Source organism: Ricinus communis, chromosome 1, assembly GCF_019578655.1.
Source record: "Ricinus communis isolate WT05 ecotype wild-type chromosome 1, ASM1957865v1, whole genome shotgun sequence".
Lineage (NCBI taxonomy): Eukaryota > Viridiplantae > Streptophyta > Magnoliopsida > Malpighiales > Euphorbiaceae > Ricinus > Ricinus communis.
Window position 1 is genome coordinate 12405301 of NC_063256.1, and position 72089 is coordinate 12477389.

Consider the following 72089-nt stretch of genomic DNA (forward strand, 5'->3'; position numbering starts at 1 on the left):
AAAAACAATTTTCATCAACAATTTTTAAAATTTTATAACTAGAAAAATGATAATGCAAGTCAATTGACTAAAAAAAATGAGTGAATGAGCAAAATAATTATTGCCATTATATGTAAGATGATTTGTGAAAATATGCAGAGGGATCTTTAATGGATATTTTTTTTTTACTGATTCATAATTATTATTTTCTTAGTAAGTATAATTGCTCCGCCGACTGGAACACTGAGAGGACCTCTCGTGTCAATCACTTCCATTCCTCTCATTTAGACCGTCTGTAGCACTCATAGCTACAGTCCGAACTCAATTATTTCTTAATAATTGTTGTACTTCATAAGTCACATTAATTTCTCGACCAATAGTATCCCAGCCCTTAACTACCAGAGCGTTGTAGATATTAGGCATTTTTTTCGGGGGAAAAGCTACATCTAGCACCGGCCCAATGATTTGAGTGATGCGCCCCAGGTTCTTTTTTTCAAGTGTAGAAACTGCCGGACTAGAAGTAGTAGGATTGATTTTGATAATAAAATAATAAAAATAATAAAAAAAATATGTCAAATTTTTTTTTTTCAAAATTTTCTAGTCCAAAATAAATATTCCACGGCAATTTGATCGATTAATTCAGTAAAAAAGAAAAAATGGAAGTACATGTGGTTTAATTCATGCAAAGCGAAGAACCTTAATAGGGCTTGACTTGCCGCGAATCCTCTTGAAAGAGAGAGGTGTCTTCGGGAACGGGGTATGTCATTCTTTTATGGTAAAATTTTAAAAATATTTTTAAAAATAAATTAAAAATATGAGTATTTATTTTAAAATTTAAAAATAATTAGATAAAATTATTAAAAAATATAAAATTTAAGATTTAATTGGTAATTAGCTCATAGTCGTCCATCTCACTGAAAAACCTGCTATCACAGTATTTTCTGTCTTCCTCTTTAGCTGATGTAGCCTGAAACTCAAACTGCATACTGCAGTACTCTATTACGCAATTGAGATACCTTGCGGGTACTCTTGGTAACAGAACGGCAACATTGTCAGCGTATGTAGTATCGATGTCTGACAGGTTTTTGACGGGTGCAAACTCCGTAGCCACTACTTTCTCCACTTCGATATACTGATCATCCCATGTTTTCAGAAGGATAGTTCTTTGGTTTCTGTTGTCGACCACTCTTTATCTATAAAGACGAACTTTTCATTTCGATTGCTAAAATTGCAGAGACTTGCTACCTTACTGAAAAATCCCTCAAGGGGGCTCTTGGCAGACGTGGTATTTTGCTTTTGAGGCCAGGAACCTTGGACAGACAGACAGGCAAGTGATCTGTTCTGTCTTAAAGCTTGGAAGGGTATTTATAGCTTATTGTAGCAAGGTTATTTTGAATTTTGCTAAATACTAGTGGGAATCGGATTCCTCATTAAAAGTGGAATGAATTAATATATTGTAGGCGTCAGGATTTTGAATCTCAATAAAATTCATTTTGCTTTGTTCTCTCAGGAGAATCCATCTCCTCATCCAATCAAAATTTGGAAATGTTTCTCCTGTTTCATGCATTCCAAAATTTATTTTCCTTTGTTGTCAAGGAGAACCCATCTCCTCGTCCAATCAAAACTTGGATATGTTCTCCTGTGTACATAAGGATTAAATACTGGCATTTTCTGAAAATATTGAGTGTTCAAGCACGAATAATGCCAAGATAAACAGACAAAGTAAGTCAAATTCAGTCTTCTGATTTTATTTTTTTAATTTATTTTCTCTAAGTCGGCAATCTGACGTGTACAAAGTAAAGACCAATTATTAATTAATTAAATTTAACTGATTACTATAAAAGCCCGCCATTTCATCGTGATCGCTTTCTTTCACTGCTTCTCTCTTCTTCACACACTTCACTTTCTCTCTCTTGAACAAGATCTACTTTTTTCGGTCAAGCTGCTGCTCGGGTAATCTAAATCTGTGATCGATGATGATGCTTTGTTCTGTTTGATTTCTTTTTCTTTTTCTTTTTTCCCATCGCTTGTTTTCTTGGAATTAAATCGGTCAATTTTGAGCGATCTGATGATTTGATTTCCTTTCTTATTTATCGATTTGAATTTTTATGAATGTGAGATCTTGATCTGATACGGTGTTGTTGTCTTGTTGATTACTACGATGGACAATGAATGAGTTTGGACTGTTTGGATCTCTTGTTCTATGAATTGATGGGCTTTGTTTGTATGGCTTGGGAAATTATAGACGAATGAAAGGAAAAAGAAACGAAATCGCTAATCAGTAATATGTTTTAGTGAAAAGTATAAAATTTGATAATGTGGTTTAACCTTTTGACACAAAATTAGTGGCACTTTAGTATCTGAAAGTTATCTGAGAGCTTCACAGTTAACAATTAATATCCAAATTCACTAACACTATTAATTCAATAGTTGCAGTTCACCTCAAAATTCGACTTTTCTTTTTTTAGTTCTAGTCATTTCTAAGGAGTTTTGAATGACATTAGAGAATTTTACTCTTTGACATGTCCAACAAGACTGATTTTGTAGAGGATTTGACTTCACTTGAAATTCGATGGCCGAAACGCATATTGCTTGCATTATAATTCTCATGGTACTGAGTATCATAGAGAAAACTACAATACCTCTTATGTCAAAAGGTTAAACCACATGATTAAATTTTGTACTTTTCTCTATGTTTTACTATCTTTTTTCTACCATGTGTTATTTAATGTTGTGAGATCTAAATGAAGAGGTAAAATGCCTGAGAAAGTGGATTTATGCTATGGTGTCTCTGTTTTTTTACAGTGGTAAAACGACATGGGGTAAATTTGAGTCTCAACTCTTAACAATTGTCAATTTCAGGCAGGAGAATGCCTTTGCTCTTCTATCTTCACTAATACTTAGTTATGATCAACATAGAGATTGGGCTTCATGAATATTAACTCGTAACCATCAGTTTCTGATACCTTGGTATTTTTTAATTATAAACCTCTTTTACATTGATTGTTTGGAGGATAAGAAAATAGTCTGTTTTGGTATTTACATGAAGGAGAGAAAAAGGACCAAGAAGCAAGGAATTGGAGTGAAATGTGACAATCTCAATTTCATTAATTGGAGAGAAAGCAAGGGAAATAGAGCAAAATCATATTAGATTTTACTATCGGGCATAGCTGGAAAAACACAAATAAGAGAAGAAATACAAATTCTTTCTTTCCATTTCCTACTAAATTTTCCTTCTTCGTCTCATATCTTTAGGTTGCCAAACATATTGTTAAATTTCTACCTGTTTGTGTGAGTTAACTACCATTCTTCCAACGACATGGGATTATCTAGATCCCTTCACTTTTTTAGTAGGCAGTACAGGACAAGCAAGTTTGGCATCTTCTTTTTCAGTGCTTAGGGAACTATAGACTTCATTCGCAAAGAACATGAGCTGCCAGTTGTCTGTCTTTGATTATTAACCCAACATATATCCTGCATTTGGAGTTTTACATACCTTCCTATTGCTCTTGATTTTATTACATTCCTTGATGATTGATTAATCTTTTTCTAACGCGTGGAATTTTTGTTATAAAGTTATGGCATCTTCTGATAAGCCTGAAGTTGTTGATAGAGATGTCAAGGATAAAGATGACAAGGATGAAGAGAAGGGTGGATTTATTGACAAAGTTAAGGACTTCATTCATGACATTGGCGAAAAGATTGAGGAAGCAATTGGTTTCGGGAAGCCAACTGCAGATGTCACAGGGGTTCACATTCCTTCAATCAATCTAGAGAAGGCAGATATTGTTGTTGATGTGCTTATTAAGAACCCCAACCCTGTTCCAATCCCTCTTGTTGACATCAACTACTTAATCGAGAGTGATGGTCGGAAACTTATTTCTGGATTAATCCCTGATGCAGGAACTATTCGTGCACATGGTGAAGAGACTGTTAAAATACCAGTTACTTTGATTTATGATGACATTAAAAACACATATGATGATATTCAGCCTGGAAGCATCATTCCTTACAGGATCAAGGTTGATCTTATTATAGACGTCCCAGTTTTTGGAAGGCTAACTCTTCCCCTTGAGAAAACTGGAGAGATTCCAATCCCTTACAAGCCTGATATTGATCTTGAAAAAATACACTTTGAGAGATTCTCCTTTGAAGAAACTGCTGCAGTGCTTCATGTGAAGTTAGAAAACATGAATGATTTTGACTTGGGCCTCAATGGATTAGACTATGAAGTCTGGCTATCTGATGTGAGCATTGGGGGTGCAGAACTGGCTGAATCTACTAAAATTGAGAAAAAAGGGATAAGTTATATTGACATTCCCATCACCTTCAGGCCTAAGGACTTTGGTTCTGCGCTTTGGGACATGATTAGAGGAAAAGGCACTGGTTACACTATGAAAGGGCATATTAATGTGGATACACCATTTGGAGCAATGAAGTTGCCCATAAGCAAGGAGGGCGGCACAACTCGCCTCAAGAAGAACAAGGAAGATGGTGGTGATGATGATGATGAGGTACATTAACTCTCTGCTTTCATAGTCGACTTCATTGATCATTCTTTTACCTTTTCATGCTATTGCCTCAATTGCATAATCTAATTGTTCTGTGATAGCATTTTGTGCTTGCTGAATTTATTTATTTTCAATCTTTATAGGTCTAAATTGCTCTTTGTACTTCCATCTTCTATTTCCTATTTTATTGATGTCTTGATAACTCTTTTTCCACATCTAATTGTATATCATTCTCCAGAAAATTTCTGCACGTATTTTCTTTGAATTGCATGATGAATTGTACCAGTGCGACTCAACTGTTTAGATATACAATATAGCTGAAGCTCCTAACTTGACTAGGACAGAGATACTATATGCAATTAAAAACTTCATTGAAATATTTAGAGTTATAATTCTAAGCACTAAACCTTTTTAATACAAATCATAAGTACTTGCTGTTGAATTTTCTTTTGTTTGTATAATATTTGTTTTATATCTTTAGGATTCCGAGTACTGATCACCCTAATTATGCTTACAAACAGTGCATGCTCTCTTATATAATAGGAAACCCTGTTACATCATAATCACTATAATGAGAATTTCATTTACTCCCATTATGCTTTTGTTATGCATTTTCCCATGCTTTTAACACACTTTTTACTTCATATGCAGGATTAGATAATGGTGTTGTGAAGAGTGCCCATGTACTCGCTGTTTAATTGGTTGTAGAGGTCCAGTGTAATAATTTATTCATAGGCTCTTGAAGGAATCACCTTCTGTTGTTATAGAGTCTTCAGCAGTGATGCTGGCATCTTTGGTTGTGCATTTGCATGTGTGTGTGGTTGTGATTGCCAGTTGCATTGCAATTAGTTTTAGTGACGAAGCCTGTTCTACAAATATGTTTCTCAACCAGTTTCAGAACTCTGATATTTCATCTTTTGGTTGGTTGTGTATTTTATTCTTCAGATTCAAGCTTTTATCATATCTGTTCTTTTTTATATTTAGTTTTAGTGCTAAACAATTGGTATCATAAGCCTTTTCTTCCTCATCTTTTCTGTGCCAGTTTGTTGGGGATGTTTGATTGGTTTATGGGAGTTTTTTAGCTAAGAAATGGGAGCTAATCTCTATCTGGGAAAAGTAAATAAGAAAAGGAGGACTTGAAAGATCTGCAGCAAATGTTCGTCCCTATTTTACAAAAGGGGAGGAAGAATATTATCAAAGATCTATCTGTTTGATATAGGTTCATTATTTGGCAAAATCATGCCTTTTCTTGATTATATGTTCATTGTTTAACATTAGGTGACTTGTATGTTTGGTGTGTAGCCACGCACAATCATTGCCTTCTAATAACAAAGACAGAAGGCATAATAAGGCGTTGTTGCCACTATATCTGTTTCTTCTTGAGGTTTATGATTTATCCTCGGTTTACAAATAAGAATAAGATTACGATGAGTTGCTGAAGAGAAGGCTGCAGGGCATTTGGTATTCTGCAGCTGGGGTGTGGATTATATCATAACAGTATTCTGGATGATTCCTAATAATTTGTCTCTTACGGTTGGATTACATAGAATGTGTCATCAGCAGGAGGGATTTGTGACAAATCTTTAGAATACCAAATGCCCTGCAGATCGCAGGGAATCCTGCTCTATTGCTATTTCTGCAAAAAATCGTGTTGAGTGTTAATCTTGAAAGAAACCTAAAATGGGGGCAACCCATTTCTGAAAAGATTCATTGTTGCTCTATTGATTGGAGTGCCACTTAAAGAGTTATTTCCAGCCAATGGGTGACTGTGGGGACTGGAGTTGAGCCCTTAAAGATCACAAGATTTCTGGATTTCCAAATCTCCCACGCAATGAAACTCACTTCAGTGCTGATTTCTTTAGATAAACCAGGAGGGCAGAATTTCAGGTAGGCATTTCCGCTAATCAGTGAAGGTGCTAAAACCTTGGCTTTGAATTTATTTTTTCGTATGATTATATTTTTAGATTTCATAGAATTATAGAAGTTATATGTATGTGTACATAGGTATATGAAAAAGATGACTGCAAGTGTGGAAAAGAAGTATTTACTTTGAGACAGTCCGGATATTTTGTTTGATTCAGGTCCGGACCTGGAATTGAATTTGATTGACATGGTAGTAGTAGTAGGGATTAGGGAATGAGTTATTATCTTGGAATATATTTATTATTTCTTAATATTAAATAATCTTAAAAGTGATAATCGTCTATGTCAAAGTGACCATATATTTTTGTCACTAAGAATTACCTCATTGCCAATTTGGGTGATAGGATTGCCATTCCAAGTGGCTTTTTCTGGCAAACAAACATCATGAATAGAATGAGACCCATATCTCCCAAATTATATCAGTTTAAGAAAAAAAAGAATGAGCCATTTCTTTTCTGGATTTTGCGTCGTTTTAACAAAACAAACGGGTCCTGATAAGAAAGAAATTGTGGAATCGGATTGTATCGTCTCCCTCCAAGAGATGAAATGCGAGGCTGGCCTCGGGCCATTAGTATGACGGGATAAAAATTGTCATGTCAATGCTAGAAAAAATAATGGATCAAATGGAGATGGGGTAGGCACTGAAACCTTTTAACTTGTTTGGTTTGGCTCGTTAATATAGCTATAATTGATAATATAGTTAATAATTAATAATTAATAGCTGATAAATTAAATTATTTAATAATATTTTATTAACTATTGTTGTTAGTATATCAAATAATTATTAACAGTATAATTATCATTAGATATATTTTAGTTTATAATACTAGTTCTAATAATGAAAATTAAAAAATAATTTATAAAAATTAAAAATAGTATAATTGATTTGTTTAACTCAATTATTTGTTATTAAAATATTTATAAAAATTATTTCAAAAATAAGAATTAAAATTAGATTCTATTAATAAAAATTCTTTTGATTTTAAGTGTCATGATTATAAATGTCATAATTATTGAACTATTAATTATATTTTAAAATAATAATTATTTATCATGAATTATAAAAAAAATAAATTATATAAAATTAATTTAAAATAAATTATCAATAATTTTAATAAGGATAATATCCAAATAAGTAAATAATATTATTAGTTATTAATTGATAAGAAAAAATACTAACTGGTAGGATCAACAATTGATTGATCAGTTATCAACTGTTTATTTTTAAATCTTATTAAATGAGTTTAATGTAGCTATTGAGTGAAACGGTTGGATAGCTATTGAGTGAGAACTAGTTACCAGTTGCACATAATCTCTAAACCAAACATCATCTACATATGGCAGTAAAAAAAGATGGAAGAGAAAAGTATTCTGAAAAGAAGAAAAGACAATTTTGAAAATAAGAGAAAGAAAAAGTATTCATCCTCTTGAGTCTAGTTACATAAAGGAAAAGCTGAAAAACAGAAGACTAGGCCCCTTTACAAAAAAGTCTGGGAAACCAGAAATGGAATACCTACGTCACAAGGCAAGAAGAATGAGCCGACGACTCATAGGTAGTGGCTTGGTTAAGGGAACCCACCGGAGCCGTAGCAAAAGCGAGTCTTCATAGGGCAATTGTCACTGTTTATAAACCCGAACCTGGGTGATCTATCCATGACCAGGATGAAGCTTGGATGAAACTAAGTGGAGGTCTGAACCGACTGATGTTGAAGAATCAGCGAATGAGTTGTGGTTAGGGGTGAAATGCCACTTGAACCCAGAGCTAGCTGGTTCTCCCCGAAATGCGTTGAGGCGCAGCAGTTGACTGGACATCTAAGGGTAAAGCACTGTTTCGGTGCGGCCCGCGAGAGCAGTACCAAATCGAGGAAAACTCTGAATACTAGATATGACCTTAAAATAACAGAGGTCAAGGTCAGCCAGTGAGACGATAGGGGATAAGCTTCATCGTCGAGAGGGAAACAGCCCGGATCACCAGCTAAGGCCTTAAATGACCCCACTTCAACTCACCAAGGAGAACGTAAGTACTTTAATATCCTTTCTTCTGAAGTGATATAGATCAATGCCTAGACTGGGGAGCGTCGACCTACGGGAAAACATTTGCAGATGCGACCATGAATCGAACCAGATTGAAACATTCAGCTGTCAACGGACAAACTTTGCCGAAATGTCTACAAAAAACGAAGGATGGCCAAGTCTCGGGAACTAATCAATTTATTCTAAATACAATAATAAAGATATAAATAATAGTTTATTAAATTCAACTTTTGTATTGAGTTAGACACTTTTTACACTATAAATTTTTATTTTTCTCTTTTCATTATTATTTATTCATGCACAATGCTAAGAATTGCTCGATAATTTCTTGAAAAATTTTTACGTTGCAAAATTTTTCTGAAACTTTTTTTACATTCCTTTTTTAAAGATTTTTGTTTATATGATTTTTTTATTAGAATTTCAATAGAGAAAATATGCCAAAAATATATCTATAAGATACTCAAAGTTTTTTTTTAAAAAAAAAAAAATTGTATTATTATGACTTTAGTTTTTATTTTATATTTTTTATATTTTTTAAAATTTTATTAGAAAAAAGATATTCAAAGTATACTTAAAAGATACCGAAAGAGAAATATACCAAACGTATACCTATAAAATACTAAAATGATATTTTTTCTAATTTGTGTCATTGTCAATTCAGTTTTTATTTTAGATCTTTTTATTTTTTAGAATTTTGTTAGAAAAGAAATAATAAAAATATATAAAAAAATTATTTATTTTAACTTATATTATTATGAACTTACTTTTTAGAATTTCGTCCGAATTTAAGATACCGAAAGAATATAAAATTTTAACTTAGATTACTGCAAAATCAGTAAAATGAAGTAGATTTATCATTTTTATTTTTTATTTTTATGTTTGGTATTCGTAAATTGAATTATATATTTTTTATAGTAATTGGGGTGTTTTGATAACATAAAGGTACGAGTTTTAAAAAATATATTATAATATATAAAAAACATACGAAATACAGTTTTAAATATATGAAGATATAATTAAAATAAAATCTAAAAATATATTTAACAGTATTAAAAATATACTAAAAAGATACTAATAAATATTAAAAGAATACTATAATATTGTTCCAAAAAATCCTATAAATAAAATTTATTTGGAAAAAAATATATATAAATTTTTGAAACAAAAGCATAAGAAAAGAATTGTAAAAACAAAATTTGCCACGTGTTTTCCCTTAGTCCTCTAAAACTCCCTAATTTCTTCAAGGCTTTAGGAGGAAGGACTCATATTATGGGCTGATTTGGCATTACAGTAGATCCATCTGTTTAATTAATTCCGGATTAAATTTGGTTGAATTTGAGTTTTCATGTAATGGGCTCCAGTTTAGTTGATTATTTGGGTCTAAGGGCTTCGGATTTAAGATTTAATGTTAATTAAAATATATATAATCTGTTGCATGTGAATATTTTGATACTCTCATTTAATTTTCACATATATTAAGAAAATGTAATTATTATAGTGACAATAATTAATTTTATCAATTCCTTTCCTATTTTACCCTTCAATTTATTTCCTATTCCTTTCCTATATCAATGCAATTTGTAAGATCTAAGGCAGTCAGCACATATAGCGATGCTTATGTGAAATGTAAATTCGAATTACAGTATTAAGAAAAATATTTTTTTATTTTTTTACCAATTAAAAGACTGTTGGATTAAATAAAAGGTTCAAAGGCCAAAGGCGCAGCCATAACAAGTATACATAAAAGGGTTTAAGAACAGAGGTTCAAAACCTAAAAAATCCAAAAGTTTAGGCTTACAGCCCAAGAACACAGCTTCATGGCCTACAAACACTGAAAAAATGCTAATTGGTCCTTGAACAATCCACATGCCGCCTAAACCATCTATCTCCTTCTCGAGAAACTGCAATCCCTAGCCTTCTGTTGTACACCGTCTCCCTTGAACTTCTAGGATTTAGACCCTATTGGTAAAATAGCAAAGATTAAAACATGAACGCACAACCACCAAAAGCGGAAATGATCGGCGAGAGAAGCCCGACGCACCATCGCTAGCCCAACTGTCGTCCTGCTTTTGGATATGGACATAGAGAGGATAAGATTGTCAATCTAATAAGAAATAACCTCCTCTAAAGATTCATTGCACCTCTAGCAACTTCCATTCTCTTTTGACCCACTTCCGCCTCATGATGAAATCCTATAGGATATCGCGGGCTCGAGACGCGGACGCAGGCGCACTATCAACACTGGCAATAGCCAGGCCAATTAACCCTCGCATTACAAAAATACAAAATAACCAATAACATACCCAATTAAGGCCCTATAACACAAACAATATTTACATTAAAAAATAAAGATGAACAATAAAAAGGAAGGCCATATAAAGACTAGAGGGGAGACTGTCGGTGATAAAACCTCCAACACTCGCCCAATAGAAAACTCTAAAAGGAGTCAAGTGAAAGAGAAAAAAAGATAGGGAGGAGAAACTGTGTCTATTAAAAAAAATGCCTTGTGTTACATTAAATGAGAGCATATTGCAAACTTGGTTGTTTGATTTTTTTTGAATAAAAAAAAAACGATTTATAACTGGACTCTCAAATTTGAAAATGTGAACCTATCAGAATGCAACAAATGGTTTCAGTCCCTTCAAATAAGAATTAGACTTCTTTTGAGTTGCACCTAAAAGAATAGATATATGTTTAAAATTGAATTTTTTAAATATATATCTGTTCTAGCTGTAGGATATTTTTTAAAAAGTTGGATTTTAAGAATCCCCTTCTCTCTGTTAACATTCATATCCTCTTTTGGGAGCAAGCTATCAAAAGAAAATTAGTCCATTCAAGGTGACACATATGAGGAAAATAGAGATGGGTTGGATCCAAAAAAATAAAAGAAAATGTTAGTATTTACTATTTAGTCAACATAATGTTTTTGGGTTTTAGTGGGGTGCACAATAGTTTGGTGATAAATCCAACTGCTTGACAAGGGACCCAAAACTACAGTATAATGAATTATGATGGAGCTGAATCTAAATATGTTCCTCACATTTGTACCATTTTGTGCTAAAAAGTTTTATCAAGTTTGAAATTGAAGGTTGGTTAAATGTATATATACTGTCTTGTTTTAAATTTGTAGGTGAAGTTTCCTAATTATTCTCAAATACTTTAACAACAAAATTAGCTATTTTAGTTGATGTAAGTTTTGTCAATTTTGATTGCTGGAGTTAATCAAATAGGTTGGGATCTGTCTTTCTTTTCCTTTTTTCTTTTCTGAGGAAAATTGGTGGAAAATCCACTACTCCAGTCTTCCAATTTGTGATGATAACTATTTACCCACCTGATTTATGACTATTTTGAACCTTATTCAGCCCAGATTGGCATTGATTTGATGTATTACTTTTTAAAAGATTTTAAATTTTGTTTTTTATTTAATTTAATTTTAAATTTATTTTCAATAATATATTTTATTTTATATATTTTGGATAAGATTTTATTCTCTCACTCTCTCCAACTATTTATTTATAAGATATAACATTTTAATCTGATTACAAAATTATATTTCCCAATCAGGTATTTGGGTATGGCTGATTTGACATATCTTTTTTGAGGCATGTGGGGAGCTTCATCTCACTCTCTCCAACTGACAGCATGTTCTCTTAATCATGAATTGGGGAAACATATTTTCTTTTTTTTTGTCAATCATGTTAAAATTGTTTTAGGAAATTTAATTTCATTTAGTAAGACTCATTTAAATAAATAAATTATTTAAACTCAATTATACAAAATCCACTTGTTGATATATTTATAACTTTTATAATTTTTTCTTTATCATAAATATAAAAATATTTATTTTTATTAGTTGATAAGTAATTAATTTTATATTTTTATTTATTAAGCTTGTTTATGTTTATTAAATTTAGATAAATTAAATGAATTTAGTTCGGATTTGGTTCAATAATAAATAAGTCAAACCTCAAACTAATCAAAGTTCGGTTTAACTCGATTCAATCCCACTCATCCCTTGGTACGAAACGTGAACTAAATAAATAATTATAATTATAATTATAATTATTCTTTAAATGTATTTCATAATCTATAATGATTGATTGAAATTTTAAAAAGATATTTAAATTTTTTTAATATATAAAAAATTTGATGTTTTTCATATTGGATTGCACCAAACCAGAAGAAAATAAAATTGTTGAATAATATTTTCTTTTATAGGATATGTTTGGCTCTTAATGAATCTGCATTCGGGATTAAAGCTCATTAATTAATAGCATTTATCTATATTTATTTTCAATTATGGATGTGATTTGTATTCATTTATTTATTTGTGATTAAACATTATTAGAGCCATACACACTCTTTATTGCTTGCTTAATAAAGAATTTGATATAGATTTATAAACATATATGTATATGATTCTTTTATTGCTACATCTAATTAAAAGCAAATGGTTGTTTGAATCGAGAGATTTTATATGATCAAATTTATAAGATTCATGGATCTAGTTTAAATTTATTATTTGGCAAGTAAAAAACTGATCTAAATTTGTAGATTTTAAAACAAATCCGCATTTTTTAAAATTTTAATTGAAATTTCAAAATCTATTAATTTTTTAGGGTAATAATTGAAATTTTAAACTCTACCATTTAAAAAAAAATAATGAATAGCTATATATATCTTTATTCTAATGTTGTGCCAAAGAAATTTATATTATTTCAAAACTATTTTTAATAAAAATTCATTGTTTTTATGTTTAATTGAGAAAATAAAAAATTTTAAAATCTATAAATTTTAAATCCATAGATTTTAGAATCCCACGGTCCAAACCATCCAAGAGTTATTTTTGCAAGACTTTGGTCAGTCTCAAATATATAATTAAAGATTTGGAATCATTGTATAATATCTTAATTCTATATATAGAAATATAGAAAAATAAACTTTACAAGTGATTCTTAATCCATCACCATCAATATTTTATTCAAGCAATAGGCCTAAATTATTATTATTATTTTCAAGTAATAGGTCAAAATGATTTCACCCTTTTTAGATTGATTTATTGATGTAATATTGAATTTATCTTTGATAATGTAGTATGAGTTTAGAGAATTGGATTCAAGAAAATATAAAAAAGAGACTTAGAGAATATAATTAGGAGCAAAGTCAATAATTAAGAAAGCATAATCCTAAAGAAATTTGCTAGGCCATAAAGTACAAATGTTCCCTAGCTTTTGTGTAAACTGAGGCAAAGCTGTCTGCACACTTAAATCTTGTTTGCCTAACATCAAACCCAAATGAAGCTTCTATGGGAGCTTCAGTATTCTTTTAGGCTTATTCAGTAAACACACTACACACAGCATCTTCCACATCCCATTTGTCTTTCATTTTATTAGGTGTGTGTGTGTGTGTGTGTGTGTGATGTGTTGGTTCTGTTAAATGTGAAGAACACGCAACAACTTTTATTTTTATTTTATTTTTTTTGCATAGATAAAAAAAATAAAAGAACGAATCAGTGATAGCAATTTTCATCGAATTTAATTACTAAGTAATCTTTTTCTACTGTGAAATATTCATTGAACTATAACTGATTTGAGATGAAACTAAATTCGTTACGGCAGTATCAATTTTAAACTCGAATTTTAAATTGATTTGGACTTTTTCGATTTAAGAATCCAAATATTTTAAAAGATAAATACACGTAAGAATCCAAGTTGGAACATGAATGTGTAACCTCTAAGTGTGGAATTTCAGTATTCATTAATAGATTGCGTCTGTGCTTTTATAATATTTTTAGAAAAAGAAATTTGTTGTTAAATGGTTTCATTTTTATATTCGAGCACAAGAGAAAAAACTTTAGCCACCTTCAAAAATATTTTAGTATATATTATTATTAATTATTAAATAAAATTATAACTATAATGAAAATTAAAATATAAATTCATTCTTTTATAATAATTTATTAATTTTATACCTATGTAATACTAACATGCTTTGAGTATATTGATTAATTACTATTTAAATTTTTTATCATTATAAATTTAGTAAATTAATACTTCTAATATTTAATAAATTTTTAGTCGACCAAGTATATTAACAAAGAAGGTGAGCTGTATTTCTTTATTTTTATTATCGATTCATGCTCAATTGGAAAAAAAAAAAACGGATCTGAATAATAAAATCAATTGAAATTAATTCTAGTTCGATTTATAAAAAGTTTTAAAACTGTAATTAAAAATAATATATTTAAGTTTGATATTTGTTAAATTCGAATTATTTTTATAAATTAACAGTTTGCAGTGTACAGCTGTCGACCATTTCTTTTTCTTCAATTTAATTAAGATGATTAAGTATACTAAGCGCTGATTACAATTTTAATTAAAATTATAATTCTTTGATGTGCTCATCACTATATTGACAATTTCTTTAAATATTAGTTACAATTCCTTGAATTATTAGATTGAAAGGTCACATCTAATCATAATTGATACTATAATTTAAAAGTTTTCAATCGAATAATTAAGAAATAATATCAGGATTGCTTATGTTTCGGAGTTTGGAATTCACCTTTTTTTATTTTTAATTATCTAAAAGAAATTAAAATTTCTCTAATCTTTTTAGTTTGAACAAAATCAAAAAGGGTTTCATTTTAGACTTCATAGCAGCAATTTGTTTGAAATGATTCTTTTTTGAAATTAAATTCATAATATATATAAAAATGTTGTCTTTGTTTTGTTTTTATAAATTAAAGATAATAATGCATTTCTCAAAATAAAATGGCAAAATATGCTAAGTAAGACACATTGCGCTAATGCAGTACATAAATAATTAAAAAAGAATTAGCATTATATTATGCACTTCTAAATTGTTTAAACAATAATTTTAATTATATCATAAGAAATAGTATATTAATTATATTAATTAATAAATTAGTTTTCTAATTAGATAATAATTTTAATTTTAAAATATAATATTTTAAATTATATTTATCAATAAATTAATTTTTAACTTTATATAATAATTTCTAATCTTAGAAAAATAGTAATATCAATTATATTAATAGAATTAATTTATAATATTAGAAATTAATTAATAAATATTTTTAAAATAACTCTATATCTACTAATAAACTTTAAAAATATCAAAAATATTTAATTTAATGATATTTTCTTAAATATTATAAATAAATATTAAATATTAAAAGAATTATTAAATTTTATCTATAATTTTGATTTTATAATTAAAGTAATAACAACGATTATTCGTGTATATAGTATCTAGTATCTCTATTAATTTATAACAAAAATCTCAAATATGAAACTTGAAAATAAATATAGTCCAAGGGTGGAGCCGATTCCCTGTGAAATCTTATTCTTGCCTTATTTTTTATTTTATTTTTAGTCAAATCTCTGGAACAAAATTAAGTATTTTAAACACAAAATAGCATGATTCCTTTTTGTCTTAATCATACAAAAAATTAATATTCCATGTTATAGTCTATATGCATTAAGTATTTAAACTAAAATTTCATTCTCACAGAGGAACATTCTAATATCTATAAACAAAATTAAATTTAGAAGTTTTGATATTTGTGACTCAATTTAAATATTTATTAAAACTTTTCCATTATTAATGTAAATTTTTAATTGGGCTTATATTTAATTAATTTTTTATATTTTTAGATCGTAGAGTCTACCAATACGAAGCTCCATCCCCGCATATTTCTATTTCAATCCAACTTCTAAGTATTTTGTAAATAGTCGGTGAGAAGATAAATAAATAAATAAAGATAATACATTACTATATTAGATATATATATACATTTATAAATATAGACATTTGATAGAATAATAAGCTGGACAAATAAAATTTTAGAAGTTTATATAAATAAATAAACACATTATTCAAAATATTATATACTTTTTATTTGATTTGCTAACTTTCCTTGGACAGCTTTCAACCACTTAATCATAATTCATACATATACAAAATTTAGAAATTTATTTTAAATCTTATTTTTCAATTTTTCTTGCCTAATTATCAATCAACTCCCATTTACAAAAATCCTACTAATTCTATAATTATTTAAATTAATTGATAATTTAACTGTATAACTTTTATAAGTCCAACTAATTTTTTAGATAAAATGGGTCTAATTTCTTAAAAAAATAAATAAAAGAAAAATAAAACAAACAACACCCGTTAGGACTAAAGCTGAGCATGGATCTCGATGATTCCCGCTTGAACCGAATAATCGTACCGAAAAATACCATAATCAAAATAACTAAAATTTTTTATAACCGAATTGAACTGATTCGAATTTTTTTTCTATTACGGTATGGTACTGGTTCTTTAGTAAAAACTGTACCATAACCGATCCGTCTTGTACCGATCCGGACTAAATCGTAGAACCGAATTTTTTACATATATTTATTAATAATTATTTATAATTATATAAATAATACCTATTAAAAATAACTATAATATTATAAAATACTTTATACTCTATAAAATAAATTATTTTATATTTATCATTTTATATAATTCAAGCAATTATTATCGAAATAAGAAAAAAAATACTATATATTAAAAATAACTATAATATTATAATGTACTTTATATTCTATAAAAAAAATAAAAGTTATATATTAATATATCATATAGTATACTGATACTAATATACATACTTTAATACTAAATTTATAATTTACTATCTACTAACTTAACACTAATATATTTTCTTACTATATACTAGAAGCCTACGCCTAACAATTTGAACACACTATCTTCCTCTTTAGAACACACCGCCGCATCTCCCATTTTGTAATTCATAAAGACAAAATTCCTAAGGAAAATTTCTGGATAGAAAATCAAAAGAAAGAAGGAAGAATTCGTTCGCGTAGACGTTTTCCTCTTTAAAACACACCGCCATACTTCTCAATTTTCAATTCAAAAAGATAAAATCTCTAAGATAAATTTCTAGACAGGAAATTAAAAGAAAGAAGGAAGGAATTAGCTCGCCTAGACATCCTCCTCTTTAGCGCCATGCATAATTGGCTCGCAGAAAGGCAGGAGCAAGAATTGGCTCGCGTATACGTCTTCCTCTTTAACGCTCTCTCTTTCCATAATTGCATCGTCGTTGCTCAGTCCCATATATTATTCTTTTCTTTTTTACTTTTTTATTTTTATTTTTGATGGGTAGATTGTTGGCAGCAACTGTAAAAAATATTTTATTTTAATGATTGTCATCTGCAAGATATTTTTATGCTAGCAGTAACATATATTTTAATGGTTTGTACTTGAATATTAAATGAATTATAATACTTGCAAGTAACTAAATTACAAAACAAGTTGTTCAAGAATGTGATTACAATTCTAATTCAAATTTTTATGCTACTTTCTTTAGGTCGGTAACCATATTTTCTCTAAATGTATTTGATTAAATATGAGATTAAAGTTGTATTTTTTTAATCTTTTAGAACCAAAAATAGCACTGAACCGAACTGTATTTAACCGTAAAAATTGGTACAATACGGTATGGATCCTTTTATGTTTGGTACGGTACTGGTACCTTTAATTTTAAAAGAACCGAGGTTTGGTATGGTACTGGTAATTTATAAATAACCGAATTGGACCGATCCGTGCTCAGCCCTAGTCAAGACCTTCAAAAATTTAAGCCAACCTTCGTTCAATCAGTTCAAATGAATGCCCAATACCGTCGATTATTCATTTATACTCTAATCTATGTACGTCTAACACATGCAATTTCGTTACAATTACTTGCTTCCAATCAATTTAATAACTATATTAATAATAATTATTCTTAATGATTTATCTTTTCGTCACTAATACTTAATTGTCAACTATTCTAAATAACTTAATTCGTTATATTGTAATAACTAATTTGTCTTATAATATTATAAATTATAGTAATAATGTTTATATTTCCCTAACATTAATTAAATCTTTAATTGATTTTAATAACAAAATTTTACTTAGCTGCCAAATTACTAATAATAATCTATCTACTATCAAAATTCTCAATTAATAATAATATATTTAATCTGCTACATTTAATTAATAATCTAAAAATTAGTCGGTTAACGATTTATCTAGAGTCGATTGATGCACCACCACTAGTCGAAGTCCGATCGACGATCCGAGAATGCCTACAGATTCGTCTCGAAGCATAGATCATGTGTGTTTGGAATTTGGTTTCTCATTTGAATCACAAACAACCATTAAATAATTCGACTATTTCAATCGTCGGGTTTTTAATGGAGTTTGATTGTTGTGATGTTGGTTTTATTAAATAGCCTGTGAATAGTAGATTTCATCCATGCCTATGATTACTTACTACCAGCTGCAGTTAGATCAAAAAATGAGAAATACCGAGTTATGGACGATTTTTTTCTCTCCTCGCCGCAGTCCATTTCCAGTGAAGCTAGGCAATGCTGCCGCTTAGGAAAGGAAGCCTAGTCGACGGTCACTCATTTAATACTGAACCTAAGGCTTGTAGTTGCTAGAGGAAGGAGAATCAAGGCTTTAAAATTTTAGGGGTCAAATCTTTTTTTTATCAATTTCACCCCCACTAGTCACCATTTTTCATCACTATGGCCACAGGCACACTCACCGATCGACTTACAAGATATCGAAAGAAAAAAATACTAAAAGTATACTTATAAGATACTGATAGGATACTATTTTTAATTCGTATTATTGTTAATTCAGTTTTTATTTTATAGAATTTTATTTTTTATTATTTCATCAGAAATAATACTAAAAGTATACCTAAAAGACACCGGATTTTTTTTTTTTTTTAACTTATATTATTATAAATTTACTTCTTTTAAACTTTGTCCGAACAAAATACTAAAAGTATACCTATAAGATACCAATAAGATATGATTTTAACTTATATTATTGTAAAATCAACCAAATGAGATATATTTATCATTTTTATTTTATATTTTTATATTTGATATTCATGAATTAAATAATATTACATATTTTGATGACATGAAGATGCGTGTTTCAAGAAATATATCATAGTATACTAAAAATATACCAAATGGGGTTTAAAATATATAAAAATATAATTAAAATAGAATTTAAAACTATATTTAACGGTAATAAGAGTATAAAAGATATCAATAAAATATTAAAATTATACTATGATACAGTTAAAAAAACTATACAAATTCTTTTGAAAAAAAAAAAGATAAATCTTTTCAAAAAATTGTAAAATAAAAGTAGCCATAAAAATAAAATTTTGAGCATGCTTTCCTGTAAATACGGAAATGTCCCAATATTTATTGAAATACTATATATTTTAGCTCCTCAATTAATCAGATTGTCAATATTAAGTCCACTTATTATCTCAAACATTAATTTAGTCCAATTACTCCTTTAATTTGATCTTAGTAATTAGAATCTTAATTACTCAAATTATTATCATAATTCAATAATTACCATACTTAGATTAAATCTTTTAATAGCACTAAAATTAAATTTCAATTTTTTTATTAAAAAATTATTAAATTCTATATTAATTACTTAAATTAATTACATATAGAATTATTTAATTAAAAATAATATCGTTATTACTATTTTCTTCCTTTAGTATATTTATTTCTAAAGATTAAATTGTGTAAATAAATGATATATATATATATATATATATAGACGAAGTTACTTTGATCCGTTATTCGCAACAATCAGACTTTCGTCGAGACATAATAAAATGATCCACGCGAGCACAAAGACGCAAAATAGCTATTTTTGAATTGTTTCAAGCAAATGTGCATTCGCCCTTTTTTTTTTTTTGGAACAGGAAGATAGTCAATCACACAGAGTCTTAAACAACCTAAAGGCTTGGCCCGGTCTGAAGGAAGAATAAAGTAGACATTGTAGAGAAGCAGATAGGAAAGGTACAGGGCTTTCCTTGCAACCTTTGAACATTAGCTCCTTGTGACACACGTTCTACAATGGCCAGGACAAAGGGTCGCGATCCCGCAAGGGTGAGCTAACTCCAAAAACCCGTCCTCAGTTCGGATTGCAGGCTACAACTCGCCTGCATGAAGCCGGAATCGCTAGTAATCGTCGGTCAGCCATAAGGCGGTGAATTCGTTCCCGGGCCTTGTACACATCGCCCATCACACTATGGGAGCTGGCCATGCCCGAAGTCGTTACCTTAACCGCAAGGAGTGGGATGCCGAAGGCAAGGCTAGTGACTGGAGTGAAGTCGTAACAAGGTAGCCGTACTGGAAGGTGCGGCTGGATCACCTCCTTTTCAGGGGTATATATATATAAAGAAAACATACGGTGTTATAATTAATGATTGCACATATCAAAATTTTAGTTTTAGAATTTGAGAAATATCAAAATCATATTTATATCTATATATACATTAGGTTATTGAAATATCTTATATATATTATTTATTAATAATAAAGTCGAGGAGCATGTAGCTTAGCAAATATTAAAGTTTTATTTAAGAGTAAAATTAAAAAAGTCAAAAAATAGAAAAGACAAAACATATAATTTCTTGATCTAAATTAAAAAGGAAAAAATGATAAAATAGTGACTAATTATCTTTTTGAAAACTCAAATTTATATTTTTTTAATTTAAATGAGTTTCATTGTCTATATTTTTATTTTATTAATAAAAATAATTAAATATTTTCTCTCTTTATTTTTTCCACAAGGTGGAGAAAGTAACATATTTGTGAAATCAGAATGATAAAAATTTGCCTCATTTTCTTTTCTTCTGTCTTCCTTTTAAGCTCCCAAATAAAAAAAGAAGACTTATTTTTTTTTTTTTTTTCACTTCTCTCCTTTTATCCTCCTTCAAATAAGAAAACAGAAACAGTTATTTTTTTTTCTTTTCCTTCACTTCTTTTCTTTTATTTATTTTTTTCTATTTCCAAATAAAGGATAAAGAATTAAAGAAAGGAGCTAAAATAGAAATGAACACTTGTCCACTAGAAGTAAGAAATGGACCCATTCATCATATGCCATGTCAAATGAAAAGAAAATTATGATGTGAAATTAAAATGAAAAAACAATCTCTCTCCACCAGAGGGACCCTTTTAATGTGAAAAACAAGTAATAAAGTAGGTGATGGGTGTCAGGCTTTTCCTAGAGAGAGAGTCTCTCTCTAGATTACTAATTTAAGCTTAATAGTAATAAAAGTATTCTAGAGAGGGGAGTCCAGGGGTGGTGAACCTTGGGGGACACAACCCCCTCAGTTTCCAAAACCAGCAACTTGTATGTCAGCAAAACCCCACTTCTCCTTCTCCATACACTGAACCCAACCTTTTCTTTCTTTCTTTTTTCTTTCTTTCTCTCTCTAACATGCAATACAATGGATGTTCAAGACATATATAAAAGAAAAAGGAAAAAACTTTGAACTAATTATTATACAAATACAGTGCAAGAAACCAAAAACCCATCAAAATTCATCTCATCTCATTTCCTTTCATTCATTCAACACTCATTCTATACCTTCCTTTTCACCTTCCACATTCTTTCCCCTTCTCTCTTTCTTTCTTGAGCCATTCCTTTTCTTTTTTCTCTTTTGTCAATTAAAAAGAAAGATTAGAGAGATCTAGCTAATCAAGAATCTCCTCAAATAAAATACAAAAGAAAAAAAGATTTGAGATATGCAAAAATTGTATGATTGTGCATTCCATCTTTCTTGTTCCCTTGTTTGGCAATTCCCTCATCACTACTCTCTCCACCATCAAAAACTTGAGCATCTTCTTTTATCTTCATCACAGGTTAACTCCTTTTACCCTTCTTCTGTCTTTCTATCCATCTTGTCTCATCTTTTATTTTTCCCTTTTTGCATGCCTTTATAACTTAGCTGTAGTCTCTGGGTTTCCCTCTTTTGTTTGTTTTCTATCTTTCACTGGGTTTCCTTATATTGGGTTTTATTTATCTTTCTTGAAACCATATCTTTAATTTCATAGGAATAATTAATCACTTGAAAGCAAATAGTTCCTTTGTATTTGATGCTTTCCTTTTTGTGTGTGTGTCTGATATTTTTGTATGTTAATCTTTCAGATTACTTAGGTGAATTAGCCTTATAATCTTTAATTCTAAGTATGTTTCTTTTTTCTTTGTTTCTTTCCATCTCTTCTTCTATATTGGTATTTGTGTCAAAGGTATTGCTGTATTGGTTTGTGGTTCAGTTGATTCATTCTAATATGATTAAAACATGATGAATTTGTCAAATACTGATGTAATCTTGTCTTTTTTCTAATTTTGAGTACAGTTGGGTATCTGGAGGCAAAGTTTCTTGGTATTGAAGCTGAAGCTGAAGCTGAAATAGGAATGAGTATAATATAAATATAGGAAATAATTAGAAGAGTTTAGCATTGTTCTTGGAGGCATAATATTCTGTTAATTTGGGTATGGATCTGATTCCCATTTCTGTCAATTGAAGCACCAATCCTGTACATTGTGTTTTAAGAAGCATAAGCATTGCAAGAATCAGCATTTTTAGATATCTGGGTTTGCAAATTTTCTTCCAAGTTGAAGAAATCAAGAGGATAAGCCACATTTTAAAATCAGGGGTTCCATTGATCAAGTTTCAAGAAATCAAAAACCAAAGGGTCTGTGGCATTGTGGAAATATATACTTGAAAGAAACTGATCTCATCTTGGGTTTTGGGGTTTGTGACAAAAAGGAAGTATTAAATGAGTTTTGAACATTCTGAAACAGATTCAAGATTTTCAAGGAGTAGTATAATCCATCTGCAAGATCATTATTCGAGCAACGTTATGGATGTAAGAGCAAGAAAGATGGGCACTAGTACTACACCAGCACAAGCACCACCTCCTTTTAGAGTTGAGAAAAAGAAAATGGAGTATCAAAGATCACTCTCACAAGGAAGTAGTGGAAGAAGATTGTTCCCTGCAAGCTATTTCAGCTTGGAGTCATTGCTTCTGCTAATATGTTTAACAGCATCTTTGTTGATCTTGCCATTGATACTACCACCATTGCCACCACCACCTTTCTTGTTGCTTCTGCTTCCTATAGGAATCCTGGCAGTCCTTATGATCTTAGCTTTCATGCCTGCCAATGCAAGAGATATAACCTATACATATGTGTAAATGGTATTTCAAAATAAAAGAAGAAAAAAAAAATGCCTGGTTCTTTTCTTTACATACAAATTTTGTATTTTTGTTCTCTTTTCTCTTTCTAAGTGTTAAGAAAAAGGAAAGGAAAGATGATAACAGTTCTTTTATTTCTTTTAACCATGGATCTTTAATCTCTTAGTCTTAATCATTTTGTGGCCTTTCTATTATTATGGTTTCATTTGGTATGATCTTTCTTTTATGTTTCATCATAGATACACCAAACTAATGCCATTTATGTCCCTTTTGAAGAAATTCATGTTCAATTTTTTATAGCCTTAAATCTTATGTTTAATGACTATAATGAAAGATGCAAGATTTAATCTTACAACATTCATGGGTTTAGCCTTAAAACCTGCAACGGAAGTTAAATTTTGAGACGATTTTACAGTTTTAGAGTATGAATAAAGAAAGATTAATAATGAATGTTGCTAATAGTAAAACTTGGTGGTACATAGTAACGAATGTTGTTGGCACATCAAAGGAGACTTTAGTTTACGCGTTAGAAATGAATGTATTAAATATGCCAAAAGAGAGAAAAGTTGCTCAACTTCCATCTACTTTTTCTCTTCATATTCTTTGTTTCAATAAAATTCTTCTTCGAACTCTCTTTCATAATTTAAGCACTTAACTAAAAGACAAATTCCTATTTTATAAACTTGTTATTATTTTATTTTTTTAGCACAATCCTCAAAAAAAAATTTAACATAAAATCGTCTGTGAGAGTTTTCTTTTTAAATTATACCATGCTATTAATTTGTTTGTATTAAATTTAATTTTATTAACTGTTACTGTTATAACAAAAGAATAACCGATAAAACAGAATTCAAAATCAGTTTTCGATTCAGAATTTATAAATTTTTAGCCGTTAAACTAGTTACTTTTTTAACTCATTTTAAATAAAATATCAAAGAATAAAGTATTTAGACTAGAAAAAAAGTAGTATTAGTAACAATAAATTCTCTCTAGTGGTGACAAGTCATGTGCAGCACAAAGAACACGATTTAATAATGTTTAAAAAAAAAATTGAAATTCGACATAATGAGCCATTCTAAAAGGTGCAATGTTCTTAAAATCAAATTAGGCAAAAGGGACATAATTGTAATATAATAATAATAATAATAATTTTGATAAGGATACAAATAAAAATAATAATTAATAAAAATAAAAATACCATGATTTGGTCACTTGCATTGTTTGACCAAAGAGTTCCTTTTTTTCAATTCAAAGGGTGGCACACGGCTTTACCCTTTTCCCTTAATAGGAAATTCACCCCCTAATTTACATTCTTTTTTTTTTTTCTTTTTCATTTCACTTCATGATTGTGGTGTGGCCTACACTTCATGCCACAGAGTGTATTAATACATTTACTAAACCATTTTTTAATATTTTGAGATTAGAAGACAGTTTTCTAAAAATATTATATATTATATAAAATGTCTAAAAATTGAAATAAATATTATATTTATAAAAATTATTTTACCTATTTAATGTCGCGTAGGAAGTAGAAATGAAAAAGAGTGATATAGCATTATTGTGGTTTTTTAATTGGCGTAGAGGACTTTGCTTTTACAAAGAAGTAGCTAACCTTTGTATCCATCTTGCCGTACAAAATGTAAGGAGATCTTTCTTTCCGGTATTAGATTAGATGGGACCTAAATTCAATAAAAAGGGCTGCAATTTCAAAACATTATGGCAGCCACATCTTAACCATTGATCACACGACAATTAGGGAATTTTCTATTCTACCCAACTCATATTCCACGAGAAACTCAATTAATATATAACTTCATATCAGTATTTTGACACGAGGCCAAACTCAAACCTTATTTGTTAAGAGTACAAAATTCTTAAATATAAAAATATAAAAATATATTTTATTATTTTACCAAAATTCATCTTTACACCGATCAACCATCATTATTATATTGTCTATGTTTGATAATATGAGTTTAGAGTTTAACAATTTTTAATTTTAATATTTGACTGTTGAATTATAATTTAAAAATTTATTAATCTGATAATATTAATTAATAGTCAAACAATGACGTTTTGAGTTGTTAAATTTTAAACTCATATTATCAACATATAAAAAATATAACAATAATAGCTGATCAGAATAAAAATTATTAAATCTCTAAAAATTGAAATTTTTTAATAGTAAAATATTTTTTTTTATTATGATTTATATCACATCCCTTGTTTTATAGAGAAAAAAAATTATACAAAAAAAAATCAAATACTAAAAGGTATTAAATAATGAAACCGCATAATACTTTACGTACTTGTTCCAATTTTTAATATCAATTTTTATCCAAATTCTTAATATCAATTTATCCCAATTCTTAACATTAGTTTCTCTTATTCGCACGTCGTGGGGGTTGAAGCAGATTTAGTTTTCAAGAAGATTTAGTCACTCCTGCTGAAGCAAAGGCCAACTATGCAAATACCAAATCCAAGGAAGAAAGATTTAGTTTTCATGGCTGCTAGTCAAAAAGCCAACTTATTTCTATTTTCAACCCCACCACCAGCCATCTTAGAACAGCCAAGATGAGTTGAATAGTGATGGACTAAACTATGACCAACATTTTTGACATGGGTCCAAGCCTTCTTTCTTTGAACCATTCCAATTCAACCAAAAAGAGGAGAAAAGAGAGAAGACAAAGAAGAAGAACGAACAGATGGAGGCTGCAGGTGACTGCATAATCACAGATAGAGAGTAAAACAGCAATACGGAAAAAGAGAAATATATTGGCTGATATACAATCGCACCATAAAATCATCAACCCTTTGTGACAATAGTTGCTCTGTGTCTTATATCTTACAGATCAACATTCACATCCATTAGCAGATGATATATATAGATATGTATATATATGCTATAGAGATGGCAGATGGGGAGTATAGGATTTTTAGCCAACCGTATCATGCAATGAGAATTGGCAAACCTTCAAAGCTTCTTCACCTTAACCACAGCTGAAATATTTTATTGCCTATAGCATATATAGGGTACGAAGGGGAAAAACTGCAGTGAAAATCTGTGATGCAAAATCATCTTTCTAGCCAGCGCTGGGGGAGTGAACAAAAAACGGAGGAAGGTGATGCTCCAAAATAGCCAATAGCTCTCTGCCCTGACTCACCCCTTCTAAGGACCCACCCCCCAGCCTTCTCACACCTTCAACAAGCTGTCCCCTTAGCCTTTGTGAAAATAAACAACCACCTGCTGCAACACATTCCCTGTACAGTGGGAGGTAAGCAATTGCTACCCTGAGAGGGCCTGGCAGATCCCTTAGGCACATAGGAGATCCACCCCATTTCAAAATCCTTACTAGGTTCATGTAATGTACTTGTCCTTGCTTTAATCCATCCAAGAAAGCTGCCTCTGACCAATGCTCCCGTAGAAAAGCCCTTAGCTCAGGTGCAACAGCCTCGTCATCGGATCTAGCAATGCTGTCCGCAACAGCATACGTAGCAGCAGGATCACCTAAGAAATCAGAACGAAGTAGAAATGCCACACCATCAAGTGACCCACCACTTCGTTCACCAGCAGCCTTTAGAATTTCAATGCTGAGGGCCGCAAGAACATGCTGGGGTACATGAGGGAGGAGATATGCAGCAACATCAACTTGGCTACTGGAAGTGGCAGCTGTAAGGGCAAGACAAAGCTCCATGTCACGACAGCCCCTGTTTACAAACCACTGTACAACCTGCATACAGCCTCTTTCTGCTGCTCTCATCAAAGGACCTAAGAAAGCTATAGCATTTCCCTCTTCCACCAGACATTCCATAGTACCAATTTTACAGTAGTGAGAAGCAAAACCAAGGGCCAGATCAACATCAACGTCTAAGCTGTTCCTTTGGGCAATCTAAACAGATAAGAAAGTGAAAACGTGAGAAAAGGACATGTATAAACACCAGAATAAACCCAAAATATAGGAAGAACAATTTTGGATGAGATGCACAAATGACTCTAATTTTGATCAAATAACTCCAAAAGGAAAAAAAAAAGAATAATGTGATCCAGTAATCACACCTCTGGCCAAGTAATGTTACAAAAAGACAAATACTAGTTCTACAATCATGAAGATACATGAATAGCATTTGGTGGATTCCTTACTCATATCAACACTTCAAGCAGAACCGATGTAAAAGGTATAAAGTGATTCTTCATTTTCTAACAAAATTTTTTGATCTAGGCATACTTAAGGGCACAACTGGTGCACAAAGTGCTCCCTAGCTAGTGCGGAGTTAGGGAGAGGGTAGGCACAGATGTACGCATCCTTCCCCTTGCTTCTTGCAAAGAGGCTGTTTCCACGCCTTGAACCTGTGAACTACACATCATCGAAGGAACAGCTTTACCAGTTGCACAAGACTGGCATACTATCTATAAGAAATTTAAACATACAGCATATACTGGTACATATTTTTCTGTTCCATGGATCAGATGATGGAGAACATCCTTTAAATCTGAGGCATTCTGCATAACTAATTTAGTTAACAAAAATGGCTGGGCAGAAAAACAATAGGCTGAACAGTCTTTTGATACCCTAGGCTAGCTTATTCAGATTGTATATCATCAAACCTTAAATGTATCATATGATTAACAAAAGGCCATGCACCCACACATAATAATTCCAACGTTTCTATAGTTGTTCCAGCATAAATAATTTAATCGATGCCCTCCAAGACGGAGCCTATCACATCTCATTCACATTCTGCACCATTTCTTAAATTTCACACAGCAAAGAAAATGAAAATTTTGCAATTCTTGAGTAGTTCAACTTCGGAGGTTTTACCTCAAGTCTTCTTTTCTTTATTTCATTTTTCTTCAGGCCTAGGCCAGTTGCAAATATTAAGGAAACAAAAACGAAATTAGAATTTGGACCAACAAAAAACTCCCTAAACATCACTAATAACAGAGAATTATTAAAAATTGGGAAGATCATCAACAGTATTCTAACCATATAGCTTAAAGCATAGTCCAATCACAACTACTAAGGAAATAAAACAAATAAGAATTTAGACCACCAAAGCACTCCCAAATGTCACCTAGTAACGGATAATGGTTTGGAACTGGGAAGAACATTAACAGTATTCTAATCATATCTCTTCATACCCAACCAATATAGTAAGAATCAATTTGTCAAACCAACTAGAAAAGACAGAAAAAGCTCGAATGAAACACACTGGCATCCTGGAATATTAGTATGTCTTACCTGCAATAAGATGCGCACAAGTTCTGTACTTCCAAAACGAGAGGCTTCAAGAAAGCACTGGTTAACATTGTCTGCACCGCCTTCTACTAGCATACCCAACAATCCTTGGATTGCAGTAGCAGATATCCCAGATGCCCAGCCAGGATCAAATGAGCTAGAAAACAAAGTCAGTGGAAAACAAGCTGCATCAAAGGCCTCCGTGAAATCCTTCCCTGTGAGGTGATTGCCCGCAAGGTCTAAAAATGTCTTGAATGCAGATAGTTGGAGTTGAATCTCAATCGCTGAGTTATGACTCACGTTATCCCTGTTCCCTTGGCAACGGGAATGGAATCCTATACATTTCAAAGCCCATTCAGTAAACTTTTGAACCTTGGCACCGGCTTCTGCCTTTAAGATCTCATCCCCATTGCATTCTTGCAGACGCTCATGCAACCTGATGCAAAATGCAAAGCAGAAACAACAATGGCATGTCAATAGAAAGCTACATCCCAAAGTAATATTCAGCAGACACTCTATTGAGTAGCCACTAAAGTCTTATATTTTAGTTCAAATTTTAAAGTAAAGAAGAAAAAGATTTTATTGCCTGCATAGAGCTTTGCTGCAGCAAAAGAAAACCTTTCTGCTGAGGGGATATTTATCTTATACTAGATAATCCTTCCAAGCACTGGTAAAGCTAGCTTTGGAATATGAACAAGTACATGCATGCAAACATTTTTTTTAAAGCATGCAAACATTTTTTTTAAAGCATGCTAACAGTATTAGAGCACATAATAGCCATGTTTTACTCTAACATTCAAGGAAAACTTAAACAATCTTTTCAAGCAAACACTTCAAGCCACAGTAAGCCAACCAAAACCCATGAAAAGAAAAACAAGAGAAGAATAATTGCATGCACACAGAGGGAATACCCACTCAAAAAATTTAAAAATATACATTGTCATTTATTCCATCAAGCACTAAAAAAGTTGCTTTGTTCTTTTAGGACTTACCATTAATAAAATTGTCAAACTAAACACATAAACATAAAGATTGTCAGGTCTTTCAGAAAATATTGTAATTCTATCTATTTTGTTTTCTTTAACAAAATAAGATCTTTCCTAGGCATCTTACCTCATATAGACATGTCCTTACAAGTGTTAGGAAATAAAATAGTGATATTTCATTAATTATAAACTAGAAAAAAATGTACAATGCACAAGACATACATTTTCCTAGGGTGCTAACCACATGCACAAGCATGCATGTCCAATCATGCAGAGATATTTCTAAAATTTCTTAGATCTGTTCTCTCCTAGTTTGTTTTACTGTAACAAATGCAAGAGTGAAAAAATAACAGATTCCTAGAGGAAATAATGCTTCATGAGTCCTAAGAACATGTATATTTCATGCATTTAAGTACAAAAAGCTGTATTCACTTTCTAGCATTAGCCTCCATAGTAGTTCTGAAATTCAATATCGATAATTTTACTATAAGAAAATAACAAAAACTTAGCTTAAATTTCTAGATGGGGACAAAAGTTATGGGGCAACCAGACTAAGAAAGAGAGAAAGATAACACACTTTGACATAGAGAGAGCAACTTATTTTGTAAGCTTCCAAATATAACTATATGCACGTGCCATCAATTGAACTATACAGAAAGTAAATAGCCCATAAAAGTTCCATCAAAACAAAGTATATGAAGTAGACAAAAGGTAATCTCATATTCATGAGCCAGGAGTATTTTCTCCGATAAGACACAAGCAGCTAGATTGAAGATCAACTACAGCATACTGATTGAGAGTTCCTATTACAAATAGGAGCAAGAGATATCAAAAACTGCTTAACCAAATTTTGCATATAAGCACTGAAAGATAAAGTTAGAGGAACTTTTGAAGGTAGTAAATACAAACTTGTAACTTGAATCTTCACATCTAGTGTAGTATTACTCAAAGTTTTAGTTGCATACTTGATACGATAAAAGAGAGAAAATGTGATAATTGCCTGAAGGATATGGGGATCTTGAAAGAACCTTCAATTTATGGGTGGAGAGAGAGAGAGAGAGAGAGAGAGAGAGAGAGAGAGAGGAAAGCTAGGAGACTCATATAGAGGGGAGAAATGACAAGAAACTAGATACATGGAAAATGACTGTCATCAACAAAAGCTATCAACTGTAAGATAATCTCTGAAGAGAAGGTTTCTTTTCCAAAAAATATACATAATCCAAATAAAAATGTCCTGTTTGATATCTGAAAAGGGTTCCATATAATTAATCACTATCCCAGGTCCCCACCTAAATGATTGTTAGAAGTCCCCAATTTTTCTCTCCCATCTCTTTTGTAAGAGTTTTTCAATTAATTAATTCGTATAATAGAGTAATCCTCTCTCCCAAATAAAAGCACCCAGTTACAATTGCAATTTCATAGGACATAAAAATAACAAATGAACATGTCAATAAAAAATGCATAAGCCAATAACTGTCAGCACCAAGTATATGGTGCATACATCATCAAATGCCAAAAACATTAAAACATGCACATAGGCAACACCAAATATATGAAGTGAGACTTATCAAGGCCTTTCAGATTATCAGTATATTTAAAAAAATTAATGTCGATCCATCCCCTAAGAAATGAGACTGTTTGCTCCTTTTAGTTAAGCATACCTGCGAGCCATTACAGTTACTGTATCTGCAAGACTCATTGTCCGGCTCTGGCAGGCAGAAACACAAGAAGCCAGAAATGAAGTCCTAAGAGCAGCTCTAGTGAAGTCATAAGCACCATTGGAGATGATCTTCTTAATCAATCCAGTGAGCCCATGAAGTTCTTGCTGTGTGCTTAAAAACCAGATGGAGTCCAGCGTAATGCACAAGGCATCATTAAGGGTCTGTGGATCTGCCAATAAAATTAAACTCTCAGCAAGCTCCCAATCATGGGAACTCACTGCACCCTGGAATAACCGACCTAACTCTATCCTGTCTTGTTTAGTAAGTTTCCTGTCATGACCAAAATTCTCTTTCTTGCCAATATCAGACTCTGTTATGACCATGTGTGACTTGAGTTTTTTTGCACCACAGCGGTACACACCAGACCTTCTCGATTCTTTACTTATAAGAGGACCTTCTCTTGAAAAAACCACATTACTTCCCTCACCTTTTTCTGATGCTGCCAATAGCTGAATTTCACTCTTAGGACTTCCAGTTTCATTCTCTTCAACTTCCATTTCAGCACAAAATGTGTTTTCAGAATTAATCTCATCACCCATGCATAAATTAGTCCCCTCGACACATACAATTTCCTTTTCCATTCTTTCTCACTATACAGCACACCAGCATAAAAACCCGAAAAGAAAAAGAAAATACTTGATCAAGCAAAACACCTAATTCTCCATAATAACTCAAAGCAGCATCCTTGCAACAACTGCTAAAACACAAGAAACCTTCTACTGGGAAAATGTAGTGAAATTCTCCTCCTTTTCAAAATCCCAATTCCTTAGAAAGAAATGACTACTAATAAAAAGAAAAACTGAAATCCCAATTTTCTTTCCCTTTTGGACCATCCACAGCTCCTAATCCAGCAATCAAAAGAATAAGCAAAAACCCCAAATTACTAAAGGGGAAATCACAAGATTTTTTTAAAAAGAAAACAAGGAGGATAATAATTAGTAGCTTGAGGACAAACTTCTAACTGGGCACTCTCCACATGATCTGAATCCACACTAAACAATCAAAGGAGACAAAACAAGCTGATGATTACCGTGAAACGAATACACAGTTCTATCAGTAAGAAACCCTACCAGATACAAACCCCTTCCTCATTAATTGAATCAAAAGGATCCACAAACCAAACCCTAAAACAAAAGAAACCCAATTCAATTCCATCGATAAAAGCATGACAATTTCCCCAAAAAAGAACAGCGACGACAACAACCCATAAAATTCAAGAGACTAAATTAAGCAGATAAGTAATTTAGTGATTGACAAAATAAAGGAAAGATTTAAAGAAAGAAAAAAAGATAGAAAGCAGAAATAGAAACAAATAAAAAGAGATTGAGAAAGCTAACCTGAAAGGAAAAAGGAAAAAAATGAGAGATGGGGAGAGAGAAAAGGAGAAGAGAAAAACCCTCTGCCTCTGGTATTGAAGTGTTTGAGAATTTTTTTATTAGTTTTTTTTAGATACCCAGAAAAAACAAAAATTAGCTTTGTCTTTGTCTCCACTGTACTCTAATACTCTTTCTTTCGTTTCACTGCTATTCAATTTTCTATTTATTTTATTACTTTATTATTCCATTTCATTGATTATTCCATTTCGTTTCACTACGTACAAATACTTTTTTTCTTTTATTTTGTAGGCAAAATATACAAAAATGTGTTATTAGAAAAGTCCGCATAAATTTTTTTTTTAATTTAATTAAATTTATTAATTTTTGTAAAAAAATTAATTTAATATTTATTTTTTATCAATTAAATTTATTAACTTTATAAAATGTGTAATTAACTCTTAATGCTAACAGCGTCTAAAATACTATTAAGTGTAAGGGTCTCATTAATTTTTTGAGCGCGAATAATAACCGTTTTGAATATTTTAAAATTACGGCTCTATTATGTAAATGAGAGAAAATAACTTCTTCTTCTTTGTTTAACTTACATCATAATTTCTACAACAGTATAATTTCTTTTCAATATTAGTTTTTTCCCATGAAGTGTATATTTTTATAGTTTTATTGCAAAAATATATTAGAGGTGGTGAGATGTAATCTAACTCAACAAATTGTATTTACTATCTATTTATAAATGAGCGTGATAAAGAAAATGAAAAGGTTAGTACCATTTCAAATGAGAAGAGAAATTACTACTATTCTTTATAAATTATGATTTATAGATACTAATTATGCAAAAAATTTAAAAAATAAAAAGTGATTTTCTTTCTCTCATACGTGATATAGGCTTGATTTTAAAATATTCAAAGCGGTTATTATTCGCGTTCACAAAATAATAGGACCCTTACATTTAACGACACTGTATACGTTATTAGCATTGTAGATTAATTTGACCTTTTATAAAATTTCATGGATTTAATTGAGTCAAAAAATAGGATGGAAACTTAATTTGATATTTTATAAAAGTTAATGGATTTAATTAAGAAAAAAAGAATAAAAGTTTAATTAGACTTTTCTAATAAGTTCAAAGACATTTTTATACTTTTGCTTTTGTAAGATGTTTTATGATTATAATATGTTAAAGTTTAGTTATATAAATAATTTTATGTGATTAAACTTTTTAAGAAATTTATGTTATTAATTTTAAAAGAAATTTAAAAGTATGTTAATACTTGAGATTATTGTAGAAATTAATGAAAAATATTTCTTTATTTAAATTAGTATAATAATTAAAAATTTATTTCAAATAATTTAAAACATGATATAGAATAGTTTGAAGTAAAAAAAAATTAAGAAAGTTTTCAACACTTTTTGAAAAAAAAAAATTGCAGTAACTAATTTCAGATTTTAAACAAATAATACACTCTTAATATTTTGAAATTCTATTAAAAGATTAAATTTCTTAACAAATTCTAAATTATGTTTAAAAATAATAACTTTTTTACACAAGAAAATAAAATGGCATTTTCTTTAAAGAAATTTTAATAAAATTATACTCATAATAGTAAATAAATAGCATAAAGAGAAAAATATATTATTATAATATATTGTAACATAAATACTAAATAAAATGAAGATTAAAAGATCAAAAAGATTGATAGACCAATGAGGATAAGAGGCATAAAACCACAAAAATTATAAGAGTAAAAAAAATAAAATCACACAAAACAATGAATTAAACTAATTATTAAATAGTAACACTATTCATTTATTAACTAAAAAACAAAAATTATAAAACTATAAATTTAATGTTTCAAGTAGATTATATACATAAATTTAAAATTACTATATATAAAAATTATTATATAAAATAATTATTACAATAATATTTATTGAATTCTTAACTTCCATTCCAATAAATAACATCATATATTTGTCATAATAGCTGCACTTTTTAATAGAAATTTCATTGTTTTGCTGATTTATGTGTAATAAAAATTAAAATTTGAGAATTAGTTTCAAATTTAAGAGGCAAATCAACCTTTAATAGAATATATTAAATTTTTAATATATAATTTATTTAAAAAATTTATATATTTTGTTAGAATTTAGTGTAGTTATAATTTAGAATGGCAATTAGATGGATATTTTTAAATACTCGATACGACTGAACCTCAATGGAAAGATTCAGATAATAAAAAATGGATTTGAAATGAATTTAAAATTTAATTTACTGCTTGTGTCGAATTTAAATTTAAACACAAGGATACCCCTAATCTGACCCCGATTATATAAATAGATATGAGTGTGAATAATATATATCATTTTATTTTTAGCAAATTTGAACCTTAAATTTTTTCCAGATAAAAGAAAATTCCTCCACAAAGCCATTTAATGATTTTTATTAGAATACATATATATATATATATATATATATATATATATTACAAATTATTAATTTTTATTAGTTTTATTACAAGTGAAATTCAAATTTTACTTATAGATAAAAAGAATATATATATTTTTAATAATCATTATTATTAGTATCTAACCTATCAACATTTTAAAATCATAATTACATAGTATTAATATAACATTATTAATCTCTATTAAATAATTTTTATTAGTATAATATTTTTTAGTTAATTAATATAATTAATATAATTATTTTTTAATAAAATCAACATGAGAATTATTAATTATTTTATATATATAGTATACAAATAATATTATAAGACTCTTTTTGTTAACATATTAAACATAACTTATAAGTAAAAGGAAAAAAAAAATTAACTATTGTTAAAACAATTATTATAATAACCAACTCAAAATATTAATATTAATTAATTTATAATTATTATTAATACGATACTAATCATATTTATCAAGGGAGAAGGTTCATTTTTACCTTTAGTGTTTCGCTCCAATCTCACATTGGCACTTAATTTATTTTTAGGTCCAATTATGTCTCCCGTTTGCTTAAAAATGCTACAATCAAGCCCTTCTCTTTATTTGAAACTTAACCTACCTAACATCCGTTTATAAAGAGATGATGTGGGCTTAAATGGGCCCCATGTGAGAATGTTAAAAGTTAAAAAGGCTATTTACACGTGGAGTCTATTGGCCTATTAAAATCATATTTAGAAGAAACAAAAATCCTCTTGCCTTTTCAAATGAAAATGAAAAGGAAAACTCTCCTTTCTTTTCTTTTGTCTTCTCGGCAAGACTGCAGCAACTGAGACATTCATAAATGAACTGTGTCACTTCGTACTATAAAACTCTTGCTGAAAATTCTAAAGCAATAAAAGATTATAAATTTTCGCTTACTGGGTCTTCCTTATTTGCTTACTGGGTCTTCCTTGTACTGAATTGAAGTCGATATAGAGTAAAAATGAAAGAAAGAAAAGGAAGAAAAAAGAAAAAGAAAGGCATGGCGGTTACAGTGGGAGATGAGGTACAGCATCAGCATCACAGTCTCAGTCTTTGGCAGCATTATCACGCAGTTTGTCTTGTTTGAGCTTCCAATTTTCCATCCTCTTTTTCCAAGTGATACTTCCATAGCCATACGCAGTCAAGTCCTTGGAAAGATCCATGGACCCGGGTCAGACTGCAAAATGAGAAATATAAGCTGATTGATGATTGAGGAAGTTGGTAAATAAAGAAAATGATTACCGACCAGGAACTGGAAAAGGAAGAGAGGGTTTGGCTGTCTCGATGAGTGCAACAGTTTCATCACGAGACCACTAAAGCGGCGGGAGACGACGTGGATTGGTGGAGGGTTGAGGTGGCGCCGGAACACATCAATAATTGTAAATACTATTTAAAAAATAATTATATATTTAAATAATAAAATGACTTTAACAAATTATTTTTATTCAATTTGTAGGACCATTTATGATACACATAACCAGCTAGTAAACACCGTTTAAAAGTTTCTGTTAGAGATGGCTTAAATTTCAAGTTTGAACACTGGAAGGGGTTATTTGGGCCTAAATATAGTTTAGGGATTCATCCGCTCCTCACACTAAATGTCAAGGATAAAAATGCACCTTATCCTTTTATTAAATAATTTGAACTAATAATATAATTTATTAAATAATTTTTTTTAACTAACTAATCTCATTTTTATCTAAATAAAGTATTAAGAAATATATATTATATTATTTATTTAAAAATATAAGAGGAACTCTATATTATATAATTTGTTTTCTAAATTTTATAATATTAAAATTTAATATTTATATAAAAAATTAAATTATTATATATAAAAGTAAAGATTTAAATTTCATAAATAAAATAAAAATTTAAAAAATGAAAAAAACACTACATAAAAAAAAAAAAAAAACGTAGTTTTAAGAATAACTGCATACCAGACTAAAAGAAAATATAACACAAATAAAACTCTAATTCTATTTTCATCTCAACCTAACAGCCTCCACCCTCTCTCAACTCAAGCCTCCACCCTCACAAACCCTCTTTGCAGTCGCCAAAACTTGCTGTCTTGCCGTCGCCCTTGCTGCCGTCCCCTCTGCCGTTGCTGCCGTCCCCTCTGCCGTTGCTGCCATCGCCGTCGCCCAAGCTGCCGTCGCCGTCGCCCTTGCTGCGGTCGCCTCTCCCCTCTCGCCAGTCAGGTATTGTTGTTGTTTTAACTTGACATTAATTATTTTAATTCTAGAGTTAGGTTAAAATAAAAGAATGGGAGAAGCTTAATGTTTTATTGTTAGTTTTGTAACTTTATTAGAATTATTCCTTATGCAATATTATTCTTATACAATATTAGTTAATTTAACATATGTAGCTTGTTTTTTATTGATTGGTTTTTCTGTGTTTGATAATAACATGTGGGAGTGGAAGAAGCTTGTTTAAGATTGATTTTTCTCTGTTTGATAATAACATGCGGGGATGGCAGAAGCTTGTTTAAGATTTCTTTTTTCTATTTGATATTAATATTTGGGTTTATTACTGCACATAAAGCTCTTATTCTCATCGGCCGCCGCCTCACTCCCCTTCTGCTGTTCGCCTTGCCTTGCTGTTTTAGGCTGCTGTTAGCCACCTTTAGGCGTGTGATTCAGAGCTTTCTCATGGAAAGCTGTCATTTTGCATAATTCTGGTGTTAAGTAATGTTTTTGTTTTGTTTCTTTGTTTTTTTTTTCTTTTGCAGAGCTATAAAAAGATTAAGCAGCTGCAGCAAAGATGAAATTGAATGTGGACGTTTTAAGATATCTTTCCAAAGATGATTTTAGGGTTCTCACTGCTGTTGAGATGGGCATGAGGAATGTCTGTCACTTAATCTCTAATCCTATTAATTTTTTGATTATCATCCACCATTGATTTACTGATTTTTTTATTTCTTAATTAAAACAGCATGAAATTGTACCTTCGGAGCTCATCGACCGTATAGCTTCTCTCAAGTATATCTCTCCTTTTTCCATTATTTGAAATTGATGATTTCATGAACTTTGACGCTATTTATGTTTATTTTATTGGCAATGACATATTTATGTACAATTATTACTAGACATGGAGGCACCTATAAGGTTTTAAAAAACTTGCTCAAGCATAAGCTGCTGCACCATGATTCTTCCAAATGTAAGTAATAGTTAAACTAGATTAAGTAATGGTTAAACTAGATTATTTATACTACTACTATTTTTAGTGTGCCATTTTATTTAGTTATCTTTCTTAAATGAATTTAGATGATGGGTTTCGCCTGACCTACCTCGGCTATGATTTCCTTGCTATTAAAACGATGGTCAATCGTGGAGTATTTGCAGCTGTTGGTCGTCAAATAGGAGTTGGCAAAGAGTCTGGTATGTGGTTAAACAATACGGAAGCTTTCTGCGACTCATGTAGTTAGTGTTGTTTGTGTATCTTTAGCTTTTTTTCTTTTACATTGTTTTAATATGGAATGTGTAATTTATACTTTTTCACTTTGTTTGAAGATATATTTGAGGTTGCTACAGAAGATGGTACAGTATTGGCGATGAAGTTGCATAGACTTGGCAGAGTTTCTTTCAGGGCTGTCAAATCTAAGCGTGACTACTTGAGACATCGCAGTAGTTATAATTGGCTCTACTTATCACGACTTGCTGCGCTTAAAGAATTTGCTTTTATGAAGGTTGTTATCTTTTACATCACTTGTATTTCATTTGTGATGTTTTATGGTTATTCCATTTGGTGTTTACTTGATCCTCATGCTTTCTGGTGCAGGCTTTGGAAGAACATGGTTTTCCCGTTCCAAATGCTGTGGACTGTAACAGGCATTGTGTGATTATGTCACTTGTCCAAGGCTACCCGCTGTAAGTTAATCTCCAATATTTACTGCTATATTCATTTTCATTCCTCAATTTTGAATTTTTCCCATGCATGCACCTCCGTATATCCCTGCTGCCTTGACTTAGTTACAATTATGCTTATAGTTTCTGTCTGTTATTTCTTATATTTGTATTTTACTTTAAAACTTTATTGTGTGGTGCCAGTTGTTGACATCTATAGTCTTAGACATATATGTTGCCACTGGTGGTTATTCAACATTACAAGATGATACAATATATTGATAATTCTCTTTTGTATTTACGTTGATAATTTAATTGTAATGTGACCAATGAGATTCCTTTTGATCTCTTATATGCAGCTGTTATTCTCACCTTCTCCTATCTCTTTATTCTGTCCCTTTTACTGCATAAGTTTTCAATATTTTGGGTTTTATCCTGCTATTTAGTTGAAGATTTTGTTCTACTTCCATAAGCGACATATTTGTAAGTTATTTCTTTGCAATCAGTGTGCAGGTGAAGCAATTGCAAAATCCAGAAACAGTTTTTGAAACAATTCTTGGTCTTGTTATTCGTCTGGCAGAACATGGTCTCATTCACTGTGATTTCAATGAATTTAACATCATGGTATGTCTTTGAGCCACGTGTTATGGACACTCATCTCTCCAACTCTGAAGACTTTTATATCACCTATTAATCTTTGTGATACATTTCATTCTGCATTTAATTATCTTTATGTATTTTTCATATTGGGTCTTAATACTTTCATGTCATTTAGGTTTGGTGCATCCATTTGATATCTTTACTGTTCACTCAATTAGAAAGCCTATATCATGAAATCTCAAATTCAGCTAACTCAAAACATTTCTTTTGTCTTTTTGGGTCAATCGCTGTATCTTGTAGATTGATGATGATGAGAAGGTTACCATGATTGATTTTCCCCAGATGGTCTCCGTTTCACATCGAAATGCTCAAATGTAAGTTATTGTCTTCTCCAATGCTATGACAGATATTAGTACCTCTTAATTCGTTTACTATATGGATTTGTTTACTTTAGTTTAATTCAACTAGTTTATTGGTTTTTCTTTCTTATTTTCTTCCCTTTTTCAGGTATTTCGACCGTGATGTTGAATGCATCTTTAAGTTTTTTAGAAAGAGGTCAGTGGTTATTTGGCTTTAGTTGTTCTTGGAAACTGCAGAACTAGTTAGATAATTTTGACTGTTGTGGAAGATTCCAGTATCTATTTTGGCCCTCTCTTGAGAAAAAGCAGTTAATGAAATGGTTTTTCTTTATCCTAGATGATTTTTCATAACAAAGCTTCATTTCTTGTCCTTTTTTCTCATTGTCATTTGCTTGCTCTCTCAGTCAATGTTTCATTAAGAATGCTAGAATTTCTTTGCCGCAAGTTGCTGGGGCTTGTATCTTGTTTATCATGCTAATGACACATGTATGAGTTCCTAATCGACATGTATTTCATATGTTTGATATTTCCCTTTAATCATCTCTGCAGATTTAACCTATCCTTTCAAGAAAATGCAGATGAAAATGATGATTCTGAGGTAGATGCAGACGAATCTGGCAGACCTTCTTTTTCTTCTATTTCTAAGACTTCGGGTTATCTGGACAAGGAACTTGCTGCCAGTGGGTTTACAAGGAAAGATCAAGATCACATTGAGAAAGTATGGCGAATCATATTTTGTTAAGTTTCTGTGTGTTGGTGGGCCAGTACTTGTTTTATTGTATTTTCCTCTTTTTTTTTTTTATCTTTTTGCATTTACATCTCTCTAATTTATAGACGGGCTATCTGCCTTTTAGATTTGGGGTTATGATTACTAGTCATCCAACATGTCATACTTCACATCCACAAACATGCATTGACCATTGAGTACTCGATAAGACTTTCTATGCATTCAACCTAATTACTTAAAAGCCTATCCTGCTGTGAAACAGTCCTCTTGGTACTCTTAGGCATGAATGGTTGCTCTGCCTCTCCCCTCCACTCACTTAGGTTTGAATGGTTACTCTTCCTCCCTTCCTCCCTCCACTCCTTTGTAAAAATGTTTATGTCCTTCAATTAGTTTTGATGTCTCTTCATTTTTTTTTCATTTAGCTATTCAGTCTTATTTTCCTTCTGTGTTGGTTTTATTGAGTGCAACACATCAGACTGAAATTATTGTGTTCTACCTAACTATTTATCTTTTTCCTGTTGGTTTTGCTTTTGCCATGCCACACATGGTAATTTTAGTGGTGTCTCAGGTTTAACTTGTGCTTTGATCATTATATAGCATGCCTGTATAATATTTTCTTCTGAATGCAGTTCATTGAAGGTGATGTTGAGAAGGATTCAGGTTCTGACAGTGAAGGAGCTGAAAATGAAGAACATGTTGCTGAGTTGAATGAAACAGCCCTCAGGAGTTTAGATTCTTTGCACCTGCAGGAGCAGGTAAATATTTTTTGCAAGCTTTTATCATCATTAAGTGGTGTGACTTACAAGTTTCTGACGAACTGAGGCCTTTATATCAGGTCACAACTTTGAAATATAGTGGCTTTATCAGAGACTATTTCAGTACAAATAGCATTATCATCTATTGGACAATTAAAAGAAACTAGTGTTAATTGGGGTGTATATAGAACATAAATGATTAATATATGTATGATGTTATTCTGTGTCATCCTCTAGCTATGGTAATTAACCTGTCATTACCTAATATCAAAGCTAATAGGTGATTGAGGGTTAGAAAGAATTATGGTTGGTTGTTTGACTGAGGTTTGATATTTAAATTGTGTGCATGGTTCTATTCCTCCAATAAAATTTTATATCATACAGAACTAATGGCAGAATAGTTTAGCAAAATTTAAAACCAGTAAAGTTTAATGGTCAGAGGCAAGAAAAAGAAGGGGAAAATTAAGAAAAACAGAAATTGAATATGAGGAAATGTTATGTAAAGTTTTTGCTAATAACTAGGCCAGTCTGCCATGGGTTTCTACTGTTCATTATGCGCAGAGCCTTCTCTTGTTTTATTAGCGGAGAGCCTTTTTTTTTTTTTTTTTCCTTTTGCTTGTGAAGTACCATACATGGTGTTCCATGCCCTATATGTCTTAGGTTCAATTCTGCTGGTAATAAATACAGTACTTCAAGTTGAAGAAAATAGCACATAAGGATCTAATGCAGTGAATGGTTAAGATAAATATCATAGTAAAAATAGCAGCCATATTCTCAAAGTTGAGATATTTAAATGCTAGATAATAGAGGTAAATGGATCCAGTGATAGATTAATGCAACTAACAATCTATCAGATTGTAGACTTTTATTCTATGGTTTTGATCTTACTGAATTAACTTGGACAAGCTGCATCCTGTATATATTTGTTTGTTATCTTCTTTTTTATGCCTATAATAAACTGTATGTCTTCATTTCCTATTTTCCTGCTTGATATTTTAAATTCTAAAAGAAATAAACACAGGAAGAATGTGCTTCTGGATCTGATAAAGAGGACAAAGTAGATGAGCTTCATCAAATCTGTGAAGCCGACAAACATAATGGGTCTGAAGCACAAGAAGTGAGCGGCAAGGTACAGATTGATATCATTTGTTTCAGATTTTGAATATCCTCATATTGATTTGAAGGCTGAACCATTCACGACATTTATTGATACATGAGCTCAATTATATAGTAATTGTAATCCACCTACATAACTAATAGCCTAGTGCTTAGAGTTTCATGATTGATGATTTATGGATCCACTCTGAAAGCAAAATATATTATATTCTGAGCATTTATACTGCATAGTCTCTTCATGCATATGTTTTTTGGCTTAGTTTCTTCTTCCATGTGACTTGCATATGGCTGATGGTTCATGGACTTATAAGATGATGTTTCATGTTATTGCTTTCCATTGCTTCACATGAAACTCATACCATAAAAATAGAAGAAGTCTGATGTTTCAAAATCATTGTATAACAATGGGCAGTGCCTATATCTGGCCCTATCCCTAGAACTTTGGAGACTATACATTCTCAGTTTTATCTTTTGGGGAGATCAATTTATTTTTCAAGTTTGGGCACTTTGCCATTCTCAGGCTATAACATTTCCTTTGCACTTGAATTAGCGTCAGATTTCTGAAATCTGTATGATTGGAAGAGCTTTCACATTTAATGTAGTTTGTATTGACAGAGATCCTCTTTTGCTTCCCGCTCACATAGTCAATGATAGAGCTGTTTTATTTTGTATGCTGTTTGATTGGGATGAGATATGTTTTCCTTCTGTAGTGATACAGCTAACTGATATGATATCCAAAGCTCTGATAGTATTTGTATTTTTCCAGGAGGAAGATGGTGAGACAGTAGATGAAAATGATCCTGAACTGATGAAGAGTCTCAACAAGCAGAGAAGACGAGCCATAGCAGCAGCTCGTGGGGGACGGAGGAATCTTGCCTCCAGAAATTCCTATAAAGACAAGGGTGGCAGATCCTCTCATAACTCAAAGATTCAGAAACAGTTGAGCGGCTGGTGAGCTATGCAAATTCAGAAACAGTAGTCTCAGATAGAGCTTCGAGTTGAGTCTGCGGCAATATGTATTATAAGGAAGAGATCATTGAGACACGGCAATGGAAACAGGCAAATAGGAAGCAGTCCAGACAAAAGTTAAAAGGCATGAACTGGATTTGTAGTTTTTCATGTTTTCTGCCTGGAAGAGTTGAATCATAAGCTTGTTTTATTTATATATTAGGGTTAAGGTAGATAAGAATTTTTGTGATATAGAAATAGGAAATATCCTGCTGTAAGATATTAATCATTACATAATGTTTTTCTGTTTGCTTTGAGTCGGCATCAAAACCGAATTCATCTTATTGCTAAATTGGTGGATCATAGTTTATGTTCTTAATTATCCGACCCTTTATCAGATGTGTTGATGGGTTAATTTGAACTTTCTTTGAGCCTATGTTTGCTGAAAAATGCCCAATTGAGAAACTTAAGGTTTTTAATTTTTTGATTTTATTTTCTTTCTGATTTATTGAGGCTCAATCGGTCGGCGGTTCTCTCTGTCTAAATCCCTTAAAGATTACTTAATTGGCAAAGTAGCAATATTATTTTTATCCGAGGAATGTTGCATAATTTATTTATTTTTTTATTAGTTTTTATTTATTTAATATGATATATAATATTTTGATAAGGCTAGCTTTTAATTTCAAAATATTAAATAATAATTTACCAAAAAAATCGAAATAAGAATAGTGAAAATGTTTGGAACGAACGAGAGTCGCTCATTACAATGGCATTAAAGCTGATGATTGAATTTATATTATTAAAACTAGTAATAGATTTTAGCATAAAATAAAATACTTTATTACGTGAACAATTTGTTTTTATTTATAATTTATTTTATTCTTTCTATAATAATCTTTTAGAAAAATTTCAGTTATTGGATCATCGTATTTTTATTTTGTTAGTTTGCTTTTTATCATTTTGGTATCTTATAAATATAACCATTAGCAAATAACAGTCAAATTACACTACAGTATTAATAAGTGCTACTTATTAGTAATTATTTACTTGCAAATCACATATTTTAAGCTAAAAATAGGTTAAACTATAAGCTAGTTTAACAATTTTTTTTTTTTTGAAAAAGGAAATTATTTACGTGTTATTTTATTTTGGTATTATATGATTATCAATATAATTATGAATGAATGAGGCCATTGAACTCAGTGATTGATAGCTCCAAGCATGCTTTATACAACATCTTCATAACCCATTGCCAGACAATCAAATTAGGACGTTCAGCTGATATTTACGCTACCAACAACATTCTCAGTCGCTATACAAGATGCAGCTCTGGAGGGCTAACCTTTGCTTGCAACCTGTTCAACGAAATGTCCCACAGAGACACCGTTACTTGGAACACAATGATCTCTGGGTATGTGAACTCTGGGAGTTTGGGTTCTGCTTGGGAATTGTATAAATCCATGAAAAGCTTCGGGCTTATGCCCGATGCATATACCTTTGGAAGTATACTTAAAGGGGTTGCTTGTGCTTGTAGACTAGATGTTGGGCAACAAGTGCATTCCTTGATTGTTAAAATGGGCTACGAAGAGCATGTTTATGCAGGCAGTGCTTTGTTGGACATGTATGCTAAGTGTGAGAGAGTTAGAGATGCATTTATGGTGTTTAAGTGCATACCGCGACGTAATTCTGTCTCATGGAATGCACTGATTGCTGGTTTTGTGCTAGAGGGTGATCATGATACTGCATTTTGGCTATTAAGGTGTATGGAGGAGGAGGGCGTGAGACTTGACGATGGAACATTTTCTCCGCTTCTTACCTTGCTTGACGAGAAGAAATTTTATAAGTTAACAATGCAACTTCATTGTAAGATTATAAAACATGGTGTTCAGTTTGATAATACTGTGTGCAATGCCACAATTACTTCTTATTCACAATGTGGTTCATTAGAGGATGCAGAAAGAGTTTTTGACGGTGCTGTTGGCTCTCGAGATTTGGTTACATGGAATTCCATGTTAGCGGCTTTTCTGGCACATGATAGGAAAGAAACTGCATTCAAACTGTTCCTTGACATGCAGCAGTTTGGGTTTGAGCCAGATATCTATACTTACACTACCATCATAAGTGCTTGTTCACATAAAGACAATGGAAAATCTTTGCACGGCTTGGTGATCAAGAGGGGGCTGGAACAATTGGTGCCTATATGTAATGCAGTGATAGCTATGTATCTTGAATCAAGTAGTAATTCCATGGAAGACGCATTAAATGTATTTCACTCCATGGAGTCTAAGGACCGTGTTTCCTGGAATTCCATTTTGACTGGATTCTCACAGACTGGGCATAGTGAAAATGCCCTGAAATTGTTTGTGCATATGAGATTTGCGGTAGTGGATATTGATCACTATGCCTTCTCAGCAGTTCTTAGATCTTGCTCAGATTTAGCAACCCTCCAACTAGGCCAACAGATTCATGTCTTGACAGTTAAGTCGGGGTTTGAGTCGAATGACTTTGTAGCCAGTTCGTTGATTTTTATGTACTCTAAATGCGGGATGATTGAAGATGCTCGAAAATCTTTTGAAAAGACTGCCAAAGATAGCTCAATTACTTGGAATTCTATTATGTTTGCATATGCACAGCATGGACAGGGTGATGTTGCACTGGGACTCTTCTTTCAAATGAGAGATAAGAAGGTGAAGATGGATCACATAACTTTTGTTGCGGCTCTGACCGCATGTAGCCATATTGGATTAGTTGAACAGGGCCGCTACTTACTAAAATCAATGGCATCTGACTATGGGATTTCGCCTAGGATGGAGCATTATGCTTGCGCAGTTGATCTGTTTGGGCGAGCTGGGTATTTAGATGAGGCAAAAGCCTTAATTGAATCTATGCCATTTGATCCTGATGCAATGGTGTGGAAAACCCTATTAGGTGCCTGTAGGGCTTGTGGTGACATAGAATTAGCTGCTCAGGTGGCAAGCCATCTGCTGGAGCTAGAGCCTGAAGAGCATTGCACTTATGTTATCCTATCTAACATGTATGGACATCTTAAAAGATGGGATGAAAAGGCCTGCATGGCGAGGTTGATGAGGGAGAGGAAGGTGAAGAAGGTCCCTGGTTGGAGTTGGATAGAAGTTAAGAATGAGGTGCATGCTTTCATTGCAGATGACAGATGCCACTCCCATTTTGAAGAGATATATCAGATACTGGAACAATTGATGGAAGAAATCAAGTGGCTGGATTCTGTTGCTGGTTCAGATTCTTTGCTTGATGATGTTGACTACTCGTACACATACTTTAATTACAGTTTCTAACTGTTGGTACTAACTCTTTCAAATGATTCTGGAGAAACAATAGATGCATTGTCCTTCTGCAGAATTCAATCTATTAAACAGAAAGAAATAGATAATTGATTGCTCCTCTAGGACTTGCATGCAGCATAGATCAGTGAAATCGCTTTTGAGATTATCTGTTCAAGATATAATGTGCTTCTTCATTGATATAACATCTAACAAGTATCATGAAGTAAAGAAAAAAGATTTTTCAAAAGTTATTTGGAAAAAAATTATTCTTTTCATTTTAATCAATAATTGAAAAGGTATACGTTCTTATTTATTGCAAACATAAATACTTAATTAGATGTTAATTTACTTTTAATTCGTCACAAAAAGATTCACAAGAATTAAAATGAAAAAGCACAAGAACAAAAAGTGCTCTTTTTTTGCTTTTCTCTGATTAATTAAAAGTCATTCTTTTTCTTTGCCTATTTCAAGATGCAAAACAAACATCAATTCTATTAACTCATATTTGCAGGGTTTATGGTAGTTCTAAGTACACTACAGGAAGAAATGGTGCTGTTCATTTAGGCCCTACCAAAGGCAGTTCAGCGCACAATCTCTCCTGCTCTTTTCTCATCATTTCAGAATCCTCCGATCCTGCGTGTGACAACTGTACAGACCCAGGAGAATCCTCCTTCTTACTAACTTGGGTAGAGCCATTAGCAGCTTTTCTCAGAACCATCTTCTTTTTAACTTGCTTAGCCCAACCAACAAGACCAGTCTGAATGTGTTCATCAAATATTGCTTTCTTGAATGAACTTCCCATCTGCATCAAAACAGAAAAAAAGCTTCTTCTTTATTCTCATCCTCAATCAATTTTACAAGAATCATCAGAAATATTTTTACAAGCGATATATAGGGTAAGAGAGAGCAAAGTTACCTGTGTGACAATTGCATAGAGGGGCAAAGTACTATAGCTGCAGACGAACTGAATGAACACCCTAAATATGGTAGCAGCATCCACACAGAAGGTATAAGATTATGTGCATTGATATGATATTGCTGTAGGAAATTAAAACAGTTACTGAGTAAATTGATTTTACCCTATAATGAGTCTTGGGATAAGGTAACCGACTTCTTCCATTATGCAGGAGTCAAAACCATATTGCACCTGCAACAGATTTTCAAGCATTTTGCATTTAGCCTTAGAAAATATATTGTGTGATAATATGAAGCAAAATGGACTGATCCATTACCCATATCCAGAAGAAAAATGCCAGTTCAAAAGAATTTTGGAAGAGGATGATATGGATCAGAATGAGAACAATCCGAGGACGGTGAAACCAGAAGTGATCATCAGAAGGTTGAACAACCAAGTCACCCTCAACTGCTATGTGCTTTTCAGCAACCTCGTGGGCTAACTGGGTGATTACATGCTCCAACTTAGCACCCACAGCTACAAGAAGCTGAAACAACAAGGAAATTCACCATTGCCCATTTAAAAGTAAGTAACATACAATCCTTACTGCGGACTTTGTTCTTTCATGTAAGTGTATAATATGTGATTGGTTAACTTACAACGAAGGGAATGAATGCGATCCAGAAATATGCATGCCAACCTGCATAGCACATAGTACGAGCACCCTTATTTACTAATTGTATTCTTACAGCAGAATTGAAAAATGAAACAACAGAATCAGACATGAACTCGGTACATTTCTGATAAGTTCAGGATTCAAAAGACAGGACATTCTTGGAAACGCAAAAATGTAAAGTTCAACAGAGAGAATTTTAGGGTAGCTTACCTGCAACATTCAGCAGCAAGAAAATGACCACAAATAACCAAAGATACCAACTGCAATAAAAAAAGAAGAAGGTCAGAGCTTAGTTTCTTCCATTTACAAAGAAGATATGATATATCACATTAGAAATTTATCATAAACTTTCTAATATATAAAATGATAATATCTTCATTATTAGAAATGTAAACGTATCAAAGTGTTAGTTCGAACCTTATTCCAACAACTTTCTTAAAGTCAGCTTCAAGGGCACGCATCATGTACTTGTGAAAGTTGAATTTTGGGTTTCCTCTGCAATGAGTCTATGGAAGAAATTGTTTAAAGTAAAGTGAAAGAAAGAAAAAAGAAAACTTCTGATATTCCAAAAGAGAAAGTATTCAGTTCTGATATTTTAAGAGTATGATAGGTTACATTACCATGATGAATCCGAGTCGCAATGTGATATAATCAGATTTGGTGACAGACCCGTAAAACTGCTTGAAAAATGAATGCTGACAAACAAAAAATATAGTGATTTGCAGTTCTAACAGGAGATTTTGAGAAATTGTAAGCTCGTTATCAATATACTAATTTTTTCTGTTGCAAGTGCTTGTTGTTTCTGCTTTTAGTTTCAGTATGCAGCTTATCCTTGATTGCTAAGAAGGTACAAGGGAAAATCATGACTTACCACCCAACCTAGCAAGTAAGAGTTCTTGCCAATACCCTTAAAGCGTTTCTTGATGAAATCATGATCTTGGACATGTGTGAGCCTTGCTGCATGCATAAGATATTTGACATGGAAAAGAATCTGAATATCTATGCAAGTAATTGCTTCAAGTTTGGTCTGTTAAAGCAGGAAAATAACAGGAACTACCTTCTTCCTGATCATATTCTCCCTTTGTGACAGAATCCTCCCAATGCTTCCATTGTCTTATCTACATCATAAAGAGCATCCATTGAGTTGTCAATATTAAGCATCAGAAGCTCTAAACGGTTATGGAAATTAAACAAGAAAAGGCAGCAAATATGTACAGGAATTTACCTTTGCACTTCCGAAAAGAATGGTTAGAGCGCAGAAGGCAACGTGCACGCAAGCTAGCACAAATATAAATATATGAAGATGATGTAATGCGGTTGTAGATAAAATTGGAACCTTTCCCTGGAAAATAACAACAAAGGATTAATGCTTCTGAATCTCGAATTATCAAAGAGGCACGTCTTACTCATAATTGCACATAAATAAATAAATCCTGCAGAAGAAGCATGAGCTATACCAGGGATGATACTGTAAGATGTAACAGAAATAAGTGCAGAAGTCTCAGTATCCTATTCTAGTAAGCACAGAGGTCAAGTTACAGTACTCAAGTTTACACTCTAGAAATTGATGTCTAAGAAGGTTTCATCTTCTGTACACAAGCTTAATTATAATTATCTAACAGTTTCCCTTACTACTGTTAGAACATTGGAATTTACTGTATTAACTTAGATGAGGCATATAACGATAGATGGTAAAAGAATGTCAGTCTAGCTGAGATGTTCGGATGCAAAAGAAGGGCCCAACTGGCCATACATGATATATAATTGCATTGATTAGAGATTTCTATTTTATTTTGTTTTATATATAGAGTTAGAAGTCCAGATAGGCATCCCAGCTGCCTGGCACCCTTTTAGCATGAACATCATATGCCTATCCAACATATGCATGGGATCAGATTAGCTTTTCAAGAACATACATTATTTGGTTATATATGAATGTTCACAATGTTCTCAACAGGGGATTACAGGCAGTAACCATCATTTTAAATGGAAAATTCTTATCTATATGTTGTGTGTATACTATAATTAACAAAAGAGTTACACATATATATGATATTTGATGATTGATATATAATCTAATAAATATGTGTCAAACATTTATTGGTTTGATGCATTGATGGAGACATACACTAGAAATATATAAGAAAAAATATATAAAATTTTTCTTCAAACAGATGTTGTGAATTCCAAATTTGAAACCAATTCTTTAAAGGGTTGACACTAAATAACAAAAATTTAAGTGCAGCTACAAAAGCATACAAAAAGGTCAACTTTTCTGTATAAAGAATATGTTTTTGAAATCCAAAGCATGTAAACATGGAGACCAATTTCAAACTGAGCATGTGCAGTTATGGCTTGAACGTCTTAGACAAAGTATTTCTGTTATAATTATGATTTTCTTGAACGTGTCTGTGGGGTATTAGAAGAAGTTTCCAACCGTAAGATGCCTTAAATTTTAGACTTGGTGCACATCCATATGATCTTAATTGGTCAACAACTTCACTGAAACTCTTAAAGCAAAATTATAAAAAGAAGGATCTTGATTGCCCACAACTGGGGGAATTTTAGGACAGTAGTGTCTGTTGCAACCACCAATCAAATATGTTCATAACATGGTCCCTTGTTTGTTCATGGCTGTGGGAATTATGAATTCTCATTCTGTTTGCGCCAAGTCTGCCAGTTAACCCCCACTAATTGCGCAATTTGGAGGAGAAAAGTATAAAGAGGAACCGCTATTATTTATTACAGTTCTTGCTTTAATATGACATATAATTAAATTACTCAATTATTCTTTAATATTTTTAAATTAAAAGATGGTTTTATAAAAGTATATGTCACATTAAATAGCTAAGAATTGAGATAAATATTAATAAAATATTTAATATTTTTCTATAATTTTATATATAAAATTTATTAATGGTCTCTCATTGTTGTCTCTTTCTGCCATTACCTCAGATGTTGAAGGCTAATGGCAAGCTGTAATAATAATATCTAATAGTCTTTATCTCTTATAAAAAGCAAGCTATAATAACGGAACTAAAAGAAAAATAAATGAAAATCTTATAATATATAGTTATAAAGATTTCATTCCATGTGTGACGTACTATTTCTATTCGTATATTATTTTCTCCGTAAATTATAATGATAATAAAAATATATTATTTTTCATAAGGTATGGATACAACCTTATGTTTTCTTCATATCATCGACTTTCTTACTTGAAGATGGTAGTGACCTAGCAATTAAGATTTTGGAAATACGTAGGGCCGCAGCCAAGTTGATCTAACGTTTAAATATCAAGTGTTACGACGCTGAAGTAATTCATGTCATATTTTTTAAAAAAATTTAAATAATTTTTAATAAAAAAATATTCGTAGCCGAATCTGAGATCGTTATTTTTAAATTAATTTTTTTTAATTTGTTTACTTCTAGCTATATAAATTTTTATTTATTTTATCCACCACCCACTTAGTCGGTCCACCTATTCTATAATTTTTGGCCCTTTAAAAACCAAACCTCCCTCCGGCCGTGGAAATAAGTTTACTCTAATAAAATCAAAGATCAATTGAATAAAGAAAATGACATACTGATGCATCTGATGGTACCAACACTATGTGCACGTTGATAGAGAAAAAATTAGGATATTAATTACCTCAGGACAGCTAGAGGAGGAATCAGAGGACTCGGCTAGAAGGTGGCGCTGGGGAGCTCCGCCGGAGATGAAAGAAAAGAAGGTCTGAAAGTGGGCAGTGGTAGTGGTGGCAGTCTCTGATTCTTCCTTGCAAGGCAGCCATTTTTTAGACATTTCCTCAGGAATACAGATGGAGTTAATTCTACCTTGGAAGACTGTCAGTAACAGTGATATGAACCCCAACAGCATCAACTCTGCATCCCATATATCACAAAACTATAACCATTAACACATTCATATATAAATATTTAAATATCTAAAAAATAAAAAGCTTTTATACCTTCTTTGATTTTCTGTAAGGCTTCAAAGAGGGGTTTCTGTTGTTTTCTCTTCAATAACTGCAACCAAAATCAAAGGCATTACTAATGATGATGATCATGGATTATAATAAGTAAAGGTAAAGAAGTAGAGAGAATATACATATATGTATATAGGAAGAAACATGCCTTGCCAAGATAGTGAAGAAGCCTTTCAACAGCAAGAGAAATAACAACAATAACACTGCAAACAAGTGCCACTACCCATGTTGGTGTGTACTCCAGGGTTGTCCCTCCTTCTGCCATCTCTTTGCAGCACTCTTGTTTCTTTCTTGTTCTTGCTTCTTCTTTTATATCTACTTAATAATGGTATGGTTCTCGTACAGGAAAAAAGAAAAGAAAAGAGAAACCAAAACAATCATCAAACAGGCAAGCAAGGTATTTTGTCTCTTTACACACCATATATATATATATATATATATATATGAAAGTTTCTTGATTTTAATATATGGTGCGAGTGAAATGACCATATATATTATACAGTGCACATCTGGTGATTGGTTCTGTGATATCAAATTATATATGTAGAGGGTATTAATGATATTACATTAATATTAATATTATATTATATACATAAAGGAAACAAAATCTGGTTTGTTTCATTGACCTGACCTAACCTACCATTTCCATTTGGCATGTATCTTCTTCATCATGGTAACAGAAACCCTTTAAACATCAAAACCAATGAAGCAGAAGGAAAGACAGATCTTTAATTAATGCAAACCGCGTTCTCTTATATAATTCTTTTTCATTTTGGATTCTTTATTTTTTTGTCTCCTCTCACGGACTCTACAATATAATTTTCCTTTTAGTCTTTTCTTTTAATTATTATTATTGTTTTTCTTTTAAAAAAAATATTGTTTATTTCTTTATATGTATATGTGAACAAGAATGGATTTTGGGTTTTTGAGGAAGATGATCTTCTTAATTACATTGTAATTTTTGGTTGTGTTTGCCAATATTCGTTTATTTTACCAATTTTTAGCTGTTCGTTTTTGGAATTTCTGAATTTAGTTTTCAATAGGATATCTAAACATGAAAATTCTCTATTTATCTTGATATTTATAAAAGAAAAATAGTATGGCATTTCTTTCATTTTACAGAAAAATGACTGTCATTTTACAGTTCACATTCATGAAGTATTTAATGAATAAAGGCGATTTCTACATCAAAGTAGTTTAATTTAATTTTAAATATTATAAATTTTTTTAATTTAAATTTTATCTATTAAGATTTATATCTATACATGACTGATAACTTATTGAACTATTTAATTTCTTTTTACAAACACAAAGATAATTAATATTTTATAAAAAAATGACAATTCTCTTTATTTTTCTTTCACAAATTTATATTAATTTTTCATAAGTATACCATTTGCAAAAATCGATGATTTACGAAAAAATAATTACTTTTACGAAATCTAATAATTCATAGAAGATTGGTAAATTTATAAAAAAATACTAATTTTTTGTATTCGCAAATTTGTTACTAAATTACAAAAAATGACACTCCCTTTCATATTTTTCGTAAGTTATATTAATTTTCCATAAGTGTTACTATTGGTAGAAAAATGAGTAATATTACCAAAAAATGATTACTTTTATAAAATTTAATGATTTATGAAAAATTGGTAGATTTATTAAAACTATTAAATTTTATGTGATCGCAAAATTTATTATTAAATTAGAAAAAATTGACAATCTTCTTTTATATTTATTTATAAATTATTTTATAAGTGTTACTACTTGCGAAAAAATTATTATTTATGAAATTTAATGTGTTATAAAAAAATTGGCAAATTTATGAAAAATATTAAATTTTCTTATAATTACTAAAGTTATTGCTAAATTATGAAAAATGATAATCTTCTTCATATTTTTTCATAAATTATACTAACTTTTTATAAGCATTACTATTCGCAAAAAAATGATTAATATTATAAAAAATGATAACTTTTATGAAATTTAAAAATTTATAAAAAATTGACAAATTTATAAAAAAATTTAAATCTTTTCATAATTGTAAAATTTATTGCTAAATTACGAAAAATCAAAATCTTCATATTTTTTCACAAATTATACTATTTTTTCGTAAGTTTGAAGGGTGTATGAGTTTTTAAAACTATTTTATGTTATTTAGCAAATTCCATTTGTAATTGATAACCTGTAATTACATGTAACTAAAATTAATTTTTAAAATTATATAAAATAAATTACTTGTCATAATCTTATTGGTTGCTTAAAATAAGTGTGGTTATTTTATTTTAAAATAAAATTGTAATACCCGATATTTTTCTTTTAATAATAATATTATTAGTAATAATTAATAACGAGCTTTATTAAATTAATATTATTTTATTATTGATTAATTTAATCGGGATGATTTAAAATAGAATTTCAATGCTAGATAACAATAAGAGAGTTATTTTTCTATATCTAATTAGTTTGATTTTCAAGAAGTTAATTAAGTAAATTTCTTAAAAGATAATGTATATTTTGGTCACTTAATTTTCTTCCCATATGAATATATGAATTAAATTCTATGTTTGAAAGTTATGAAAGAGTTGGTAAATAATATTTTTATAAAAGAATTTATTAGGGAATAGTAAATTTTAATTAGCTAATAATGTTGATTTTAATTGAAAAATAGTTAGTATATTGATTAATTAAGTTAATTAAGTATTAGGATTAAATTGACAATTAATTTTTGAATAAGGATTAAAAATATAATTGTTTTAATTTGGGATTTTAAATGAAAATTTGTATGGTTGGTATTTTTATAATTAAATATGTCGGTAAGGGTGTTTTGGTATTTTTTTACTTTTAAAAACAAGGGTAAATAAGTAATTCTATATTTTTCATAATTTTAATTTGCCCAAATTAAATAGTTAGGGGCTTAATTGCAAAGCTAGAAAAGTTGAAGGATTATTCGAAAATTTTGTAGAGCGAAATTGTTAGTAATTAAAATATTGAGGGACTAAATAGTAAAGAAGAAAAGTTCAAGGATCAAATGTCGATATAGAGAAGAAAGAAAAGAAAAGGAGAAGGAAAAGAATCAGGGAGGGACAGAGATCGCGCGGGGGAAAAGATGATCGGCCGCGCCCGGGTGTGGTAGAATGGTGGACCAAGTCTGGCGGCGGCGTGGCGGTAGGGAGCAGACGGAAGAGCGCGAAGGAGGCAGCGACTTTCCGATGCCATTCCGGGCGTTTTCAGTGTCCTTTGGCGGTGAGGTTGGTCTTTTTTTGACCGGTAAGTTAAGAGCTTTCTTTTAGGAGTAGCAGTGTCGGTATTGGTAGTCGGAGGAAGGACTTCCGACGAGGTGAAGGCAGCCAAAATTTTAAATTTTTACGGCGAGTTCCTGTGAGGGATGGCCGATCAAAGGACATATCCGGAATCCCCTCAGCTCAAGCTTTTCAATGGCATAAGTTTCGTTGTGATTGAACTCCGTTTGACAATCGACGGCCGAGATCGTCCGTAAAGCTTTTCGGATGATCGGGGGTCGGATTGGAAGATCGGAAGTTGGAATCATCATCAACGCGTTGTGTCGAGCCCGTAGGCGCGTTCGGATCGTCGATCGGACTCCACTGGATGCCAGTTAACCGAGTGATCAAGCGTCTCGGTAATTCTCTAGTCCGTAAATTTTAGAGTTTGTTGAGAAAAATTGTATGATTAATTATTGTATTACGCATTAGAAAAATATTGTGAGGATTGTTAGTTAAAATAATAATTGTCAGACCGTCTATTAATAATCATGTTTTGTGTTGTGTTGCGGAGTCGGAAAAATTAATGCAGTTTTAGTGGCCCGACTCCTGTTGACTAATCACAATATATTTGAAGTATTTTCTGGCAGGTCCTGGACCTATTATGCGAGGGGTAGACGTCCGTGTTTAGTGGAGGTTCTGCCGAATTTTCAGTAGAATTTACCCGAGTCGAAATTCTTAGATAGTTAATTCTAGAAGTTTAGGCCTAGGGTTATTTATCAAATATTTTACTTTTTCTGATTGAATTGTTACCGTGACTAGATAAATCCGTCAGTTCGGCTCACTCCACCCGAAGCATCCGTGCAGGGCTAGGAGGTCATCAGAACTGTAAGTTAAAGTCATATATCTGCTTCATATGTGTATCATGCTAAAGTTTTACACGACAATTCTGATTAAATGAATTAAGATTTTAATTATTTATTTCATCACTATTTATATAAGTATTGTTTCTACATTATGGCTATTGTGAATGTATGTTGACTCGGGATGAGACGACAGTAGAACATGCCACCTGATGGGTTGCATCAGGACCACGCGTGCACCGGTATGGCTCTGAGACAGATAGTAAAAGGTAAATTTAAAAAGTTAAATTTAGGACTTGCCCTGGTCGAGTTTAACTCTCTAAGCTGAGTAGAGTGAGTTTGTCGGAGTAAATGTCCCTAGTCGAGTATCGCTCTTTGGGAGCCGGCTTAGTTGGAAATTTAAGTGACCAGAATGGATTTAAGGTCCCTGGTCGAGCTTTGCTCTCTGGGCGCCAATTCTGTTGGAATGAGTGAGCCGAAAGGCTAAAACTGTTTAGTAATGAGAATTAGGGTTCTACTGAGGTATTTAGTCCCGTACCATGTGAAATTTATTTCACAAAAGCATGACATGATACATATTTTTGCATGACTTAATATTTTATTTTTAAATTAAACAAATATTTTATTGAAGTGTTTGTATTCGTTTTTGGGATATATGATTTTAACTCACTCTCGAGACTGACAGTCTCAATTTCACTATTTTTCAGACGTTGTTAGCTTTTATGTGGTTCTTTTCTCTAGCAGCCCGATTCCTTCATCTTCGGGTTTAAAGTAACTTTTTAGATTGGTATGTTTGATCTTTTAAAAATTCTAGAATCTCCGCAGTAGAAATTTCAAATTTATAATTTTGTAATTTTATGTAAATTCAGGTTTTGTTTAATTATGCTGGCAGACTGAATTTAATATATAGTATCTAATGATTTAAGATTAATTGTGGAAAAGTGTAAATGGACAGAGTTCGGGTTATATTTGGTTTGAGTTAGAGAATGGTCAAGCTTACTACGAGATTTGTTGGCTTTACGCCTACAAATTTCCTAGTGCGGTCACGGGCCCTATAGATCGGGTCGTGACAAAAATAACTATAGTATTTCTCAAAAGTAAATAAAAAATTCTGTAGAATTTGCAATTATTTTTCTTTTTGTAAAATTTGATATGATTAGATCGACATTATTTTATTTGATTTTTTAATAAGACATATTTCAAAATTTAGAAAAAACTTGCATGCCTTTTTCTTTTTGTAAAATTCGATATCAATTAGATTGGCATCAATTTATTTTATTTTTGAAAGATGCTAAACATTTCATTATTTTTTGTTTCATTTTTTATCACTTGATGTGACATCTACTACTTTTATAAAATTACCCATTAATTTTTAAATATTAAATAATAATTTTATAAAGGTAGTAAAGCCACATCAGATAGGTAAGAGATAGAACATAAAATATGGATTATGTAGCATTGCTTTTTATTTTTTATAAAATATATTGCATAACTAAAAAATTACTATAAAAAAAAATATATAAGGATTCAAGTAAATTTGTAAAATTATAGAAAAAACTACAAAAATTTAAAAATTATTATAAATAATACCAATAAAAACACCTATCAATATCATGCATAATCCTTATGGTTGGAGATGTCAAAACACTATCTCAAGAGTTTTAACGCATATCAGTGTCTTGCATAATTCTTACGGATGGTAAACTACTACCTCAAAATTTTAATGCAACCGCATGCCTAAAGTTTGAACTCGAAACTTTAGTTAAACTGAAAGAAATCCTACCATCTCATTTACAAGCTATTAGATAATTTAAATAAGATTTTAAGATTGAGTTGAGTTTTTTTTTTTTTTTTTTTTTTTTTTTTTTTAGTTTTGAAAGCAACCAAATTGAATTCACAAAATTGTACCATCTCCGTTATAACCTAGATGTTCAAGTAATGCTGGGTGAAAGATAGAAACGGGAGAAGAAGAAGTGGCGTGGCTAGTTAAGGTCACCCTTTATATATACTTCTTTACCTTGTCACGTTTATTGAAGAATTTTTTTAAAAGCATTATTGAAGAACTATTAAAATATATATTAATTAACTATAAGATACTTTAATTCTTTATCAATTACAAAATTGACCAGTTCGTTCATTAAATAATATAAGAAAATAAAATATTTCTATAAAAACTGTATTCTACAACTAATCTAAAATCTCATCAAGTATAAATTATGTCTAAATAATGCAAACAGGAAAAAGAAAGAAAAATGCAACTCGGTCCTTTAAATGGTTTTGTATCATTAAAGAAAAGGATAATTTATAAATACCTCATGAGGTTTGGCATAATCTACATTTACATCCCTCATTTTCTTATAATGTGCATTTAAATCTCGGTTGTCAACTGATATTTGAAAATGTGTTAGTGCTGGATGAAATTACTATAATGGGCAATTATTGTTTATCTAAATGACAAAAGCTCTTTATCTCTCTCTAAGAACAACGATTTAAAGACAAAAATAAAACCTAATTCCTTTTGATATTTGAAAAGAATCAAAATTCCTAAAATATTTTCATTTGGAAAGAAGACCAGCAGCATCGCAAGAATATTGTTGTCTAAAAAGGTATGTGACATTGTTGTTGTTTTTTATTATTATAATCCTTAACTGTTGTTGCTTTTGATTAATTTAATCCCTAATTTTTATCGTCTTTTATTAATTTAATCCCTAATTGTTGTCGTCTTATATTTAAAGTCCTTAAGTGCTCACATTTTTTATTTAAAAAATCCTAAATTCTCACATTTCTTTATTAAAAATCCCTAACTGCTATCGCTTTTTATTAAACAAATCATAATACCACATGCCTTTCTTTCAAAAAAGCAATAGAGATTCTTTAAAATTCTAAACCCTAAATTGTATGAGTGTTAATAATTGTTTAATTTTTTTTCCATATGGCATTTGCTAGTTCATATATTCTAGTATACACTTGTGTCGAATAACAATTTGATTGAAAAGTCTGTGGTTGATGTGAAACCTGAGAAATACTCCTATCTGTCTATGATTCAAGATGCATATTCCTTCTTTTTTTTAATTGACTCAAATTTTGTGATGTTGAAATATGGGGATGGTTTACAGATTATTGATGATGATACTGTGATTGATATGTTTAGGGAATATGCTAATACACCACTCATTAGTGTTTATATTTATCCTAATTTATTATCACTTTCTGTTGATCAATGATTTTAAACATGACTATGTAACCCTTTAAGCCTTGTTCAATTAGAAGATGGGAGTAGACATGGTACCTCATATTATCGTAGGAATATGGTTAGAGGGAGAGGGAGATGGAGGCCTAGAAGTGTGAGTACAAGTGTGGATAAAGGAAAATGGAAGATTGTGGATCAAAGGAAAGAAAAAACTGTTAAATCTAGCAAAGGGAGGGCAAGTATGAGACTGCAACAGAAGAAAAATAAAAACAGTAGTGTGGAAAAAGAAGTACCTTAATCCGATGAAGATTATCACTTCTCTTCCAGTGAGGATGATGTATATGTACCAAATAAAGGCATAGGTGGAGTACATGATGGTAGGGAGATATAGTCTGTCTCTTCATCAACTACTGAAAGTTGTAAGTCTAAAATTACAGATGGTAATGAAGATAAGTTGAGCAATTACAACTCCAATGAGGAAGGTAGTATAGAATCCAAAGATGAAAAAGGAAAAAGTAGAGTTAAAGATCCATTAAAGGGAATTCAAACTAAGGTTTTCAAGAGAAATAGAGAGAATACCATAGAATTTAATGTGGGCCAAGCGTTTGGAAATGTGAATGCTTTTAGAGAATTTTTAATAGATTATAGTATTGAAGATGACTATCAGTTTTTTAAGAAAAAGAATGACAAGGATAGAGTTACTGCATATTGCAAGGGCAACGGATGTCCTTGGAGAATCCACGCATCAGTACTCCTAGATGGAAGGACATTCATGGTCAAGACTTTGAATAACATATACACTTGTATAAGGCCAATAAACAACAACAATTGTAATGCCAATTCAAAATGGATTGCAAAGAAATTGGAGCATCAACTCAGAGCTGACCCAGACATGAGCTATGATTTAATTTATAATCAATTGAATAGGGGAATATGGGTTAGATCTATCAAACTGGCAGATATACAAGGCCAAAATGAAATCAAGAATGAAAAATGAAGAATTGCATTTTGATTCTTACAAAAAAACTGCCAAAGTATGTTAAACTTTTAAATAAATACAATCTTCGAACAGTAGTAAAGTTTGAATTTTGTGAGAGAGTTGAAGGGTCTAATGACCTTGTTGGTCCACCATAATTTCAAAGGATTTTTTTTTTGCTTTCAAGTAGTGGTTACAGGTTTTCATGCAGGCTATAGATTGTTCATTGGTCTTGATGGCACCTATCTAAAGGGTCTATATGGAGGTATATCACTAGCAGATGTCTCTCTTGATGGAAATAAAAGAATTTTTCTAGTTGCTATAAGGATTGTGTTCTTCTTACAAAATTTGCATGATTGTATTGGAGGGGGAACAAATGTACTTCCTTTAACCATTATGTCTAATAGATAAAAGGTGAAATATCAAATTCTTATTGAATTGTACTTATGTTATGATCAATTTGTAATTTAATTTTAATTCTGAAATTGCAGGGCTTGATAGATGCTGTTACAAGTGTCTTTCTTGATGCTTGTCACAGATTTTATGGAAGACATCTATGCCATAATTTTAAGAAGAGATTTCTAGGGTTAGAATTGCATGATTGTCTCTGGGCTGTTGCTAAGGCTACTGTCAGTATATAACTCAGTTTTAGAATGAATGCTATGAAAGAGTTAGGTAATGGAGAACCATATTAATGGCTACTCAACAAACCGTTGTCACAATAGACAATTAATGGTTTTTGTACTGAAGGAAAAAATGAACATTTGACTAATAATATGATAGAATGCTTCAATAGTCGGATTCTTAAGATGAGATCTAAGCCTATTATAAAACTTATTGATGTTGTACGGCATGAATTAATGGTCAGATTACATAATAAGTAAGGGCATTTAATTTAATTTTTTTATCTTAACCGTTATTTTTATGTAGTAATAGTTGTTTGTGGATGTAGATATGCAAAGGGTTGCATATGGGAAGGAAAAGTGACACCAGCCATTAAAAACTACCTTAATAAAATTACTAAAAGAACAAGGAGTTATAAGGCATTGCTTAGGAAATATTTATTTGAGGTCAAAAAAGGTGATCGTTCATTTGCCTTGGATTTAGTAAAAATGGAATATAGTTATGATTGGTGGAACCTAAGTAGCCTTCCATGTAGGCATGCAATTGCTTGCACTGGGTATTAAAGAATAAACCTTGAAGACTACTACCATCAATACTACAATAATGATACTTACTTGAAAGCTAATCATGAAGCTATAAGGCCTATATCTGATATGGAATTAGATGCCATAGAACCTTATGAGATCATTTTACCTCCTCAATTAAACATATTACTTAGAAGACCCAAAAAGAATAGAAGGAGAGAAGGAGGAGAACCACAAGTGAAAAGAGAAAAAACTGTTAAATGTATAATTTGTAAGCAATTTGGTCATAATAAGCGTACATGCAGTAGAGCTCCTGTTAGAGGTACAAGATCATCTAGTAGTCAGGTATTAGCAAAATCTCTTACCATTTTATTAAATTTTTTAGTTGTTTTTTTTCTGTATTAACCTTCACTTATTCAATGTAGGTTTCCATGCAACCTACCCCATTTGCTTCATCTGATTCACAAACTGCTTAAGAAGCTGCCCCAATTGAAATTTTTACTTTGGCTAGAGTGACTAAATTGATGATTTTTATTTTAGCAAGCCAATTGAAATTTTTTATTTTGGCTTTAGGTATATACATTTGTTTAAGGTGCCCTTATATGCCTTTTTTGTACTGTTTTATGTACTGCACATTGATGGTCAAGGTGGCCTTATGTGCCTTTTTATTTTGGCTTTAAGTATATATATCGATGGTTAATGTGGCCTTATGTGTCTTTTTTGTTTTGGCTTTAAGTATATACATTGATAGTTAAGGTAACCTTATGTGTCTTTTTGTACGTATGCACTGTCATTTCATTAACTAATGGTTTTGATTTCATTAGCTTTGCCACTGTCATTGCAGGATTGAATTAATTTCCTTAGCTTGTAAATGTAGTTTGTCATTATTTAATTAACAATGCATTTAATTAGTAAAAAGGCAGAAATTAATAGTACAAGAGTGATTGGAAAATCATAACATTCATCATGCAATTTGCAAGCTACAAAAGTTCTAAGAATCTATTATATTTTAACCCGTAACACTATAATTACAATAATAAACATAAAAAAGTTACAAGCTATAGAAATTGCTGAAAATGTCTTAACAAATCCCATATCATTTTCAATAGCAACCATCTTCCCATAAAGCATCCTATTTTTGTCCATTACCTTCCTAATCTCTTTCTTTATTTCCATTAATTGAATGAAATCTCTATTACCAAGAAAATTATCCTAACTTCCTAGATTTCTTATTCTTCGAGGGACTTCATTTCTTTCTCCATTAATAGAGATACACCAACCTAAAAAAGTACCACAAACATTATCAACACAAGCATCATACAACCTATTTCTGTTATTATAGAATTCAGAAATCCTTACTGCTGCTCTTTTACCACATCCACATGGCATGTTATTGAATCTGCCTCCTTCGATCTCAGTTCATGTTAAAGTACTTGAACTTAAAGTCATACTCTAAGAGACTTGAAGAAGAAGAAATAAAAGAAGAAGATGGGAGAGGAGAAAAGTTGTTGTATTTTTTTGCCCTAATTTAAAAGAGAAATGTCTTTATTTCTCTCTTAAATCATATTCAATTTAACATATACTTAAATAAAAATAAAAATGTCCTTCCAAATAAGTAAAATATGACATCTCAGTACTTTAAGAGTGAAATTGTTATTATAATAACAGAAAGATTATTATAATAAACGTTGTACAAAAGAGAGATTTAAATGCATATTATTAAAAAATGAGGGATATAAGTACAGATTATGACAATTCTTAGATTTATAAATTTCTCTTAAAAAAATGTCTTTCCTATTAAAAAGAACTCACAGATAAAAAAGAAAAATTTTACCTAAATATACATTTCAGTCCCTGCAATTTCAAGATTAACAAATTTATTCTCTAAAGTAAAATGTAATACCCCGAATTTTTATATATTTAATAATGAGTTTTTATTTAAGTTAATTTTAGCTTTATTTTTATTTGGTTTAATTGGAATGATTTAAATACAAATTTTGAATGTTCATGTTAGATAAATAAATGAGTTATTTTTCCATATCCAATTAGTTTGATTTTTAAGGAGTTAATTAAATAATTATTTGAGGAATAAATTATATTTTTATTTGGTTATTCAAAATTTTTCCAAATGCATATTTATATAAGTAAAATTATATATTGAAAAATTATGGTAGAATTGTAAAGGATGTTTATAAAAGAATTTTGGAAAAATTGGTATTATAATTGATTAGTAGTATTAAATTTTAAATTGAAAATTGATTATTTAATTTAATTGTGTGTTAGGACTAAATTGAAAATTTATTTTGGAATAAGGATAAAGGAAAGTTTAGGGGTTAAATTGGAATTCTGCAGGATGAAATTGTAAGTAATTAAGGAAGTTGAGGGACCAAATTGTAATAAGGAAAAGTTCGGGAGCTTAATGTCGATATTGAAAGGAAAGAAAATCGGGGAAGAAGAGAGGTCGGGAGAGAGGCCTTGTGAGAAGAAGGAGGCTGGGGCTGGTGTCGGCCACTGCGCGGCGATGGCAGGAGGAAGATGGCCGAAGCTTCCTTGCCGCCGGCGTCGGTATTGATCTTGGTGTCGATCGACTCCTCTCGCTCTTGGCTTTGTTTTGGCGGCAGCGGTGTCGACAGTGGTGGCCGGAAACGGAAGATCCGGTGGAGAGAGAAAATGGAGGCAGCCGAGGTTTTTCAGCTTTTTCGGCGAGCTACGGCGGAGGATGGACGATCGGAGGACATATCCCGACTCTCCTCAGCTCAAGCTTCGCAATGGCACCGGTTTCGTGGCGATCGAGCTCCGTTTGCAAATCGACAGCCGAGATCGTCCGCTAATCTCTCCGGACGATCGGGTGTCAGATCGGAAAATTAGAAGTGGAAATCATCATCAGCGCGTCGTTGTGAGTCTGATGGTGTGTCCAGATCGTCGATCGGACTCCGGCGGCCGGAGGCGAGTCGACCGAGCGTCTCGGTAATTTTCTCTGGCCGTTGATCTTGGAAATCCTTTGATTTTAAATTTGTGTCTATTGGTTTATATTGAGTATCTGATGATATTTGTGAGTCAAAAATGATTGTCAGTCAGTTACCTGCCTCGTATTTTGTGTTGTGTGGCGGAGTCGGGAAAATAGTGAAGTTTGGGGACCCGATTCCTTTTGTTTTGAATTGTTGGATATTTGAAGTGTTTTTCTGGCAGGTCCTGGACCCGTTTCTACGGGGGGTAATGTCCGTGTTGTAGGGGAGGTTTTGCCGGATTTTCGGTAGAATTCTCCCGAGTCGAGATTCTTAGACAGTCAGTCCTAGGAGTCTAGACCTAGGATTAATGATCGATTGTTTCAGCGTTTTGATAAATTATTTTCCGTGACTAGATTGTCCGTTTGTTCGGCTCGCTCCAACCGAGGCACCGGAGCAGAGCTAGGAGGTCGCCCAATCCTGTGAGTTAAAGTCATTTAATCATTGCACTATTGCTAAGTCTGATTTAATATGCTATTTTGAAAGTTTATGCATAATATGGTTATTAGTATCGCAACGTAAATAATTTCACTGGACTATTAATTATTAAAAATAATATAAATATTATTATTAGTAACGTTATAATAATACATATATTATTATTTTATCGACACGAATTGCACGTTGCCTTATCCTAAATTTTTAATCTTTATTTCGACATGTGTTGAATGATTTCATTAAACAATGATATTTATTAAATGTGATGATTGCGTTTTGGGAAATGTGGCTTTCGTAGAACATGCCACCTGGTGGGTTGCATCAGGACCACATGCGCACCGGTAATGATCATGGATATAAGATTATTATGGATTTGTTTGCCCTGATCGAGCATTGCTCTCTGGGCTGAGTTCAATTGATTGCCGGAGTTAAGGTCCCTGATCGAGCAACGCTCTCTAGGCGCCGGCTTATTTGGATTTCAAGTGTTCAGGCTGGAGGTAAGGACCCTGATCGAGCTTGCTCTCTGGCGCCGGACACCGTTGGATTAAGAGCCGAAAGGCTATTAGAATTTGGGGTTAGGGTTCTACTGAGCTACTCCTCCCGTAAAAGTAAAAATATATTTTTATTTATTCATTTATTTATTTATTATGGTATGATTATAATATGGATTGTATTTACGTGCATGGTTGATATATTGATTCGAATGATTAATATTTTATGTGAAGAAAGTAATAGGGTATGATTATAGTATGATTGGTATTTATGTGCATGGTTTGATATACTGATTTGAATAATCTATGTTTTCTGAGAAGAATGCAATAGTCCCCAGATTATTTGATTTTAACTCACTCTCGAGACTGACAGTCTCATTTTTTCTGTTTTTCAGATTCGTGACTGTTAGTCCTCTCGCGACTCTTATTCAGTAACCCGACTCCTTCATCATCGGGTGATGTATTTGATTTGGTATGTAAATTGGTAAATCTTAGATTCTCCGCAGTAGTAATTAGTAGATGTATCAGTTGTAAATTTTATGAGTTTCGGGTCTCGCCTAATTTTTCTGGCAGACCGAAGTATTTATGTAGAATGTAGCTATTAAGATAATTTGTGGCTTTAATAATATAAATTTGAGATGAGATTTGTTTAAGTCAGTGAGTGTCAGGCTTACTACGGGTTTCGGTGGCCTTACGCCTACCCATTCCCTAGTGCCGGTCACGGGCCCACGGGTGGGGTCGTAACATAAAATTTGGTAGCAAATGCTACAATTTAGTCCTTGCTTAGAAAAGACACTTTAGTCATTATTTGCATTAATCATTAACATCTGAAATCTAACTATATCTTAGTCTCTAAAAATGTTAAATCACGCAATAGTCTCTAACTAATTTCTCATATTATAATACTAATTCTGTCAAGATCGTAATAACCAATTACCAATTAAGATGAACTTCAGAATCATGTCAATAATTGTATTAGTCAAACCTTAACAATCACTTTTATAAGTTTTATCATACATCTAGTCAACCTCAAATTGCTTTTGCTTTTTTTTTTTTCCCCCTTTTTCTATAAACTTGCTTTTCAAGTTTGTCCTAAAAGTTGATTTAAATTGGCCTAAAATTAACTTTGTAATTCAATAAAATATGTGGGAAATTAAAGTCTCTAGAATGCAAAGTGTTGGTTGCAAATAAAAGGAGACAAATTCTGCTTGATACACGCCGATGAGAAGTGAACTTTGACTGTATGATGAGTTTCACCAAATTTTTATTGAAAAAACTCTTTCCTTGATTATTGACTTGTGAAGTAGTCATTCTCTTCATCATTTGTTTTGTTGATCCAATAGAATTTCATAATTATAACATTGATGTAAATAGTTTTTTTTTTTTTACAACTTTTATTGGCTAGTTTAAGAGAGTATTTGACATACCCGTTGGAAAGGGGATAATAGCTATTCAATTTCAAACTACTAATAATTATTTAATTTTAAACCATTAAGCATTAAGCTCTAAACTCATATTATCATATACGGATAACGTAATAATGATGTTGATCGAAATAAAGACGGCTAAATTCTTATGAGTCAGAACTTATTAACAATGATATATTCATTTATAATCACACATATCTTTATTAATATTACTTATTATTAGTGTATATGAAATTCTTTAAATGTGAACATTAATAAAAAAATAACTAAATTAATGATAATTAAACATATAAAAAGTAACACCTATATATAATTTTATCTAACCCAATTACTATCAACACCAGCTAATGTGTTGGAGAAGTATGTTTGTATTTATGACCTTGGAAAAAAAGTTTATAGATGTCACCTCAAGTGACTAATTAACACATCACTAGGCAGAGTTTGTGAGTATGAATGTGTTGACTTTTATTTATCCTATAGCGAGGAATTCATTCACTATCAATTTAAAAATGATAATATAGTTGTGCACATTTGGATGATCATTTAGATATGAATATTTCAATGGGAATTACTCACTTTAGACAATTAAATTAAGGATTAGGATTCTCTCATGATTATGTTCATAAACATCATCTAACTATTAAATTTAAATTTAACAGTTAGGATTATATTAATATTGATCTATCATGAAGCCATTTGATCAGATTTTAAATAGCCAAAAGATTAGCCTAGGGATCATCTCCATGCTATTTCGTTTAGTTATTTTATGCATCTTCTTGTTCCCATTAGTTATTTTACAAATATTTTGTTAATATGTGTTGTAAACAAGAAAGAACTGTCATATAGATTGATGGAGCAATGACAAAGACCTCAAAGTAAAATAGGAAGATTGAAAAAGAAATGTGCAAAAGAACATAGAGGCTTAATGAAATAAATAAGTTGACAAAATTTTTTAAAGAGGATTTTTACTTTAACACAGTCTGAAAGAAAAGTTTTGGGTAATTGTTATTTACTCCCTGAAGTTTGACCAGTTATACCAATCTATCCCTCTCTTTTTTTGAAAATTTGTTAGACAGTCCCTCAGGTAGGGTTTTGTCTACAGTTTCAACCTAAAATTCCTCTTTTTGAGAGGAAATATGAAACTCAATTTCTACTAGGGGATTATTAAATGGGAACATCTTGGCATGGATCCATTAATATTTACTATTTCCTTATGTGCAATTTCTATAATAGTGTATTAATTTATTCCAAAAATAAAAGTAGGACATATTGTCAAGAGTATATATTTCAAAAATTAAACTAAAAAAATAAAATTAAAGGGATTGCTAGGGTACTGTTATGGCACTCTATCATTAGAAGTCTATTTTTAATTTGTAAACGATCAATCAGTATTATTTGAAATGATTTATTTATCTTATAAATCCTTCAACTAACGTATAGGTTGCAAATAGATTTATACAAATTAAAATTATATAGGTGAATCTTATAATTGTAAAGTACCACTAATTAAATTCTAAAAATAGATAAATATTTTCAGTAAATCTAGTATTTAAGTATGTTAAAAAATCATTAAAATTAAAATAATATTAATTTTATAGTTTTATATAATATTGTACGTCCGTAGTATATTAGAATAATTCAGAAATTAAAAAGAAAAAAAAGCCAGAAATTGACAAATTAATGTTTGTGAATTGTGGTGTTACCACCTTCTCCCACTTGCTACACAAAATACACCACAAATATTCAATTTTTAGGTGCATCACCGATTTAGTTATATAGTATTAATATTTTCAGTAAGCATTTGACATTGGTCTTCCTTCTCTTTTTCTTCTTATAATGATTGAACATTATTTAGAAATATGGCTATGTGAGAATATGGGCTGAATCATGGAAAATGATTTCTCTTCTATAATCATTTCACATTATAGTGAAAAAGAAGTCATAATTCTAACATGTTCAGAGTTTTTTTTCCTCTGAGAAGTGTAACAATTAGTCTTCCTCTCAAAAATAGATATCAATAAAATTACAGTTTAATGGATAAAAGGGTCAATTTCCTCCTCATACTTGTGAAAAGGAAGCAACTATACTGAATTTGAACTTTCTTTTATCAAATTAGCACCGAACGTCTACTTCGAACTCAATTAAATCCAAATTTTATATGGAAAAAGAAAGTTATGTATATGCAGCACGCACTCGATTTGAATGAAATTTTTTATTAGTAAATATTTAGTAAAATCTTCTTAAGAAAAATATCTAATTAAATTATTTGCGAAACTAGAATTGTGTTTTCATCGTCTAGCACCGCCACCGTCATCATAATCTTTATTTTATATTTTCAACATCCATCATCATCATCATCATCATCATCGTTGCCTCTAAAAAAAACTAACATATCCAACAAGTATTTGCAAAATCCGATCAGAATTGGGTTCAATTGAGTTATAAACAGAAGTTGAGTGCCAATTTTGAGAAAAGAAAAAGTTTAAATTTGGCCTTTTTGCCCTTCTATCACAAGTATGCGGAGTAAATTGACACTTTGTCCTTAACTTTATTTGGTTGACAGTAGAATGTAAAAGTAGATAAATATATACATATTTCTTAAAGTATTTTATAAATATTTTATTGCACGTAGATAAAAAAAAATAGAATTTTTTCAAAAGGATGCATTTCACTCAAATTTGTTATGGAATTATGCATTGAAGACTTGCAGTTGGACACTCGCCAAAGGAACTTGTGAGTCTCAGGCAAACAATGTGAAGGATTTGAATAGTAGCTCTCTTTCATATTTATTTTTGGTAATATAAAAGAAAAATGCTAAGCAATTTGATATTTTTATAAAATTATTTTATTAATTAAAAAAATAACCTCAAAATATTAAGAAAAATTATATAAAAGCATTATAAAAAAAAAAGTGGAGTATGTAGCATTAATCAAGATAAAATACATAATAAGACAAAAACTCTTAAGATTTGGCCATACGTGCGAATGTTTTAAAATAAATATAAATATATATTTAAATAAATTTAAGTGGCTTTATTTAAATTTCAGTCACGTACGTAATGAAAAGAAGACACGTAGATTAAATTGTATTATTATTATTATTATTATATAGTAATGATCTTACGAGATTATTATTTTAAGATATCTTTTAAGATTTTAATTGAAAATAAAATGTATTTAAAAATCATTAGCAAAGTCATTGATTATATATATATTATGATTAAATTTCATAGAAATATATATTTATTTTAATAAAAATTATATTTGAACCATTTGGAATTCTAAATAAGTTTGTGAGTAATAGTAATCATAAAAAATTCACATTTTTTGTGTATTTAAGGGGCCATACTAAATACAGAAGAAACAATAGCCCATTATCAGCATATGATGAAGCCAGGTAACTTCTAAGACAGAGTCCTACTTCACCCATACACAGGCTGACGAGAAGATGTCCAACTCTTTTGTAAGATACAATAAGTATCATTTGGGTTATAAAATTTTAAAATTTACAAATTTAATCAGAATGTATGGATATAAAATCTATAGATTTAAAATTTATAAATTTTTATCGTTTCTATTAAATATGAAAATACTAATTTTTGTTTAAAATTAAGAACGGTTTTGGAATAAAATAAATTTATTAGAGACAATATTGGAATAAAAAAGTATTATCGCAATCTATCATTCTTTTAAAATGGTAAATTTTGGACTTTTTTTATCTTCTAACAGGAAAATTAAAATCCTAAGCACGAGGGGTTTCTTAAAATCTATAGATTTAGATCATTTTTTACTTATCAAACGATAAATTTAAGCTAAATCCAGTAATTTTATAAAATTCTCCATTTAAAACCCCTCAATCCTAAATGGTGTAACATCTTCTTCTAATAATCAAATCTCTTTTGAATGTGATATAGAAATTATGAACCATGCATATGAAGGGGAAGAAGAAAAGAAAAGGAAAAAGAATAATATTTTATATAAACATATTGGTAAAAGAAAAAACTATACTCAGAAATCCTTCATAGACTGATACTTTTTGATACAAACATCTTTTTATAATAATTAGTTATATATTTTATAAAAGCTAGCAGTGAGAATAAGAATATAAAGATATAAGAACAATTAAAGGAATAGCAAGGAAGATAATCTCAGAAGAGATTTTAGGGCAAACGCATTCCTAAAATAATACAAGAAATGATGTGCCTTCCTTGTGAGCTAAGTTACCATATTTAATCCTAAAACCTTAATTCTCTATTCTCTTCTTCTTCACGGCTACACCATCATAAAATATAAACATAAACCCAGCAGTTAATGAATAAACTAATAATTTTTTTTTTTTAAGATTTATCATATTTTGATTTTGAGTGTTATGAACTTATTCAATCTAGTCACCATATGATAATCAATGAGAAGTTTATTATTTTAAATAATAAAGTATTTTATAATTTAATTATTTTTATACTAAAATTAATTTATAATCATTACACAATTCAATCCACAGTATTTGAAACTAAAGAGTTTATAATTTTTTTATATGCTAGTATTGCGCATTACACGTGTAAATTATTATTTTAGAAATAATAATATTTGATAAATTAGTATATAATATAATATTTATTAAAAATATTTAACTATTTTAAAAGTATTTTTCTTTGCGGTATAATAGGAACTCATGTATTATTATATATTTTACAAATTTAATAAATAATTAGACTTCACATAAATTTATATTTAAAAAAAATTCACTACTTAAGTAATTCATAATAAAAAGAAGCAAAATATTAATAAAAAATATTAAAAAGTGAATTTGT

General features: G+C 30.9%; 6 protein-coding genes and 1 long non-coding RNA gene across 9 annotated transcripts; 5 read left to right on the forward strand and 2 right to left on the reverse strand.

Moving 5' to 3' along the window:
• Positions 1-1799: 1799 nt before the first annotated feature.
• On the forward strand, positions 1800-6689 carry LOC8261701. Of its 2 annotated transcripts, none has more exons than XM_048375608.1 (3): positions 1800-1932; positions 3556-4493; positions 5533-6689. In XM_048375608.1, exons 2-3 carry the CDS (start codon positions 3558-3560, stop codon positions 5548-5550), a joined length of 954 nt encoding a protein of 317 aa, XP_048231565.1. In that variant the 5' UTR covers positions 1800-1932; positions 3556-3557; the 3' UTR covers positions 5551-6689. The 2 variants fall into 2 exon arrangements, with proteins under 2 accessions (XP_048231565.1, XP_002533345.2); XM_002533299.4 differs by lacking the exon at positions 5533-6689 and adding an exon at positions 5142-5473 and having other exon boundaries at positions 1801-1932.
• A 15001-nt stretch (positions 6690-21690) lies between these two features.
• On the forward strand, positions 21691-23757 carry LOC8261685 (protein AUXIN-REGULATED GENE INVOLVED IN ORGAN SIZE). The gene is made up of 2 exons (XM_002533293.4): positions 21691-22225; positions 22723-23757. The coding sequence occupies exon 2, from the start codon at positions 23147-23149 to the stop codon at positions 23561-23563; it is 417 nt and encodes a 138-aa protein (XP_002533339.2). The 5' UTR covers positions 21691-22225; positions 22723-23146; the 3' UTR covers positions 23564-23757.
• A 2561-nt stretch (positions 23758-26318) lies between these two features.
• Positions 26319-32919, reverse strand: LOC8261684 (ankyrin repeat protein SKIP35). Its single transcript, XM_002533292.4, has 4 exons — positions 32845-32919; positions 31448-32631; positions 28804-29236; positions 26319-27453 (listed from the first exon to the last, which is right to left on the reverse strand). Exons 2-4 carry the CDS (start codon positions 32086-32088, stop codon positions 26647-26649), a joined length of 1881 nt encoding a protein of 626 aa, XP_002533338.2. The 5' UTR covers positions 32089-32631; positions 32845-32919; the 3' UTR covers positions 26319-26646.
• Positions 32920-37194: 4275 nt separating this feature from the next.
• Positions 37195-43977, forward strand: LOC8261683 (serine/threonine-protein kinase rio2). Its single transcript, XM_002533291.4, has 14 exons — positions 37195-37511; positions 38042-38157; positions 38245-38291; positions 38399-38469; positions 38577-38690; positions 38823-38998; positions 39091-39179; positions 39662-39779; positions 40056-40129; positions 40263-40310; positions 40664-40832; positions 41471-41596; positions 42618-42725; positions 43479-43977. The coding sequence occupies exons 2-14, from the start codon at positions 38074-38076 to the stop codon at positions 43665-43667; spliced, it is 1413 nt and encodes a 470-aa protein (XP_002533337.1). The 5' UTR covers positions 37195-37511; positions 38042-38073; the 3' UTR covers positions 43668-43977.
• Positions 43978-44509: 532 nt separating this feature from the next.
• LOC8261686 (putative pentatricopeptide repeat-containing protein At3g25970) lies at positions 44510-47081 on the forward strand. Its single transcript, XM_002533290.4, has one exon. It carries the CDS (start codon positions 44845-44847, stop codon positions 46969-46971), a length of 2127 nt encoding a protein of 708 aa, XP_002533336.2. The 5' UTR covers positions 44510-44844; the 3' UTR covers positions 46972-47081.
• A 258-nt stretch (positions 47082-47339) lies between these two features.
• LOC8261687 (MLO-like protein 1) lies at positions 47340-53081 on the reverse strand. The gene is given in 15 exon segments (XM_002533289.4): positions 47340-47575; positions 47578-47761; positions 47876-47936; positions 48039-48106; positions 48192-48401; positions 48514-48554; positions 48741-48790; positions 48948-49036; positions 49151-49225; positions 49402-49487; positions 49588-49648; positions 49756-49872; positions 52183-52415; positions 52502-52559; positions 52668-53081. Coding segments are annotated over 15 exon segments (1485 nt in total). The 5' UTR covers positions 52785-53081; the 3' UTR covers positions 47340-47540.
• Positions 53082-55705: 2624 nt separating this feature from the next.
• LOC125371055 lies at positions 55706-58867 on the forward strand. 2 transcript variants are annotated; one of them, XR_007217258.1, is made up of 3 exons: positions 55706-56159; positions 56563-56628; positions 57311-58867. It is a non-coding gene; the product is annotated as an uncharacterized LOC125371055 (long non-coding RNA). The 2 variants fall into 2 exon arrangements; XR_007217256.1 differs by lacking the exon at positions 57311-58867 and having other exon boundaries at positions 56563-56726.
• Positions 58868-72089: the final 13222 nt, after the last annotated feature.

What these genes read in the sequence shown, in the direction of transcription:
- LOC8261701 (XM_048375608.1), top strand. Translation starts at nt 3,558, where the DNA reads ATGGCATCTTCTGATAAGCCTGAAGTTGTTGATAGAGATGTCAAGGAT.
- LOC8261685 (XM_002533293.4), top strand. Translation starts at nt 23,147, where the DNA reads ATGAGTTTTGAACATTCTGAAACAGATTCAAGATTTTCAAGGAGTAGT.
- LOC8261684 (XM_002533292.4), bottom strand. Translation starts at nt 32,088, where the DNA reads ATGGAAAAGGAAATTGTATGTGTCGAGGGGACTAATTTATGCATGGGT. An exon ending in GTAACTGTAATGGCTCGCAG is followed by an intron (nt 29,237 to 31,447) that starts GTATGCTTAACT and finishes ATTTTGCATCAG; the next exon opens with GTTGCATGAGCGTCTGCAAG. An exon ending in TTGTGCGCATCTTATTGCAG is followed by an intron (nt 27,454 to 28,803) that starts GTAAGACATACT and finishes TTATCTGTTTAG; the next exon opens with ATTGCCCAAAGGAACAGCTT.
- LOC8261683 (XM_002533291.4), top strand. Translation starts at nt 38,074, where the DNA reads ATGAAATTGAATGTGGACGTTTTAAGATATCTTTCCAAAGATGATTTT. An exon ending in AGGAGTTGGCAAAGAGTCTG is followed by an intron (nt 38,691 to 38,822) that starts GTATGTGGTTAA and finishes CTTTGTTTGAAG; the next exon opens with ATATATTTGAGGTTGCTACA. An exon ending in CTTGTCCAAGGCTACCCGCT is followed by an intron (nt 39,180 to 39,661) that starts GTAAGTTAATCT and finishes CTTTGCAATCAG; the next exon opens with TGTGCAGGTGAAGCAATTGC.
- LOC8261686 (XM_002533290.4), top strand. Translation starts at nt 44,845, where the DNA reads ATGAGGCCATTGAACTCAGTGATTGATAGCTCCAAGCATGCTTTATAC.